The sequence below is a fragment of the Triticum urartu genome, chromosome 7, assembly GCF_003073215.2.
Source record: "Triticum urartu cultivar G1812 chromosome 7, Tu2.1, whole genome shotgun sequence".
Lineage (NCBI taxonomy): Eukaryota > Viridiplantae > Streptophyta > Magnoliopsida > Poales > Poaceae > Triticum > Triticum urartu.
Genome location: NC_053028.1, coordinates 194,940,062 through 195,012,150, shown reverse-complemented (window position 1 = coordinate 195,012,150; position 72,089 = coordinate 194,940,062). Strand labels below are relative to the sequence as shown.

Sequence of the window (72,089 nt, the reverse complement as noted above, 5' to 3'; positions counted from 1 at the left end):
TCCTAGATTATAGGCAAGCCCCAAACGCCCATGGGGAGGACGCTTGGTATTCACCCTCTTTATAAAGGGCCAAGGTTTTCACTTTTTCCCCTCCCGTGCTCAATCGAATCCTTCCCCCGCCTCGAGTTCTAACATGCAAAGCTCAGGTTAGGTGCTCCAGATCTCCAACCATGTCGGTATCTAGCCTTCAAGGCCGATGGACGCCCTCCTCCATTACAGAAGAAGATATCCAGAAGTTGAGGGAGGCCAGATATCTGACCGCCAAAGTTTCGCATCGGCTGCTTGCCCGAGGGCAGGTCGTCCCTACTCCTAAACCCAACGAAGACATCGTGTTCATCTCCCACTTCCTCCAAGGTCTAGGCCTCGCTCTGGATCCCTTCGTAAGGGGTTTGATGTTTTACTATGGGCTAGACTTCCACGATCTAGCCCCAGACTCCTTTCTTCACATCTTGGCATTTATTGTCGTGTGTGAGGCCTTCCTCCGCATTACCCCTCACTTCGGCCTGTGGCTCAAGACTTTTGATGTGAAGCCGAAGACAATCGAGGACAGCACACAGCGTGTGGAGGAGCATTAATAAGCAAGATTGCGGGAGCCCCGTGGCCAAAAGGTTCCTTTCCAGAGGCGTCCGGATTATGGCAACGGGAGTGGTTTTACATCAGAGCTCCCAGAAGTGCCAAGTGGGTGGCTCCCCCTGCTTTCCGCTCGGGCCCCCCACCACAACTGATGTCATGGATTAGTAGAGGGCTGAGCTGGGGTCCAGCCAAAGACGTGCCTATACTGCAAATCCGCATTCAAGATCTCTTCGAGGGAGATTTTAATTAGGTTATGGTAATGCAAGTCATGCTGGTTTGTCGAGTCCAGCCTTGCAAACGCCGGCCCCTTCGCTTGTGGGAGTTCAACCCAGAAGGACCGCATGCTATTCAAAGTTTCCTCGGCCTGACGCACGAGGAGATGTACAAGTCATTCTTCGGACCTCAAACATAGTGTCCGGACACTACCAAGGACATGGGCCTGAGTAGCAACCGCACCGCCGAACAAGTAAGTAATCCTCAAGCCGAACACACCGTCTTTTATTTATCATGACGTCATTTCTGAGAAATCGCCCTTTGACCGGGACTAGCTAACAAAGGCGAAGATGATTCGGTGTTCGGCCCTCCTCCCTGAGGGTTTGGAAAATCCGGTACTGGAAAAGATGCTCGAGCGCGCACCTTGCCCGGAGCCCTCAAAGGAAGATGCGGGGGAGAATAATATGGGCGAAAGCGGGCCCCCATCGCTGCCAGTTCCTACCGAGGGAACGAGCGCCTCCACAAGGGAGGATAACCAAGGAGAAGATTCTGACCTTCTCTCGCTACGGGGGATGAAGAGGACTGCCTCTGAGGATCCGGAAACCGAGGCCTCCAAACGGGAGAAGAAGTCTCCAATAGAGGGTCCTGCCTCGGGAGGTGCTCTTGCCGCACAAAGTCCATGCGGGGACCAGCCCTCCGATGAGCCGTAAGTGATCAAAAAAATACTTTAATAGTGAAGGTATACTACCTTTCCTCTGAGAAAAATAACCGAAGCATATATCTTGCAGTTCGGATCTTAGCCCTTCTCAGCTAAGCTCGTCTTCGGGGGATCTTCTTCCAGAGATGATGGAGAGTGAAACGCCTCCCCGGGACTCCCCCGCTCAAGAGGCGGGCGACCTCGAAGTGTCGTCACGGAGGGCCTCTCCGGGTCCGGTGAGGCCAGAAGATAATCCCATAGTCACCCGAAGTCCCCAGCGTCCGGCTCTCGAAGGGAGCAAACAAAAGAATCCGACACCGTCTGGTATGCGGTCGGACGTTCTGAGGGAGCTGTTGGAGCGAGCGGTCATGTCAGAAGAACACCGTATGTTGATGGGTACGGTGATGGAAAGAATTTCGTCCGCCGAAAGCGGATTACATGAAGCCTTTATGAGTCTATTGACGGGCTTTGAGGTACGTGAAATGATATACTTTTTGATAGTACCACATATGTTAGGTGTGCCCTGTGTAGATAGTAGCCCCTGAGACTCTGGTTGTCGTCGAGAACAGCGGCGAACAGAGGATCATAGTCCCAGGTAATAACCAGACTGCCTTGATGTGCAGATGGTGGAGGCTCCGGTGGCTAGCCGGACTAATGAGTTTGCCAAACTAAAGCAGCAATTGGATGCGGCAGACGCCGACATCGAGCTTGTTAACAAGCGTCTTGACGAGTCATAGGGTAAGTAATGTTTTCTGGTGAATGTCACATAATAAGAGCAGCATGATGCTAGTATATTTAATATGTTGTGACTGCAGACGGAGCTGCCACCATGGAGACCCTTCGGGCAAAACTTGCCCGAGCCAAAGAACAAGCAAGAGCTAGTAATGCGGCTGCTTTGAAGGCGGTTGAAGAGTTAAGAGCCGAGAAGGCTGCGCATTGTGAAAGCAAAGAGAAGATGGCCAAGATGGCCGTGGAATTAAAAGGCACTGCCGACCGTTGCCAGTTCCTTGAAGAAGAAAACCGAGTGAAGGCAGCGGACCTTGAAAAGGCCACGATGGCGACCAAAGACACTCGCTCTGCTATGAGGGCGAAGAAGGAGGAGCTGCGCGAAGCTAGGGATATTGTGGCTGGGAAGCCCTTTCTGCTACAAAGGAAGTTCGGAGATCCGCGGTATGCCCCTCTGGATCGGCTGTGGAGTTCGGCAGATGCATATATGGACTTGGCTGCAAGCGCTGTCGATGCGGTCGAATACTTCCGAGATTAGACAGATCGTGAAGTGGACAAGCTGTTCTTATCGCAATTTAACATTCTGGAGCGTCCGCTTCCCTTGGGTGATCAGCTAGCCGAATGGGCCGAACTTAATAGGTTGTCCGGACTTGCCATGAGGTCCGTCGTAGATCATTTGTGGCCGGAGAAGCCGAAGCCGAACAGCTATTTCAGCTTAGTGCAGCAGTTCCTTGGTGCGGTGCCGCGCATCAATGCGATGAAGAGGTCGGCGTGCATAGAAGGCTCGCGGATGGCCTTTGCCCGTGTCAAGGCATACTGGGCGGAGATGGATGCTACCACTGTTGCGGCGCAAGGTTCGGCCATAGGCCGAGTAGCTGCCGAGCACTATTTTGAAGAGGTTCTTGAGGGTGCTCGTTTGATAGAGGCCCAGTGCTCGAAGAATATTATGTTTGAGTGACATGTATTCCCATTGTAAACACAATGTTTTTATGAAATGTAGTAAGGCTGTATTTATACTTTTGTCGGAAAGTAATATGGTGCCTCCTGTGCGGTCGTTTACGTATATATGTATATAACCTGAAAGATTGCAGTCGTCGGCTTCAACCCCCACGCATATAATGCGGAGGTGCTCGCAGAAAACGCATGTTCACACTTAACCCAATGTCTTGGTCCTATTAAGGAGGTGATAGCGCAGTGAACGAGGCAACCGGACTATGATGCTTTAACACTTTCACTTAGCCATAGGAGTTTGACGGTGGGGCTACTATATATCCCCTGGTGGCTCCGCACTCTCCCAAACTCGGGGTGCGTATATGCCTGGCCAGGAAACGGCCCTTCATTAAAGCGGAGGAATTCTAACATTCCGATAGGTCGTCGAGTGGTTGACCAGTCTCGCGCTATATCATGACAGTCAGTTTTCGGCTTTCTCTACTGAGGTGCTCGTCCAGACGAACCAGGGCACAATCGCAGTAGTTCTCCTGGTGCTGCCTTAGCCGATAGAACGGAATGTAAGGCACCAAAACACAGGAGCCGGACAAACCCAACATTTGACCAAAGACATGATTCGGAGCTGATGCATATAAGACCAAACTCGCGACGCCGAACACTCCCTAAGGTATTCGGTCTTTATGGTATAAACCGCGCCTGAATAGTGCCCTTTGTAAGAAGCCCCTTGTGTCCAGGTACGGGCGTTATTCTGACATGGCCACATGCCAAGACGTCAGCATCCTTCTCAATTGTACTAAGAATCCGAGGGATGTGTATCAACAAGAGACAGTAAAAAAGGTTTACGCAGGGTCTTAATCTAAAAAGAATCCTTGGTGCGGGTCCCTGCTGCACGTCTGCGCCTGTGTCTCCGTTGTGCCGTATCCTGGACGGGTGTAGCACGGTGGTCATCTGTAAAAGAGAGGAACTTAGGTGAAAAGTTGTCATGCAAAAATGTAGTTTTTTAAAAAAAACATGTATAATTATAGATGAGTAAAAATTGCCACTTGTCTGCGCGCGTTGAGCCCCTTGTATTTGTAATAGGGGTGTGGCCATCAAACCGGTATGAATTACATATAACTGCGCCGGACTCGTCTAACCGTGTCCGTGAGTCTTGACGACCTATCAAATGCTTTAGTTGGTGAGGCCGTTTTTAGTGTGCGGCTGCCAAGGCGGTCGCATTCTCTTCGGCGTGCAAAGATCGCTCAATATTTCCGTTTACTGTAATGATGCCACGTGGACCGGACATCTTGAGTGTGAGGGAAACATAATGCGGTATTGCATTAAAGCGAGTGAAAGCTTCGCGTCCAAGTAGTGCTTGATAGCCACTTTGGAACGGAGCAATGTGGAAGGTTAAATGTTCGCTACGGAAGTTATCGGGGACGCCGAATATAACCTTTAGTAGCAGGGAGCCCATGCAGTGAGCCTCTGGGCCTGGCGATTCTCCTTTAAAGGTAGTGTTGCTATGGCGAGTTTTCGTTGGGTCTATCCCCATTTCACGGATTGTATCCTGGTATATCATGTTTAGACAGCTGCCACCGTCCATCAGGACTCATGTGAAGTGGTATCCGTCAATTATTGGGTCTAATACCAGGGCAGCCCATCCTGCACGCCGAATACTTGCTAAGTAATCACGATGGTCGAAAGTGATCGGTTGAGACGACCAGTGGCAGGACTCCGCGGTGATAGGCCCTTGGGCATATTTTTCTGGGAGTGCCGCTTTGTTTCTCCCCTTGATCACGTGTAACACGTTGACTGTTTTGACTTCTGGTGGACACTTCTTTTGTTCCCAGTGTCTTGCTTGAGAGGCTCATCCTCGTCTTCGCTTGGTGTATCCTCCCCCTTGTGTACGGCGTTGAGCTTGCCGGACTGCTTGAAGACCCAAGATTCTCTGTGGGTATGATTAGCGGGTTTACCAGGGGTGCTATGGATCTGACATACTTGGTCTAGAATTTTGTTTAGGCTGGACAGTTCGTCTCTGGCGCCTTTAGAGGGCGGCTTTTGCTGACTTGGCCGAGAGCTTTTGAATCCGGCGTTTACTGCCGTGCTCTTCGTGCTGTCTTCTTTATTCCGGCGTTTGTTATTGTTGTTGCGCCGTGATTTCCCGTTTCCATCTCTAACTTCGGATGTACTGGGGTCGCTGATGCTGCATCTGGCTAGCCAACTATCCTCACCCGCGCAAAAGCGGGTCATGAGGCTTGTTAATGCTGCCATTGTTCTCGGCTTTTCTTGGCCGAGATGTCTGGCAAGCCATTCGTCACGACGCTATGCTTAAAAGCTGCCAAGGCCTCGGTATCCGGACAGTCGACTATTTGGTTCTTTTTAGTAAGAAACCTGTTCCAAAGCTTTCGGGCCAACTCTCCGGGCTGTTGAGTTATATGACTCAAATCGTCCGCGTCCGGAGGTCGGACGTAAGTCCTCTGAAAATTTGCCCGAAAAGCATCTTCGAGCTCTTCCCAGCTTCCAATGGAACTTTCGAGGAGGCTCTTAAGCCAGTGCCGAGCTGGCCCTTTGAGTTTGAAGGGTAAATACTTAATGGCATGGAGGTCATCTCCTCGAGCCATATGGATATGGAGGATATAATCATCAATCCAGACACCAGGGTCTGTTGTTCCGTCGTATGCCTCTATATTTACGGGTTTGAATCCCTGTGGAAATTCATGATCTAGCACCTCATCGGTGAAACATAGGGGGTGTGCGGCACCCCTATATCCGGGTGTACCGCGTTCTTCGGATGTTTGTTGTGTTGCGTTGTATGCTGGAGCACGCTTACGTGGTCCATAGATGGATCTGGTTGTGCCGTCCTTTTGACGCGAGTCCTCGCGTGGATCGCGTATTGGCTTATGTGAGGCGTTGTTTGCCGCTCTATGTTGGTCGTGAGGTTGCTTATCCGGCCAGATGGTTGTTTTGATTTTTGGTTGTGGGGGATCTAAGGCCTCCTCATCGAATTCAGGTAGCAACTTCCGCTTCGGGTAGCTCTTGGTGGGGCGATTACCGCTGTACTTTGCTGCTATGTTGAGTACTTTGTTCCATCTGATTTGGAGTGTGTCTTGCGCAGCTTTGAGCCTTTGCTTCTGCTTTTTTAGACTCCTCGCGGTGGCAACGAGCCTTGTTGCTCCGGGTGTTTGTCCGGTGTGACGTCATTTGGACTATGATCTTTGACAGAGTCGGGTTGTTCGGCTTGATTCTCCGTGTTGCCGTGGTCTGACAATGGTTCCCCCTGCTCTAACGTTGGGTCTGTATGATCGTTGTTTCTATCGAGGCGGGATTTGGGGCGGCGCTTACGCCGCTGTTTCGACTGCTTCTCGAGGGAACAACCCTTTGGGTTGTCCTTCCGTTCCTCGTCATCGTTTTCCTTTGGTGTGTCCACCATGTATACGTCATGTGGTGAAGTGGGCGTCCAGTGCCCTGGGAGCAGTGGTTCCTGTTCGTCTCCTGCATCGTCGTCCATACCGTCGATGTCTTCGGAGTCGGAGTCGAGCATATCGGTTAAGTCATCGACAGTGGCTATTAAGTGGGTGGTGGGTGGGCGGCGAATTTCTTCGTCATCCGCATCCCAATCCTACCGGGCATAGTTCGGCCAGGATTCTCCTGACAAGGAGAGAGACTTTAATAAATTCAGTATATCGCCAAAGGGCAAGTGTTGAAAGATATCTGCGGAGGTAAACTCCATGATTGGCGCCCAACCGGATTTGAGCGGAACGGGCACAGGCGGTTCGGAGTTCGTGGCCGGAGAAGTATCCGGCAGTTTAACAACACGGCTCTCATGCAAGGTAAAGTTGATGTTCGGCTCGATCGGCGCTGAGGGTAAGGCCTCCGTGGCGGGGTCCATCCACCCGTCCGCGGAAGGCGCAACTGGCTCCGAATTGAGGGTCGGAGCGGCTGCCAGTGCGATCTCCTTAACACTGTCCGATGGTAGAGCTAAGTCATACTCATCGTGACCGCGTGACACACAAGGCAGAGACTCGAATCCGTCGAAGATCAAGTCTCCACGGATATCGGCCGTGTAGTTTAATCTTCCAAACCTGACCTGGTGGCCAGGGGCGTAACTTTCAGTCTGCTCCAGATGGCCAAGCGAATTGGCCCGTAGTGAAAAGCCACCGAACACGAAGATCTGTCCGGGGAGAAAAGTCTCACCCTGGACTGCATCGCTATCGATGATAGTAGGAGCCATCAAGCCTAACGGCGACGACACAGAGGAACTCTCAATGAAAGCACCAATGTCAGTGTCAAAACCGGCGGATCTCGGGTAGGGGGTCCCGAACTGTGCGTCTGAGGCGGATGGTAATAGGAGGCAGGGGACACAATGTTTTACCTAGGTTCGGGCCCTCTTGATGAAGGTAAAACCCTACGTCCTGCTTGATTAATATTGATGATATGGGTAGTACAAGAGTAGATCTACCACGAGATCGGAGAGGCTAAACCCTAGAAGCTAGCCTATGGTATGATTGTATGTTGTCCTACGGACTAAAATCCTCCGGTTTATATAGACACCGAAGAGGTTAGGGTTACACAAGGTCGGTTACAAAGGAGGAGATACACATATCCGTATTGCCTAGCTTGCCTTCCACGCCAAGTAGAGTCCCATCCGGACACGAGACGAAGTCTTCAATCTTGTATCTTCATAGTCTAACTGTCCGGCCAATGGAGGTAGTCCGGCTGTCCGGAGACCCCCTAATCTGGGACTCCCATAGGGGGGTTGGATGAACAGTTCCCGGTGGGGGTGGATGAACAGGACCCCGTGGTGTTGCCTCTGGATGAGCAGGACCCCGATCGATCGAGCCGGTTGGGGCTGGATGAACAGGACCACCCCGTGGAGGGCAACATGAATGATAGACGGTGGAGGGCTGGATGAACAGTAGCCCGTGGAGTGGTGGTTGAACAGGAGCCCATGGAGAGGGCTGGTTGAATAGTAGCCGGTGGAGTAGTGCGCGGTGGAGGCTGGATGAACAGGAGCCCCGTGGATGAACAGTTGCAGGTGGAGGCTGGAGGAGGTCGTCGGTGGATGAATAGTAGCCCGTGGAGGCTGGAGGGGGTTGACGATGGAGATGAACAGTATCCTGTGGAGTCCCGTTTTGCGGTACGCCACACCCCTCCCGATGAACAGGACCCCGTTTCGACCGTAGCGCTCCAACACAAGTCCGTTTCCTCCGTTTTGCGGTATGCCACACCCCTCCCGATCAACAGGACCCCCGTTTCGACCGTAGGAGGTCTGTTTCCTCCGTTTTGCGGTACGCCAGACCCCTCCCGATGAACAGGATCCCGTTTCGAACGTGGCTGGTCGAACACAAGGCCGTTTCCTCCGTTCTGTGGTACACCAGGCCTCGTTTCCATCGGCTGTTCCATCCAAGCCCTCCCGATGAACACGACGACGCATTTCGTTCTGACCCAGCCGATTGGCTCCCCATGAACACGACGACGATGCTATTTCTCCGTTCCGACCCAGCCATGTACACGAGCCTGGCCGTACGTACGCGCGAGTAGGCGTTCGAGACCCCGCCCGTATGTACGTATGTGGCCGTATTTACTTTCTTGCACCCTGGCCGATGTACGCACGTGTACATGCTACGTGCGCGCCTCTACTACGACACGTGCGTGTCTCTACATCGACCAGTGTGTATGTACACGTTCGCGACCAGAATGACAACGCTACGTATGCTTTGACCAGGTGGGTCCCAACTGTTAGACACTTGCGTGCGAAGATGTAGTTGGTGGGTCCCAGCATTCAGGGGGGCGAATCGTTTTTTTTGTTTTTGCCCGGACGCACTTCCTTGCGTGCGAAGATGTAGCTGGTGGGTCCCAGCAGTTAGGGGGAAACGTTTTTTTTGTGAAATACGGTGGCCCGTCTGGTGGGTCCCCGCTGTCAGGTGGAGGAATAATTATTTTGCGCGTAATAAGGAGGCACTTCCTTGCTGCGGCTATGGACCCAGCTGTCAGGCTCTCCACGTACAGTCCATGTCCGATGGAAGCCGTTCCTTGACCACGTTGACCATGCCGTGCCGAGAGCACCAGGGCGGTGGACGACGACGAGGCCTAGGAAGGGGACGACGCAGAGCCGGGGAAGACGCGGCAGTGGATGCCCATGCGTAGAGGAGTGCGAGGGTTCATTGGTTCGCTGCGGTGTGAGGCTGTCGTCGCCGCAGAATAACAGGGGGTGTGGGTGAGTAGAGGGATGGCCTGGCCAGCGGTGGGAATAGTAGGGGGCGGTGAGGCCTCCGCGGCAGCACAGCCGGCCACGGGAGGCAGGAGCATGCGGCACGACCGGCGCTGCTTTGGGCGGCTGGAGCAAAAAGACCAGAGGTTGAAGAAGCACTATGGTCGTTGGATGGACATCGTACGGTCAGTGGAGCTAGAACATGCATATTGACTAAGTTAACAAAGCCCTCCGTCCCCATCAACTTAGTAGGCCCACAAGTCAGCCTGCCACTATACTGTGTCCCAGCTAGCAGGGGGAGTATTCATTTTTTTTGTGCATAATAAGGAGGCACTTCCTTGCGTGCGAAGATATAGCTGGTGGGTCCAAGCTGTCAGTGGCGGTAACGTTTTTTCGCGAAACACAGAGGCCCTTTTGGTGGGTCCCATATGTCAGGTGGAGGAATCATTATTTTTCGCGTAATAAGGAGGCATTTCCTTGCGTGCGACCGTGGACCCAGCTGTCAGCCTCTCCACGTACAGTCCACTTCAGATGCATGTCAGTCGTTGACCATGTTGACCAGTCCGCGCCGAGAGCACCAGGACGGTGGACGACGGTGAGACCTAGGAAGGGAATGACACGGAGGCAGGGAAGACTCGGTAGTTGTTTCCCACGCGGAGGGGAGTGCGACTGTACGAGGGTTTATTGGTTCGTCTGCCGTCGCCGGAGAATAACATCAGGTGTGGGTGCGTAGATGGATGGCTAGGCCAGCGATGCGAGTACGGTGGGGCGATGAGGCCTGCGCGGTAGCACAGCCGGCCGCGGGGAGGAGGGAGCAGGTAGTCCCGTCGGCGCTTGTTTGAGCGGCTGGAGCAGGAAGATCAGAGATTGAAGAAGCACGACGGCCGTTGGATGGACATCCAACAGTCACTGCTTGTGCGTCAACATTTTTTAGGAAAGCCTCAAATCTATGGAAAACATCATACAACCCATCTGCCATTATTTCTAATAATTTACAGCCCATTTTCTAATTCTTAAGGTTTTTTTGGAACCCATATTCTTTTTATTAGCATTACAGCCCATATTGTGGCCACGATTAAAAAACTATACAAAATTTTGCATATTTCGGTGCGGTCCGAACTGTTTCTAATCCCGAAATTTTGAGTCACATTCAAACTGATTTTAAAAATAAATGTATATCAATATAAAATCCAACAAATTTTCCACGCATAAAAATCAATGCAATTTAAAATCTCAAAATGAAAAAAAGAAATTTGAAACTAATTGCCGGTTTGATGTGTTTTAAAAATGCACGTCCCATTTCTCATTACTGATAGGCCATTTTCTTGGCCAGCCGAATGAAGCTCACCTCGTCTTGAAAGATTTGCAGCCCAATAGGCCTGACAAAGCGACTTGGCAAATCAAAAGAAACTGGGTTGTGGCCGTGGACCCAGTTGTCAGCCTCTCCATGTACAGTACTCTTCCGATGGAAGTCGGTCGTTGACCACATTGACCACGCCGCGCCGAGAGCACCAAGGCAGTGGACGACGGCAAGGCCTAGGAAGGGGACGATGCAGAGCATGGGAAGATGCGGCAGTGGATGCCCACGCAGAGAGGAGTACGAGGGTTCACTGGCTCGGCTGCGGTGTGAGGCTGCCGTCGCCGCAGAAAAACAAGGAGTGTGGGTGAGTGGAGGGATGGCCTGACCAGCGGTGGGAGTAGTATGGGGCGGTGAGGCCTCCGCGGTAGCACAGCCGACCACGGGAGGCAGGAGCAGGTGGCACGACCGGCGCTGCTTTGGGCGGCTGGAGTAAGAAGACGAGAGGTTGAAGAAGCACTAAGGCCGTTGGATGGACACCGTACGGTCACTGGAGCTAGAATCATTCATATTGACTAACTTGACAAAGCCCTTTGTCCCCGTCAACTTAGTAGGCCCACAAGTCAGCCTCCCACTGTGGTGGGTCCCAGCTGGCAGGGGGGTATTCATTTTTTTGTGCGCAATAAGGAGGCACTTCCTTGCGTGTGAAGATATAGTTGGTGGGTCCGACCTGTCAGCGGAGGGAATGTTTTTTACGCGAAATACAGAGGCCCTTCTAGCGGGTCCCAGATGTCAGGTGGAGGAATTATTATTTTGCGCGTAATAAGGAGCCATTTCCTTGTGTGCGGCCGTGGACCCAGCTGTCAGCCTCTCCACGTACAGTCCACTTCCGATGGATGTCTTTCATTGACCACGTTGACCACGCCGCGCCGAGAGCACCAGGGCGGTGGAAGACGACGAGGCCTATGAAGGGAACGATACGGAGCCGGGGAAGACACGACAGTGGCTGCCCACGCGGTAGAGAGTACGAGGGTTGACTGGTTCAGCTGCCGTCGCCGGAAAATAACAGGAGGTGTGGGTGAGTAGAGGGATAGACGGGTGAGTAGAGGGATAGACAGACCAGGGATGCGAGTATATGATGGGGCCATGAGGCCTGCCCGGCAGCACAGCCGGCCACGGGAGGTCGGAGCAGGCGGTTCCGACGACGCTGGTTTGGGCGGCTGGGGCAGGAAGATCAGAGACTGAAGAAGCACGATTGCCGTTAGATTGACATCTAACTGTCTGACGCTGGTAGAGTCGATTGTTGACTAAGTTTCTTTTTTGATAAACCTTGTGTACGCATGAACTTAGTAGGCCCACAAGTCAGCCTCCAAATCTGTTGCAGACAACATAGAGCTCATTTGCTATTTTTTAATAATTTGCAACCCATTTGCTAACTCTTAAGTAATTTATTACAATCCATTTTCTGCCCAGGACCACGGTCAAAAAGTGCAACCTTATTTTGCATATTTCGGTGGACTCTGAACTTTTGTAATCCCGAAATGATAAACATTTTTTAAGAACTTATTGATTTGCCAAAAAAATCGTTTTGTTTTTGTAAGCAAATAAGACGTGGCACAATTGAGTTGGTTTAAGGGAAAACCAGTGGTAAAAAAATCAGTGCTGGGAGGGAAAACAACAACAAAAATAAGGATGTAAATATAAAAAGTGAATTTTATGTATTTTCAATATAATGATATGTGTATATGAACTAGTAGAACTATAGGTAGAGATTAGAAAATGGATGTAGGACATGCATTTCAAGAGGAAAATAGAACTGGGTTGTGTGTTTGATTCAGTAAAAAAAAGTGCCTGCGGATGCTGTAAGACAAAATATAACTAACGCTCACGGGCCAGAGGCCAGTAGATACCTGCTGGATCTTTGTGCCCCGTTATCATCATGGGTTGGGCCTGTTAAAAACAAAACCAAGCCTGGGCAGTCTACAACCCAGTTGAAACTTGCTTGACCTGAAAAAACAATATACGTGCTCAATAAACGAGAGAATTCTGCAAGTACAGACTGATAATTGGGATGCAGCAGGGATATTGTTTTTTCATCGTGATAATAAGAGCATGCACTTGTTTCGAAAAATTTGAAGAACTAGGAATTCGAACGGCAGGTGCTTATGCTACCCATCAAATAAAAATCAGGTGCCTGAAAATTCGTTTCGAAGCAAATGATTCAGCTTTATATCCACTGATACGTCTCCAACGTATCTATAATTTTTGATTGCTCCATGCTATATTATCTACTGTTTTGGGCAATATTGGGCTTTATTATCCACTTTTATATTACTTTCGGGACTAACCTATTAACCGTAGGCCCAGCCCAGATTTGTTGTTTTATGCCTATTTCAGTGTTTTGAAGAAAAGGAATATCAGACGAAGTCGAAACGGAACGAAATCAACTAGAGAAGTTATTTTTGGAATGAAAGCCACCCGATGGACTTGGACCCCACGTCAAGGAAGGAAGGAGGAGCTCACGAGGGTAGGGGGCGCGCCCACCCCCCTGGGGCGCACCCCCTGCCTCGTGGGGCCCTCGTGGCTCCCCTGACGTGCTTCTTCTGCCTATATAACTCCATATACCCTAAAACTTCCAAAACGGAGATTAGATCGGGAGTTCCATTGCCAGAAGCCTACGTAGCCACCAAAAACCAATCTAGACCCGTTCCGGCACCCTGCCGGAGGGGGCAATCCTTCTCCGGTGGCCATCTTCGTCATCCCGGTGCTCTCCATGACGAGGAGGGAGTAGTTCTTCCTCGGGGCTGAGTGCATGTACCAGTAGCTATGTGTCTGATCTCTCTCTCTCGTGTTCTTGAGGTGATACGATCTTGATGTATCGCGAGCTTTGCTATTATAGTTGGATCCTATGATGTTTTCTTCCCCCTCTTCTTTCTTGTAATGAATTGAGTTTCCCCTTTGAAGTAATCTTATCGGATTGAGTCTTTAAAGATTTGAAAACACTTGATGTATGTCTTGCCGTGGATATCTGTGGTGACAATGGGATATCACGTGATTCACTTGATGTATGTTTTGGTGATCAACTTGCGGGTTCCGCCCATGAACCTATGCATAGGGGTTGGCACACGTTTTCGTCGTGATTCTCAAGTAGAACTTTTGGGCACTCTTTGAGGTCCTTTGTGTTGGTTGAATAGATGAATCTGAGATTGTGTGACGCATATCGTATAATCATACCCACGGATACTTGAGGTGACATTGGAGTATCTAGGTGACATTAGGGTTTTGGTTGATTTGTGTCTTAAGGTGTTATTCTAGTACGAACTCTAGGGCTGTTTGTGACACTTATAGGAATAGCCCACCGGATTGATTGGAAAGAATAACTTTGAGGTGGTTTCGTACCCTATCATAATCTCTTCGTTGGTTCTCCGCTATTAGTGACTTTGGAGTGACTCTTTGTTGCATGTTGAGGGATAGTTTTATGATCCAATTATGTTAGTATTGTTGAGAGGACTTACACTAGTGAAAGTATGAACCCTAGGCCTTGTTTCCTAGCATTGCAATACCGTTTATGCTCACTTTTATCACTTGTTACCTTGCTGTTTTTATAATTTCAGATTACAAATACCTTTATCTACTATCCATATACCACTTGTATCACCATCTCTACGCCGAACTAGTGCACCTATACAATTTACCATTGTATTGGGTGTGTTGGGGACACAAGAGACTCTTTGTTATTTGGTTGCAGAGTTGCTTGAGAGAGACCATCTTCATCCTACGCCTCCTACGGATTGATAAACCTTAGGTCATCCACTTGATGGAAATTTGCTACTGTCCTACAAACCTCTGCACTTGGAGGCCCGACAACGTCTACAAGAAGAAGGTTGTGTAGTAGACATCAAGCTCTTTTCTTGCGCCGTTGCCGGGGAGGTGAGTGCTTGAAGGTATATCTTTAGATCTTGCAATCGAGTCTTTTAGTTTCTCGTTTTATCACTAGTTTAGTCTATAAAAGAAAACTATAAAAAATGGAATTGAGTTTGTCTCAGACGCTTCACCTTTTTAATATCTTTCGTGAGTATGATGGAAAGGATAATTGTGCTCAAGTGCTAGAAGAAGAGATCTCTAAAATGTTTGGCACTAATTATTTGAATGATGAGCATGATTGCAATGTTGTTAGTACGAATTCTTTGAATATCCATGATGCTAATGATGATTGCACTAGTTATGATGAAAATGCCTCCTATAAACATGTCAATTTTTGTGGAGTAGACTGGGTTTGCAAGTACACACCAAATAGGGAAGATAGATATTGCAAGAGGCATAAGTACTTAGAAACCAAATTGTTGCAAGAAGAGCTAGATGAATGTGCTAAAAATTTATTATTTCTTAGCCCTACTTGTGAACTTTGCAATGAACGTGATCATTTTAGTGCCCAATGCAAATTGTTTCATGAGCGTATCGTGTCCAAAAATTGTGATGACTTGATTTCCCTTACACATCATAATGTACTTAGTTTGCTTTTGGGTTATGAAGAAATTTAATGTAGAATTAAGGATATTCCAAAATTTGCCCTTGATAAAGTTCTTCATTTTGATCTAGAGAAAAATTTATATGTATTGTGCGGTGAATTGCACTGATAATCCGTATATTGCCAATTACATAAAGAAAAGAAAGCAAATAGAGGATGAAGAGAATACTAATGAAAGGGAAGAGACTTCCCAATATCCTCCTATTATTTCTTATGATGAATCAGGTAACGAAGAGGAGCCCTCTATTCAACCAATCTCATTAATAAGGAGCTCCAAAAAGAGGATTGAACCCACACATGATGTGGTGAAGAAGAAGAAAAGAAAAAGGAAGAGAGGTAAAAATATATCTCTCCCAAATAATGCTGCTCCTATTATTGTTGTACCTCATGAAAATGAAGATGATACACTTGATGATGATCTTGTTATGCCTATTGCTTATTGTGATGATTATGATTGGGAAGATAATGATGCTTCTTATGATCTTGAAAATCTTTTTGGCACTTGCTTGAAAGAATATGATAATTGCTAACTATTGGTGCTATCCATACTATTAATGATGAGAGTGATTATGCTTATGATATGAAAAGGCCCAAGCTTGGGGAAGCTATGTTTGATGAGGATGAAATATTTGAGAATATATTTGCTGCAATTAATATTTGTCCCAAGCTTGGGGATGCTATGTTTAATAATGATGATATTTTTAGCCTCTCAAGTTTTGATATGCAAATTTATAATGATGATAGCATGCCTCCTACTTATGATAATTATTGTGATGATACATATGCTATAAAAAGTAGTGATGATTATATCTATAAAACTTGTCGTGATTATAATTACCCTTTTTCTAAACATTACTCTTTTAATGTGGAAACAATTTATAGTATTCAAGTCTCTTATGACACTCCCACTATTCCGAATGAGAAGAATTTTGCTTATGTGGAGAGTTATAAAATTTCTATGCTCGTAGATCATGAAAAGAATGCTTTAGGTTCTGGTTATATTGTTGAATTCATTCATGATGCTACTAAAAATTATTATGAGTGAGGAACATATGCTTGTAGGAATTGCAATAATATCAAGTTTCCTCACTATGTGCTTAAAGTTTTGAAGTTATGCTTGTTTTGCCCTCCTATGCTAGTTGATTATTGTTCCCATAAGTTGTTTGCTCACAAAATCCCTATGCATAGGAAGTGGGTTAGACTTAAATGTGCTACTAATATTCTTCATGATGCTCTCTTTATGTTTCAATTCTTATCCTTTATGTGAGCATCATTGAAATCATCATGCCTAGCTAGGGGCGTTAAACGATAGCGCTTGTTGGGAGGCAACCCAATTTTATTTTTGTTCCTTACTTTTTGTTCCTGTTTAGTAATAAATAATTCATCTATCCTGTGTTTATATGTGGTTTTATGTGTTTAATTAGTGTTTGTGCCAAGTAGATCCTTTGGGAAGACTTGGGGAAAGTCTTGTTGATCATGCTGTAAAAAACAGAAACTTTAGCGCTCATGAGAATTGCTGCAATTTCTATTTGGAGAGTATTATTTAGTTAATTCTTTTTTCATATGATTAATAGATAAATTCCTCAGGTCCGTCAATTTATTTGAGAATTTTATGAGTTCCAGAAGTATACGTTTGATCCAGATTACTACAGACTCTTCTGTTTTTGACAGATTCTGTTTTTCATGTGTTGTTTACTTATTTTGATGAATATATGGCTAGTAAAATAGTTTATAAACCATAGAGAAGTTGGAATACAGTAGGTTTAACACCAATATAAATAAATAATGAGTTCATTACAGTACCTTGAAGTGGTGATTTATTTTCTTATACTAACGGAGCTTACGAGTTTTCTGTTAAGTTTTGTGTTGTGAAGTTTTCAAGTTTTGGGTAAGGATTCGATGGACTATGGAATAAGGAGTGGCAAGAGCCTAAGCTTGGGGATGCTCATGGAAACCCAAGGTAATATTCAAGGACAACCAAGAGCCTAAGCTTGGGGATGCCCCGGAAGGCATCCCCTCTTTCGTCTTCGTTCATCGGTAACTTTACTTGGAGCTATATTTTTATTCACCACATGATATGTGTTTTGCTTGGAGCATCAATTTATTTTGATAGGATTTGCTTGCTGTTATTTAGCATAATGTTTTGCATCTTTTATTTCAATAAAAGTGGCATTGATAGCCTTTACTATGCCTATGTTACAAGTATACATGTTGCTGTTTGAAAACAGAAAGTTTACCGCTGTTGCAATAATTCCCTAGAAAAGTCAGAATGTGATAAAATGTTGAAACCTCTTGAATATTAAGCTCTGATAAATTTACTACAGTGGGAATTTATTTCATAATTTTTGGATCCAGGGAAGTATGGATGTTGCAGCATTCTTTACAGGCTATCCTGTTTAGGCAGATTGCTGTTATGTTTGCATTGTTTGCATAAGTTTGCTTCTTTAATGATTCTATTTGAGGATAGGACTATTAAATATGCAGAGGCATTTAGTATGAAATGTTGAATAATAATTTTAGTGATTTGCTACAGTAGAGTATGATAAGGTTTTTGCAATGGTTTATACTAACTTATCTCACGAGCAAGGTTGTCAGAATCGCGATTATGTTATACGATTCCACGACCTTACGATCCAAACTAACCCCTCTAATTCTACGACTTTAGTTCATAGAATCTACATTTCTACGATCCTGATAGTGAAGATTCTACGATTTGCGATCCTATTGTTGGAGCTCCGATCCGATTCAAAATCACGATTCTGACAACCTTGCTCACGAGTCCTTGTTGAGTTTTGTGTGGATGAAGCTTTTGAGATTTAGGGAAACCGTGATATGAGAGGAATTAAGGAGACACAAAAGCTCAAGATTGGGGATGCCCAAGGCACCCCAAGATAATATTTCAAGAATTCTCAAGCGTCTAAGCTTGGGGATGCCCCGGTTGGCATCCCACCTTTCTTCTTTAACAACTATCGGTTAGTATCGGTTGATCCTAAGTTTTTGCTTCTTCACATGATGTTTGCTATTCTTAGATGTAATTTTATTTAGTTTTGCTTGCTGTTTGAATAAAATACCAAGATCTGAAATTATTAAATGTTAGAGAGTCTTCACATAGTTGCATAATTATTCAACTACTCATTGATCTTCACTTATATCCTTCAGAGTAGTTTGTCGATGCTCTAGTGCTTCATTTATATCTTTTAGAGCATGGTGGTAGTTTTATTTTGAAGAAATAGATGAACTCTCATGCTTCACTTAGGTTATTTTGAGAGTCTTAAATAGCATGTTAATTTGCTTAAAATCCTAATATGCTAGGTATTCAAGAATAATAAAATTCTCTTGTGAGTGTGTTGAATACTATAAGAAGTTTGATACTTGATGATTGTTTTGAGATATGAGGATGGTAATATTAGAGTCATGCTAGTTGAGTAGTTGTGAATTTGATAAATACTTGTGTTGAAGTTTGTGATTCCCGTAGCATGCACGTATGGTGAACCATTATGTGATGAAGTCGGAGCATGATTTATTTATTGATTGCCTTCCGTATGAGTGGCAGTCGCGGACGAGCGATGGTCTTTTCCTACCAATCTATCCCCCTAGGAGCATGCGCGTAATACTTTGTTTCGATAACTAATAGATTTTTGCAATAAGTATATGAGTTCTTTATGACTAATGTTGAGTCCATGATTATACGCACTCTCACCCTTCCACCATTGCTAGCCTCTCTAGTACCGCGCAACTTTCGCCGGTACCATAAACCCACCATATACCTTCCTCAAAACAGCCATCGTACCTACCTATTATGGCATTTCCATAGCCATTCCGAGATATATTGCCATGCAACTTTCCACTGTTCCGTTTATTATGACATGTTTCATCATTGTCATATTGCTTAGCATGATCATGTAGTTGACATTGTATTTGTGGCAAAGCCACCATTCATAATTCTTTCATACATGTCACTCATGCATCATCGCACATCCCGGTACACTGCCGGAGGCATTCATATAGTCATATCTTGTTCTAAGTATCGAGTTGTAATTATTGAGTTGTAAGAAAATAAAAGTGTGATGATCATCATTAATAGAGCATTGTCCCAAATAAAAAAAAGAAAGGCCAAAAAAGGGGCAATGCTACTATCCTTTTTTCCACACTTGTGCTTCAAAGTAGCACCATGTTCTTCATATAGAGAGTCTCTTGAGTTATCACTTTCATATACTAGTGGGAATCTTTCATTGTAGAACTTGGCTTGTATATTTCAATGATGGGCTTCCTCAAAATGCCCTAGGTCTTCGTGAGCAAGCGAGTTGGATGCACACCCACTAGTTTCTTTTGTTGAACTTTCATACACTTATAGCTCTAGTGCATCCGTTGCATGGCAATCCCTACTCACTCACGTTGATATCTATGGATGGGCATCTACATAGCCCGTTGATATGCCTAGTTGATGTGAGACTATCTTCTCCCTTTTTGTCTTCTCCACAACCACCATTCTATTCCACCTATAGTGCTATATCCATGGCTCACGCTCATGTATTGCGTGAAGATTGAAAAAGTTTGAGAACATCAAAAGTATGAAACAATTGCTTGGCTTGTCATCGGGGTTGTGCATGATTTAAATATGTTGTGTGGTGAAGATGGAGCATAGCCAGACTATATGATTTTGTAGGGATAACTTTCTTTGGCCATATTATTTTGAAGAGACATAATTGCTTAGTTAGTATGCTTGAAGTATTATTATTTTTATGTCAATATGAATTTTTGTCTTGAATCTTTCGGATCTGAATATTCATATCACAAGTAAGATGAATTACATTGAAATTATGCCAACTAGCATTCCACATCAAAAATTATCTTTTTTATCATTTACCTACTCAAGGACGAGCAGGAATTAAGCTTGGGGATGCTTGATACGTCTCCAACGTATCTATAATTTTTGATTGCTCCATGCTATATTATCTACTGTTTTGGGAAATGTTGGGCTTTATTATCCACTTTTATATTACTTTCGGGACTAACCTATTAACCGGAGGCCCAGCCCAGATTTGTTGTTTTATGCCTATTTTAGTGTTTTGAAGAAAAGGAATATCAAACGGAGTCGAAACGAAACGAAATCAACTAGAGAAGTTATTTTTGGAACGAAAGCCACCCGATGGACTTGGACCCCACGTCAAGGAAGGAAGGAGGAGCTCACAAGGGTAGGGGCGCGCCCACCCCCCTGGGGCGCGCCCCCTGCATCATGGGGCCCTCGTGGCTCCCCTGACGTGCTTCTTCTGCCTATATAACTCCATATACCCTAAAACTTCCAGAAAGGAGATTAGATCGGGAGTTCCACCACTAGAAGTCTCCGTAGCCACCAAAAACCAATCTAGACCCGTTCCGGCACCCTACCGGAGGGGGCAATCCTTCTCCGGTGGCCATCTTCATCATCCCGGTGCTCTCCATGACGAGGAGGGAGTAGTTCTCCCTCGGGGCTGAGGGTATGTACCAGTAGCTATGTGTTTGATCTCTCTCTCTCTCTCGTGTTCTTGAGGTGATACGATATTGATGTATCGCGAGCTTTGCTATTATAGTTGGATCCTATGATGTTTTCTTCCCCCTCTTCTCTCTTGTAATGAATTGAGTTTCCCCTTTGAAGTAATCTTATCGGATTGAGTCTTTAAAGATTTGAGAACACTTGATGTATGTCTTGCCGTGGATATCTGTAGTGACAATGGGATATCACGTGATTCACTTGATGTATGTTTTGGTGATCAACTTGCGGGTTCCGCCCAAGAACCTATGCATAGGGGTTGGCACACGTTTTCGTCGTGATTCTCCGGTAGAACTTTGGGGCACTCTTTGAGGTCCTTTGTGTTGGTTGAATAGATGAATCTGAGATTGTGTGACGCATATCGTATAATCATACCCACGGAAACTGGAGGTGACATTGGAGTATCTAGGTGACATTAGGGTTTTGGTTGATTTGTGTCTTAAGGTGTTATTCTAGTACAAACTCTAGGGCTGTTTGTGACACTTATAGGAATAGCCCACCGGATTGATTGGAAAGAATAACTTTGAGGTGGTTTCGTACCCTACCATAATCTCTTTGTTGGTTCTCCGCTATTAGTGACTTTGGAGTGACTCTTTGTTGCATGTTGAGGGATAGTTTTATGATCCAATTATGTTAGTATTGTTGAGAGGACTTACACCAGTGAAAGTATGAACCCCAGGCCTTGTTTCCTAGCATTGCAATACCGTTTATGCTCACTTTTATCACTTGTTACCTTGCTGTTTTTATAATTTCAGATTACAAATACCTTTATCTACTATCCATATACCACTTGTATCACCATCTCTTCGCCGAACTAGTGCACCTATACAATTTACTATTGTATTGGGTGTGTTGGGGACACAAGAGACTCTTTGTTATTTGGTTGCAGGGTTGCTTGAGAGAGACCATCTTCATCCTACGCCTCCTACGGATTGATAAACCTTAGATCATCCACTTGATGGAAATTTTCTACTGTCCTACAAACCTCTACACTTGGAGGCCCAACAACGTCTACAAGAAGAAGGTTGTGTAGTAGACATCATCCACGTCGACCCTCGGCATGATGGTTGGAAGAAAATGACAAGTTCATATCAAAAGATCGTTAACAACAATACCAATTTGCGGACGATAAGGTAGTACAAGTACCAATACCAAACTAACTTATAATCTTTTTAGTCCTGGCCCTAGTGTTCGTCTGGTAGAAAATCTTGCAGAGGACCAACTCCCGCTCCTTCTCTTGCTCCAGGTCCCCGAGGTGGTACTGGTGCATCACCCAGTTGGTCCTCCGCTAGTCGAAGTTCTTGTTGGTGTGCAGCACCAGAACCTTTTTGCTGCCCGTATGCCGGCCGTTGACCATCACCGGCAAGGATTGCCGGTGTTGTGCCACATCGCGTGCATGCCGCACTCTGACTGTATCTTGCAACGCGTCCACGTGCCCCTTTTGAACGCCCTGGAATTGCGCTGGAAGAAATGCTTGCTTAGGCCTCAAGGTGCTCGATCAGCTCCTAATCCGTGGGATCAAACTTGACTCCAGCCGGCAGCATCGGCCAATCCTTCTTCGACTTGCATGGGTTAATTCCAGTTATATGGTACTCAATGTATGATCAATCGACTGTTTTAAGTGAATGATGAAAGATTTCGATAGATAAGTGGTACTCCAAATCTGAAGTCCAGAATACCCGAACACGCTGCCGGGATTCTTGTGTCACCTCACGTGCAGCGTGTTGTCACATCAATTCAATGTGTGGACATGATGAATATGACCGACGTACACTAGTACTGCTACTGTACTACTTACTAGTCATATTTAGTGTCACATTTTAATCATAGGTTTAACTAACAAGTACACAGTTGAAGCCTAGGTGATATATATATATAGGGAATGGATTTGCTACCCACACTAGCTCGGGTGGTGGTTATCGGAACCGTTGGTTTGCTTTAAGATCCGCACTTTTAGGTGGATAAGGTTCTGGTTTCATCAATTATTGAATTTTGCCAAGGAATATGAGGAAAGAGAGGCTGTACCTTTCTGGAGTGGCAGACCCAGGAATGGAAACCTACTCTCTGTCTTCGCAGGCGCACTCAGAACCAAAAGCAGCTTTGGCTTTCTGAAGTGGCAGGGGCGGTAGGAACTACTTCAGGCTAACTTCTGGAATCAAGCGATGGTGGCAAATTACTAAAAGTTCTGGGCTACCGCGTGGCGGATGGGCATCATAAAAACTGCCATTTTTGTATAGCCAACTGAAGAAAAGTTCGGCACCCTATGTACTAGGAAATCGATTTTGACACATCCTGTCATTTTTTTCGTCTAGATAAATGAAGACTGTTGCACCGTTCGGACTAGTGATTGAACTGCCACATGATGAAGATTATCCTCTACTGCAGAGGGGCGTGAATGTATGCAGGTTACATTGTGCATCCAATGGCAATAGGTGGAACCTGTAGAAACCGCAAGAGTAAGATCGCCGGAACGCCTAGCTCAGATGACGGTGGTCGGCTGCGCTACACCGTCGAGGCGGCTCTCAACCAGTGCTAATGTTTGGCACGCTCGTATACTATGTTGCTGGCGTGCCGATCTCAACTGGTGCTCGTGTTGTCCGTCTCGTACTCTGCGACGCCTGCGTGGCGCTCTCAACTGGTGCTTGTGTTCGCCACGCTCCCACTCTGCGCCGCCGCACTGGCGCACGCCGGCTCCATCATCCAAGAGGAGGAGTAGGAATCCGTCTTCCCCGTGCTCGTTCTCTCTGTCGCCGCCGGCCTAGCGCATGTTGGCCGTGTCCCAAAAAGGAGCACACGAGCCGGCTCCCAGGCCTCATGCTGACGTCCATGCGCGCATTGGTAGCAGGTGAAACCCATGAACGCAGCGCTGGACGTGATGCAGCCCAATCCAATGAAGGAGAGATGGACGAACACGAACCACCGCACAGGAATATGAACCATAGGACGACCACGATGACAACGGCGGCGGCATCGCTATAGCCTGCTCTTCCGATGCTATGTGTTCTCTGGCAGCTACTGCTATGAGGAAGCCAAACTATACTCCTCCTCTTGGAAGATGTTGACGGAAATATGCCCTAGAGGCAATAATAAAGTTATTATTTATTTCCTTATAATCATGATAAATGTTTATTATTCATGCTAGAATTGTATTAACCGGAAACATAATACATGTGTGAATACATAGACAAACAAAGTGTCACTAGTATGCCTCTACTTGACTAGCTCGTTAATCAAAGATGGTTATGTTTCCTAACCATGAGCAATGAGTTGTTATTTGATTAACGGGATCACATCATTAAGAGAATGATCTGATTGACATGACCCATTCCATTAGCTTAGCACCTGATCGTTTAGTATGTTGCTATTGCTTTCTTCATGACTTATACATGTTCCTATAACTATGAGATTATGCAACTCCCGTTTACCGGAGGAACATTTTGGGTACTACCAAACGTCACAACGTAACTAGGTGATTATAAAGGAGTACTACAGGTGTCTCCAAAGGTACATGTTGGGTTGGCGTATTTCGAGATTAGGTTTTGTCACTCCGATTGTCGGAGAGGTATCTCTGGGCCCTCTCGGTAATGCACATCACATAAGCCTTGCAAGCATTGCAACTAGTGAGTTAGTTGCAAGATGATGTATTACAGAACGAGTAAAGAGACTTGCCGGTAACGAGATTGAACTAGGTATTGGATACCGACGATCGAATCTCGGGCAAGTAACATACCGATGACAAAGGGAACAACGTATGTTGTTATGCGGTCTGACCGATAAAGATCTTCGTAGAATATGTAGGAGCCAATATGGGCATCCAGGTCCCGCTATTGGTTATTGACCGGAGACGTATCTCGGTCATGTCTACATTGTTCTCGAACCCGTAGGGTCCGCACGCTTAAGGTTACGATGACAGTTATATTATGAGTTTATGCATTTTGATGTACCGAAGGTTGTTCGGAGTCCCAGATATGATCACGGACATGACGAGGAGTCTCGAAATGGTCGAGACATAAAGATTGATATATTGGAAGCCTATGTTTGGATATCGGAAGTGTTTCGGGTGAAATCGGGATTTTACCGGAGTACCGGGAAGGTTACCGGAACCCCCCGGGAGCTAAATGGGCCATGATGGGCCTTAGTGAAAAAGAGAAGAGGCAGCCCTACATGGGCTGCGCGCCTCCCCCTTCCCCTAGTCCTATTAGGACTAGGAGAGGTGGCCGGCCCCCTCTCTCTCTTTTCCCCCTCCGTGAATCCTATTCCAACTAGGATTGGGGGGGAATCCTACTCCCAGAGGGAGTAGGACTCTCCTGGCGCGCCACACCTTGGCCGGCCAGCCTCCCCCCCTCTAGTCCTTTATACACTGAGGCAGAGGCACCCTAGAACAAACAAGTTGATCCACGTGATCTATTCCTTAGCCGTGTGCGGTGCCCCCAGCCACCATATTCCTCGATAATACTGTAGCTGAGTTTAGGCGAAGCCCTGCTGCTGTAGTGCATCCAGATCATCACCACGCCGTCGTGCTGACGGAACTCTTCCCCGACACTTTGCTGGATCGGAGTCCGGGGATCGTCATCGAGCTGAACGTGTGCTCGAACTCGGAGGTGCCGTAGTTTCGGTGCTTGATCGGTTGGATCGTGAAGACGTACGACTACTTCCTCTACGTTGTGTCAACGCTTCCGCAGTCGGTCTGCGTGGGTACGTAGACAGCACTCTCCCCTCTCGTTGCTATGCATCACCATGATCTTGCGTGTGCGTAGGAAATTTTTTGAAATTACTACGAAACCCAATAGTGGCATCCGAGCCTAGGTTATTTATGTTGATGTTATATGCACGAGTAGAACACAAGTGAGTTGTGGGCGATATAAGTCATACTGCCTACCAGCATGTCATACTTTGGTTCAGCGGTATTGTTGGACGAGACGACCCGGACCAACATTACGCGTACGCTTACGCGAGACCGGTTCCCCCGACGTGCTTTGCACACAGGTGGCTTGCGGGCGACTGTCTCTCCAACTTTAGTTGAACCAAGTGTGGCTACGCCCGGTCCTTGCGAAGGTTAAAACGGAGTCTATTTGACAAACTATCGTTGTGGTTTTGATGCGTAGGTGAGATTGGTTCTTTCTTAAGCCCGTAGCAGCCACGTAAAACTTGCAACAACAAAGTAGAGGACGTCTAACTTGTTTTTGCAGGGCATGTTGTGATGTGATATGGTCAAGACATGATGCTGAATTTTATTGTATGAGATGATCATGTTTTGTAACCGAGTTATCGGCAACTGGCAGGAGCCTTATGGTTGTCGTTTTATTGTATGCAATGCAATCGCGATGTAATGCTTTACTTTATTACTAAGCGGTAGTGATAGTCGTGGAAGCATAAGATTGGCGAGACGACAACGATGCTACGATGGAGATCAAGGTGTCGCCCCGGTGACGATGGTGATCACGACGGTGCTTCGAAGATGGAGATCACAAGCACAAGATGATGATGGCCATATCATATCACTTATATTGATTGCATGTGATGTTTATCTTTTATGCATCTTATCTTGCTTTGATTGACGGTAGCATTATAAGATGATCTCTCACTAAATTATCAAGAAGTGTTCTCCCTGAGTGTGCACCGTTGCCAAAGTTCGTCGTGCCCAGACACCACGTGATGATCGGGTGTGATAAGCTCTACGTCCATCTACAACGGGTGCAAGCCAGTATTTGCACACGCAGAATACTCAGGTTAAACTTGACGAGCCTAGCATATGCAGATATGGCCTCGGAACACGGAGACCGAAAGGTCGAGCGTGAATCATATAGTAGATATGATCAACATAATGATGTTCACCATTGAAAACTAATCCATCTCACGCGATGATCGGTTATGGTTTAGTTGATTTGGATCACGTGATCACTTAGAAGATTAGAGGGATGTCTATATAAGTGGGAGTTCTTAAGTAATATGATTAATTGAACTTAAATTTATCATGAACTTAGTCCCTGATAGTATCTTGCTTGTTTATGTTGATTGTAGATAGATGGCTCGTGCTGTTGTTCCGTTGAATTTTAATGCGTTCCTTGAGAAAGCAAAGTTGAAAGATGATGGTAGCAATTACACGGACTGGGTCCGTAACTTGAGGATTATCCTCATTGCTGCACAGAAGAATTACGTCCTGGAAGCACCGCTGGGTGCCAGGCCTGCTGCAGGAGCAACACCAGATGTTATGAACGTCTGGCAGAGCAAAGCTGATGACTACTCGATAGTTCAGTGTGCCATGCTTTACGGCTTAGAATCGGGACTTCAACGACGTTTTGAACGTCATGGAGCATATGAGATGTTCCAGGAGTTGAAGTTAATATTTCAAGCAAATGCCCGGATTGAGAGATATGAAGTCTCCAATAAGTTCTATAGCTGCAAGATGGAGGAGAACAGTTCTGTCAGTGAGCATATACTCAAAATGTCTAGGTATAATAATCACTTGATTCAATTGGGAGTTAATCTTCCGGATGATTGCGTCATTGACAGAATTCTCCAATCACTGCCACCAAGCTACAAGAGCTTCGTGATGAACTATAATATGCAAGGGATGAACAAGACTATTCCCGAGCTCTTCGCAATGCTGAAAGCTGTGGAGGTAGAAATCAAGAAGGAGCATCAAGTGTTGATGGTTAACACGACCACTAGTTTTAAGAAAAAGGGCAAAGGGAAGAAGAAGTGGAACTTCAAGAAGAACAGCAAACAAGTTGCTGCTCAGGAGAAGAAACCCAAGTCTGGACCTAAGCCTGAAACTGAGTGCTTCTATTGCAAGCAGACTGGTCACTGGAAGCGGAACTACCCCAAGTATTTGGTGGATAAGAAGGATGGCAAGGTGAACAAAGGTATATGTGATATACATGTTATTGATGTGTACCTTACTAGAGCTCGCAGTAGCACCTGGGTATTTGATACTGGTTCTGTTGCTAATATTTGCAACTCGAAACAGGGACTACGGAATAAGCGGGCACTGGCAAAGGACGAGGTGACGATGCGCGTGGGAAACGGTTCCAAAGTCGATGTGATCGCGGTCGGCACGCTACCTCTACATCTACCTTCGGGATTAATATTAGACCTAAATAATTGTTATTTGGTGCCAGCGTTGAGCATGAACATTATATCTGGATCTTGTTTGATGCGAGACGGTTATTCATTTAAATCAGAGAATAATGGTTGTTCTATTTATATGAGTAATATCTTTTATGGTCATGCACCTTTGAAAAGTGGTCTATTTTTGATGAATCTCGATAGTAGTGATACACATATTCATAATGTTGAAGCCAAAAGATGCAGAGTTGATAATGAAAGTGCAACTTATTTGTGGCACTGTCGTTTAGGTCATATCGGTGTAAAGCGCATGAAGAAACTCCATACTGATGGACTTTTGGAACCACTTGATTATGAATCACTTGGTACTTGCGAACCGTGCCTCATGGGGCAAGATGACTAAAACACCGTTCTCCGGTACTATGGAGAGAGCAACAGATTTGTTGGAAATCATACATACCGATGTATGTGGTCCGATGAATATTGAGGCTCGTGGCGGATATCGTTATTTTCTCACCTTCACAGATGACTTAAGCAGATATGGGTATATCTACTTAATGAAACATAAGTCTGAAACATTTGAAAAGTTCAAAGAATTTCAGAGTGAAGTTGAAAATCATCGTAACAAGAAAATAAAGTTTCTACAATCTGATCGTGGAGGAGAATATTTGAGTTACGAGTTTGGTGTACATTTGAAAAATTGTGGAATAGTTTCGCAACTCACGCCACCCGGAACACCACAGCGTAATGGTGTGTCCGAACATCGTAATCGTACTTTACTAGATATGGTGCGATCTATGATGTCTCTTACTGATTTACCGCTATCGTTTTGGGGATACGCTCTAGAAACGGACGCATTCACGTTAAATAGGGCACCATCAAAATCCGTTGAGACGACGCCTTATGAACTGTGGTTTGGCAAGAAACCAAAGTTGTCATTTCTTAAAGTTTGGGGCTGCGATGCTTATGTGAAAAAGCTTCAACCTGATAAGCTCGAACCCAAATCGGAGAAATGTGTCTTCATAGGATACCCAAAGGAGACTGTTGGGTACACCTTCTATCACAGATCCGAAGGCAAAACATTCGTTGCTAAGAATGGATCCTTTCTAGAGAAGGAGTTTCTCTCGAAAGAAGTGAGTGGAAGGAAAGTAGAACTTGACGAGGTAACTGTACCTGCTCCTTTATTGGAAAGTAGTACATCACAGAAAACTGTTTCTGCGACACCTACACCAATAAGTGAGGAAGCTAATGATGATAGTCATGAAACTTCAGATCAAGATACTACTGAACCTCGTAGATCAACCAGAGTAAGATCCGCGCCAGAGTGGTACGGTAATCCTGTTCTGGAAATCATGCTACTAGATCATGATGAACCTACGAACTATGAAGAAGCGATGGTGAGCCTAGATTCCGCAAAGTGGCTTGAAGCCATGAAATCTGAGATGGGATCCATGTATGAGAACAAAGTATGGACTTTGGTTGACTTGCCCAATGATCGACAAGCAATTGAGAATAAATGGATCTTTAAGAAGAAGACTGACGCCGATGGTAATGTTACTGTCTACAAAGCTCGACTTGTCGCGAAAGGTTTTTGGCAAGTTCAAGGGATTGACTACGATGAGACCTTCTCACCCGTAGCGATGCTTAAGTCCGTCCGAATCATGTTAGCAATTGCCGCATTTTATGATTATGAAATTTGGCAAATGGATGTCAAAACTGCATTCCTGAATGGATTTCTGGAAGAAGAGTTGTATATGATGCAACCAGAAGGTTTTGTCGATCCAAAAGGAACTAACAAAGTGTGCAAGCTCCAGCGATCCATTTATGGACTGGTGCAAGCCTCTCGGAGTTGGAATAAATGCTTTGATAGTGTGATCAAAGCATTTGGTTTTATACAGACTTTCGGAGAAGCCTGTATTTACAAGAAAGTGAGTGGGAGCTCTGTAGCATTTCTAATATTATATGTGGATGACATATTACTAATTGGAAATGATATAGAATTTCTGGATAGCATAAAGGGATACTTGAATAAGAGTTTTTCAATGAAAGACCTCGGTGAAGCTGCTTACATATTAGGCATAAAGATCTATAGAGATAGATCAAAACGCTTAATTGGACTTTCACAAACAACATACCTTGACAAAATTTTGAAGAAGTTCAAAATGGATCAAGCAAAGAAAGGATTCTTGCCTGTGTTACAAGGTGTGAAATTGAGTAAGACTCGATGCCCGACCACTGCAGAAGATAGAGAGAATATGAAAGATGTTCCCTATGCATCAGCCATAGGATCTATCATGTATGCAATGCTGTGTACTAGACCCGATGTGTGCCTTGCTATAAGTCTACCAGGGAGGTACCAAAGTAATCCAGGAGTGGATCACTGGACAGCGGTCAAGAACATCCTAAAATACCTGAAAAGGACTAAGGATATGTTTCTCGTATATGGAGATGACAAAGAGCTCATCGTAAAAGGTTACGTTGATGCAAGCTTTGACACTGATCCGGACGATTCTAAATCGCAAACTGGATACGTGTTTACATTAAACAGTGGAGCTGTAAGTTAGTGCAGTTCTAAACAAAGCGTCGTAGCGGGATCTACATGTGAAGCGGAGTACATAGCTGCTTCGGAAGCAGCGAACGAAGGAGTCTGGATGAAGGAGTTCATATCCGATCTAGGTGTCATACCTAGTGCATCGGGTCCAATGAAAATCTTTTGTGACAATACTGGTGCAATTGCCTTGGCAAAGGAATCCAGATTTCACAAGAGAACCAAGCACATCAAGAGACGCTTCAATTCCATCCGGGATCTAGTCCAGGTGGGAGACACAGAGATTTGCAAGATACATACGGATCTGAATGTTGCAGACCCGTTGACTAAGCCTCTTCCACGAGCAAAACATGATCAGCACCAAGGCTCCATGGGTGTTAGAATCATTATGGTGTAATCTAGATTATTGACTCTAGTGCAAGTGGGAGACTGAAGGAAATATGCCCTAGAGGCAATAATAAAGTTATTATTTATTTCCTTATAATCATGATAAATGTTTATTATTCATGCTAGAATTGTATTAACCGGAAACATAATACATGTGTGAATACATAGACAAACAAAGTGTCACTAGTATGCCTCTACTTGACTAGCTCGTTAATCAAAGATGGTTATGTTTCCTAACCATGAGCAATGAGTTGTTATTTGATTAACGGGATCACATCATTAAGAGAATGATCTGATTGACATGACCCATTCCATTAGCTTAGCACCTGATCGTTTAGTATGTTGCTATTGCTTTCTTCATGACTTATACATGTTCCTATAACTATGAGATTATGCAACTCCCGTTTACCGGAGGAACATTTTGGGTACTACCAAACGTCACAACGTAACTAGGTGATTATAAAGGAGTACTACAGGTGTCTCCAAAGGTACATGTTGGGTTGGCGTATTTCGAGATTAGGTTTTGTCACTCCGATTGTCGGAGAGGTATCTCTGGGCCCTCTCGGTAATGCACATCACATAAGCCTTGCAAGCATTGCAACTAATGAGTTAGTTGCAAGATGATGTATTACAGAACGAGTAAAGAGACTTGCCGGTAATGAGATTGAACTAGGTATTGGATACCGACGATCGAATCTCGGGCAAGTAACATACCGATGACAAAGGGAACAACGTATGTTGTTATGCGGTCTGACCGATAAAGATCTTCGTAGAATATGTAGGAGCCAATATGGGCATCCAGGTCCCGCTATTGGTTATTGACCGGAGACGTATCTCGGTCATGTCTACATTGTTCTCGAACCCGTAGGGTCCGCACGCTTAAGGTTACGATGACAGTTATATTATGAGTTTATGCATTTTGATGTACCGAAGGTTGTTCGGAGTCCCAGATATGATCACGGACATGACGAGGAGTCTCGAAATGGTCGAGACGTAAAGATTGATATATTGTAAGCCTATGTTTGGATATCGGAAGTGTTCCGGGTGAAATCGGGATTTTACCGGAGTACCGGGAAGGTTACCGGAACCCCCCGGGAGCTAAATGGGCCATGATGGGCCTTAGTGGAAAAGAGAAGAGGCAGCCCTACATGGGCTGCGCGCCTCCCCCTTCCCCTAGTCCTATTAGGACTAGGAGAGGTGGTCGCCCCCCTCTCTCTCTTTTCCCCCTCCGCGAATCCTATTCCAACTAGGATTGGGGGGGAATCCTACTCCCAGAGGGAGTAGGACTCTCCTGGCGCGCCACACCTTGGCCGGCCAGCCTCCCCCCTCTAGTCCTTTATATACTGAGGCAGAGGCACCCTAGAACAAACAAGTTGATCCACGTGATCTATTCCTTAGCCGTGTGCGGTGCCCCCAGCCACCATATTCCTCGATAATACTGTAGCTGAGTTTAGGCGAAGCCCTGCTGCTGTAGTGCATCCAGATTATCACCACGCCGTCGTGCTGACGGAACTCTTCCCCGACACTTTGCTGGATCGGAGTCCGGGGATCGTCATCGAGCTGAACGTGTGCTCGAACTCGGAGGTGCCGTAGTTTCGGTGCTTGATCGGTTGGATCGTGAAGACGTACGACTACTTCCTCTACGTTGTGTCAACGCTTCCGCAGTCGGTCTGCGTGGGTACGTAGACAGCACTCTCCCCTCTCGTTGCTATGCATCACCATGATCTTGCGTGTGCGTAGGAATTTTTTTGAAATTACTACGGAACCCAACAGATGTGACTGGCATGCATGTGCCATGCGCTAGGGCGGGTGGCACAGAGCACGAGCGCCCAAAAATAGCACTAGTCCAGAGCGGCCTCGATGTCGTGGTGCAGCCGACCACGACCATCGAGCTAGGCGTACCGGCAGCTGACTCCTACTTATTTCTACTTGTTTCATCTGCTGCGGTTGGATGTACAACGAACAGCCTATATGCATTCACGTCCCTCTGTAGTAGTATCTCTGATAGGGTAACAGCAACTCGATCTATATTGCTCTCTGAATTGGTAGCAAGATTACAGACCGATACACGAATGGGGAATTTCTCTCTTGCTAACCCTAGGATGAAGAACAGATGCCGCCACCGCCGTGATCTACTGGATGGTTGCTGGAGTTGGTGACTTGTGCTTAAGTAGTGGTAGGCTGGGCCGTCACCCACTCCGGCCCACAGAAGCGTTTGTTAGGCCTGCGGGCTCTGTTGGGTCGTGGCTCATTGGGCTTGGTCCCTCCTGCCAGTGGGGTCGCCGTAGCCGGGGCGCTCACATCCCCCCCTCTCCTTGAGTGGCGGCTTGACCCCAAGCCGCAGTTTGAGGGAAGCGATCGAAGAGAGCAGCACGGTCTTCCCAGGTGTCTTCCATGGCAGAGTCCGGTGACCAACGCACCTTGACTTGCTCCACCATAGCGCCATTCTTCTGGCGCCAGCGAGTCTGGAGTATCTCCACGGGAATGGCAAGCATGTCAGTACAGATGGGAAGATCAGGAGTTATGACCGTACCAGGGAGGAGTGCTCGGCGAAGCTGCGACACATGAAAAATGGGGTGGGCGGACGCATGTGCCGGAAGCTGCAACTTGTAGGCGACAATGTTGATCTTCTCGATGATTGGGTATGGGCCATAGAACTTGAATGACAGTTTGTGGTTTCCCCGCGGAGCCACTGAAGATTGCACGTAGGGCTGAAGTTTCAGATAGACACTGACCCCTACGGCAAATTCTCGGAAAGAGCGGTGTTTATCCGCGTTACTCTTCATTCACTGCCGAGCACGATGCAGATGCTGTTGAATCAGATTCTGCATCACTACACACTCCTCCAGCCATGCTTCCAAAGACGGCACCGAGCAGGAACTTGTTGCAATGATTCCCCATTGCTGCGGTTCATAACCGAACAGAGCTTTAAAAGGTGACATTCCTATAGCTGAGTGGTGTGAGGAATTGTACCAAAATTGTGCCAAGGGAATCCAGAAACTCCAGCGATGAGGACACGCGTGCGTGAAACAGCACAGAAAAGTCTCCATGCACTGGTTCACGCGCTCTGTTTGACCATCCGTCTGCGGGTGGTTGGTTGTGCTCAAACGTAGCTCAGTGTCGGCATAACGAAACAGTTCCTGCCAGAAGTGGCTTGTAAATACTGGATCTCCGTCAAATAGGATGGCACGAGGGAAACCATGAAGCTTATACATGTGTTGCATGTACAGCTTGGTCACCTTAGCTGTCGTGTAGGGGTGGGCAGTGGGCAAGAAGTGAGCATACCGAGTCTTTTTATCCACCAGCACCCAAAGACAGTTGGCCTTGCCGGACTGAGGTAAGCCGTCGACAAAATCCATAATGATTAAGTCCCATGGGCTTGGTCCCTCCTGCTAGTGGGGTCGCCGTAGCCGGGGCGCTCACAATCTCGTACGTGAGAGGATCAAGTTCTATAAAGATGTATCTAGGATAGGAAAAGGGCCTATGTAACACATCCAGAAAACTCTATGTGGTAAATGTTGCGCTGCTGTCTCGGACGTGCAATTACTACGTCCGGTGCTAGTATTTGCATACAAGCGTATCTGCCTCACCTTAGTCAAGCGCTCTTCTCCGAGGTAGCATCATTTGATTGAGAAAACATGCAGGTTTTGGCAGATGGGAGCGCGAGCAATGGAGCGTAGCTCGTACTGCTGCAAACCCAGGGGCCTGTGGTGAGCTTTGAAAACATTCGTCAGATCTATCTCTATGAAACCTCCCACACTCAACTGCTTTTTCAGTACGGCGCCCGTCAGTTCTATGTAGCTGGGAAATGGGCTAACAACCCAGTTGTTGCAACACATCAGTGAACATCCAACATTGCGTCATTGATGCACACATAAAAAAAGGAATGTAACCCATGAAAAAACACGTGTGAACCAATACTTACTTGCTCTCCACATAAAAATGAAATGTAACTTATGGAAAAACACATCAGTGAACATCCAACTAAATCTAGCAGCCCCCCAAACACCATCTCGACGTACTGTCTTTTCTCGTCATTGAACGAGGAAATCGGATCGTGCAACTTCTTCACGCCGCATCTCGAGCCGGTTGGGGGCGCCTTTCCATTGTCCTGGTTCTGATCTTCCTCGTCCGGCTCAGGCTCCACAACGCCGCCAGGAAACCAATCCCCTCTTCGTCTTCTGATTCGAATGATACATTGTCAATCAGTCGGGGCGCGTTCGGCCCTGAAGGTAGAACCCCGTACCCATCCATCCTGGGACAGAAAATGGACAGCAAAAGATATTCAGTTTTTCCGACGTCTCACATTCACCATTACAGGATCATGATGCGTTCACATCAATTCCTTGGCTGTGTAGTGGGACAAAAAATGATTTTCAGATTGAGTTTTGTTTGGGTCATGTCAAGGAAAATGATTTTGCATGAACAATCTATACAAAACGCCAGAAAATGATTGTTGAGCGCGAGAAATCGGATCGACACCGTAGACATGAAAAAAGCACTGCAGGAACGCTACCGTAATGCGGTGCGCAAATCGTAATCCTGGTCTACAAAAGGCATTAGGTTGGAGACGGATATACCTTAGATTGCGGTGTGCGCCGCCCTGTGAACGAACGCAGTTCGTCAATCTTGCGTTGTGCTTCAGCCTCTGGTTTGTTGGTATCGCACACCGAATGGACTGCTTGGCTTCAGGAAGATTATACTATAGCTGGTCTCTTAGCCGGCCCCACTACATGAGTGCGATCACGGACCGCCCCTTGCTGTCTGCGCGATAACTTCCAAGGGGAGCCGACAAAAAAAATGTCAGGACATCTGTGAACCCTGGATTCCATGGTAGTTCATTTCACGGGGTGAGCTTTGACTTTTGTTCCAGCAAATCAAGTGCCTTTCCTACCGCCCATCATTGTAAAATTTCATGGATAATTGATGATGTGTTTTTTTGTTATATACGCTATAGCGTGCTTGCTGTTGGGCGGTGTCCCGATTTTTGTCTCACCCGTTGTGTTTTACTTCCTCAGTTTCTAAGGGCAACTCCAATGGGACAACTCAAACGGACGGCGCATTTGTCCGCTTTTTGTCCGTTTGAATCGGCCGCCTGCCCGTTGTCCGCCCAGTTTTGCGTTTGGGTCGGCAATGCGCTCAACGTGCCGACCCATTTCAAATCCGCATTCAACTTTTAAATAAAAAAGGCCCGCGACCGATCATGCCAGTGGTCATGTCTCATGCCGGCATCATGCCAGCGCCGGCATACAATGCCGGCTTCAGAAAACACCACAGTTCATGTTGGCGCACTCATCAGCCGGCCGGCACACATGCCAGCACATAAAAAATGGTGGGACTTGAGTTCGACCACGCCATCGCGGCTCCCGTGGTCATGCCGGCACACCTGCCGGCATACAAAAAAGATGGCCCCTCGACGCCATAGATCACTCGTCGTCGAATTTGAGCATGTCGGCCTGCATCTTCTTGAACCACGGCCTCTTCCTTGGTGACAAGGCGTTGAGATCCACCTTCATGATCTCCACCCCGGTCATCATGCTTGCAAGAGCCAGTTCTTTCGCCTTTGTCTTGGCGTCGTCGGCCTTAATCTCTAGCATCTTGGCTTGCTTCTACGCCTCGAGCTCGAACATCTTGGCTTGCTTCTCGGCGTCAAGATCAAGCCTCCTCCTTTGGATCTCCATGAAAGCATCCATTTGCTCCGCCTTGAAATGCCGGCGCCTCGGGATCGTAGTCAGCGCCCGGCGCACCACCCTCGAAGATGAGGTGTTGCATGTAGTCCTCGTCGACGGCGGACGACATTTCCTCGAACAGGTTACGGGCGTCCGGGAGACCGCCGGCAGGCACCTGTCGCGCGCGTTTCCTCGTGCCGCCGGACGACGAGCCACCGACCACCGGGGTGGCGTTGAGGTCGATGGGCGCGGGCATGGGCGTGGAAGGCGCGACCATGCTCACGTCAGGTGAGCATTCCTCGGAGAGGCGGGAGGCCTGCGGGTAGACGTGGAAGCCAGGGGCCAGGTTGCAAGCCGATGCGCGGGGTGAGTCGGGCATCACCATCCGAGGAAACGCCGACGAGCCGGTGCTGGCCGCGGCGATAGCGGCTTGGACGAGGCTGTGCTGGCTAGGGTTTACCCCAAGCATGTAGAGCGCCTCCCTCGTTGCCGCGGCGACGCGGGCGTAGGTGAACTCCTGCTGCGCGGCGGCGACAGCAGCGGCCTCATCCCTCACGTCCGCGGCATGCCTCCGGCCCTTCCTCTTGGCCGCCTCCCTTGCCCGCTGTTCGGGCGTCAGCGCCTTCTTCGGCTTGGTCGCCGCGGCGGTCTTGCGCGGGGCACGAGGCTTGCCTCTCCCGAAGGGGGCGACGGTGCCGGACGAGGCGAGGGAGGCAAGGCCGGCGGCGGCATCGAGGTCGAGGTCGATGGCGTCCTCCATGGCTGGTTGGGGGCGGGGGCGCGCGCAGGCGGGAGCGTTTTTGGGGAAAATGGGGAGAAATGGTGGTGGCAGCCCATACAGAAACATATAGATGTATATAGACACATTTTAGAGTGTAGATTCAATCGTTTTACTCCATATGCAGTCCATACAGAAACTCTAAAAGATTAAATTTAGTAATGGAGGGAGTATTTTTTAACGGACCCTTTTAAATGTAAGAGCATCTATAGCTGGGTGCCTCAAACCCCCTTAAATGCCCAAATGCTCAGTGACCAACAAAAAACCCGAACTAAATGGGCGCCTCAAGCGGGCACCCCTCATATTCAGCCTTAATCTCGGACGGATTTGGGAGGCCCGGACGCGACCGCGTGTGTCCGCCACGACGGACTAACAGTCGGTCCCACACGAAAACACTCCTAAACTCGGTGGTCCGAAGCTCATCTCTTCCGTCGGACTGACGGCGCCATGTGTCACCGCTTCGGTGTGCTGCGTAATCCCCTAGCTCGGCTATTTAAGCTGGACGCCTGCACCAAAATTCCACTTGACCACATTTCCTCCCTTCCCGTCCGCTGCAGCCGCCATTTTCTACTCATCGGCCGCTCGCCATCCGCCGCCACAAGTAGCCATGCCACCTTGCCGCCGGGTAAGGAGCTACCTATATCTAACACTGGAGCGCCGACTGCAGCTCCTTGAGATGATCCGGTCAAGGCGCGAAGCCCGGATCGTCGTGGGGTTACCTCCGAATGCGGTGGATCCAGAGGAGGATTGGGAGGACGCGGTGCAGGAGGAGGACGAGGACGATGCGGGGGACGTAGGGGACGTGGATATGCACGCGGAGTAGCAGGCAGTCGTTGATTCCCTCCAGGCAGAGGCAGAGGCCAACTGCCATTACCTCTAGGAGGCAGAGCACGCCGTGGCCGTCGACGAGATGCTCATATATATGGTTGAGGAGGAGGAGTCGGATCCCTCCTGCGCGCCCATCTACACGGTGCCCGACACGGAGATCATGGACATCTCTGTCGATGAAGCGTAGTTTAGGCTAGTTCTTGATACGCTTGACTCTCGACTTGTTAGGAGAGAGCAGTCGCCAGCTCGCGAGTACGTTGTGGTCAAGCCAGCATTAAACGACCCTTACATAAGACTGATCTGCCCATTCAAGCGTGCGATAACGCGTGCTAGAAAAAACACGTGGGGCCATTTCTCCGTCATATACGGCGAAATTTCCTTCTTTGTATCCAGATCAACTAACCCCTGCACTACCACGTAAGAATCGTGTAAATGTAAGCATTGTGGCAATCCATGGTTCTGACAAAGTAAAAATGGAGATTCATGTGTAAATGTAAGCGTTTCGATGATGCTATATCTATCTATCTATCTGTCGCTCCATCTCTCTCTAGTCCTCCAACACCTTATTTGATAGGCATGCACCGTGAAAACTACACAGTACCAAATGGAGTGTCGGTGGGTGCAACGTCCACCTTATAGATAGTGTTCTTGTCCACAAAAAAGGGTGCCTTTGTGTAGGTATGCACGGTTCCGAAGTAAAATTGAGGTTTCTGTTTAAAGTAAGACTTGCATTGATGCTATGATAGCTATATATCGCACATTCTCTCTCTAGCCCTTTAACACCTGAAAATGTATGATGGTTTCGCGTGATAGGTCCAACTCATCATTATATAAAAGGTTCACATTCGCATGAAATAGGATGCCCCTGTTGTGGGGCTGCATGGTTTCAACAATGCAAACTGGAGGTTCCTTGTGTAATGTAATTGTTGCGGTGATGCTATATCTAGCTAGCTATCGCTCCCTCTCTCTATAGACCTTTACCATATGATATAACACGCATGTACAACAAAACATTTCCACAGGCGTCGACCGGGGTCAGTGCGTTTAATGAATACTAGGAAAAGTCAGAGTCATTTTCCTATTATATGAAACCAATTTTAGTACTGTCATGGCAATACAAAACACAACCAAGGTTTCAGAGAAACTCGCATGAGTGGAAGGGTGCGAATAGGTCCAACATCATCCTTATATGGAAAAGGTTACATTCAGATGTAATAAGGTGCCCCTTGTGTGTGTATGCATGGTTCCAACAATGCAAATTGGAAGTTCCCTTGTGGTGCAAGTGTTGCGGTGATGGTATATCCAACTATCTATCGCTCCCCCTCTCTATAGACCTTTACCATATGATATAACGTGCATGTGTCGCAAATGTTTACACAGGTGCCGACTGGGGTCGTGGGGGTGCAACATCCATCTTATATAGAAGGTTCTCATGCGCAAATAAAAAGGTGCCCCTAGGGAGGCTGTGCATGGTTCCGAGAGTGTAAAAAAGAGGTTATAGATGTGATGTAAAGCATTGCGGTGATTCATGTGTAATGGATGGTTCCGACAAAGGAAAAATGGATGGAGGTTCATGTGTAATGTAAGCATTCCGGTGATGATATACCTATATATATGTCGTTCCCTCTCTCTATTGACACACATGCATCGTAAAAAAATGCAAGGTCCTGAATGGTGTCGGTGGGGTGCAACATGCACCTTATAGAGAAGGTTCTCGCCTACAGAAAAGGGTGCCCTTATGCAGGTATGCATGGTACCGACAAAGTAAAATGAAGGATCTACATGTGGTGCAAGCGTTGTGGTGATCCGTAGTTCCGGAAAACTAAAAACATGCTATATCTATCTATCGTTCCTTCTCTCTCTATTCTTCTAACACCTTATTTGACAGACATGCATGGTAAAAAGAATCACACGGTCCCGAATGGTGTCGGTGGGGTGCAACGCCCATCTTATGGAGAAGGTTCCCGCCCATAAAAAAGGGTGTCCTCTTATGGGTATGCATGGTTCCGAGTCTTCCGACAAAGTAAAATGGAGGTGTCGGTGGGTCCAATGTCCACTTTATACAGAGGGTTCTCGCCGACAAAAAAGGTGCCTTCATGCGGGTATGCATGGTTCCGACAAAGTAAAATGAAGGTTTATGTTTAATGTAAGCCTTGTGATGCTCTCTCTCTCTCTCTCCTCACAAATGTATGATTGGTTCCCGTGATAGGTCCAACGTCATTCTTATATGAAAGGTTTCATGTTCAGATGTAATAGGGTGCTCCCTTGTATGGGTATGCATGGTTCCGACAATGCAAACTGTCATGTCATTGTGTAATATAATTGTTGATGTGATGCTATATATAGCTATCTATCGCCCCCTCTCTATATATACCTTTACCATATGATTGGACGCGCACGCATCATAGTAGTTTATACGGCTGCCGACTAGTGTCAGTTGGTGCAACATCCATCTTATATGGAAGGTTCTTGTTTGTGAATAAAAAGGTGCCATAGGGGCGGGTCTGCATGGTTCCGAGAATGTAAAACAGAGGTTCTACATGTATACAGGTCATGACACGGCAATCGGTGGGCTCAAATGCTTTGATCGGGAACTATGGGGTTATGACAATGGACGTTCCTCTTGGTCCGTGTCACAACAAGTCATGCTGACTTGCCAGACCAGGTTTTGAGTGCATGTGATCACAGGACTCCCTTCCGCCTGTTCGATGTGTGGGGGGGCACCCTACGACTTGAACCTTCCTACGTGATTGCCCGGTTTGTGAGGAAATTGCCACATCAAAGTTGTGCGTTGTTTATTTAAAAATCACACCACCATTTCATAGATATATCTAGGCCACTTGCAGGGTGGAACCGGCTCTTGCAGAGGAGGCGGATGCCTCGTTCAATAAACAGAGATAAAAGAAAGAGAGAGAACCCATGGAAGGGAAAGAATGGGTGCATGCCGCATGCGAACCAAATCAAGAGGGAAATTAAGAGCATCTATACTTTGCAAATCTGGCCCTCAAATGCCCGAGGAGTGGCGAGCGCGTCCACGGATACTAACCGGTCAAGTCTCAAATTTACCTTCACACAACCGAACTCCTCAACTATCATATCTCAAACCCGTACAAACTCATGCAACTACGTCAATACATTACACACATCGCCCAACTACTCCATCACTACTAACATGCTACCGGAATACCAAAATTTGGCATGTTTGGCTATGGTGGAGATCATCCACGGCCGCCCTTGCTCTTCCCGGTGCCCTTGTCCTCCTTCTCGTGAAAGTATGGGTCAAAGACGTAGTGGGGATCGAGCCGGATCTGCTCATCGTCGGAGCTGTCGTTGGAGTTGTCGCTATCCTCCTTTGGTGGCAGTCCGGCTATGGCTCAGACCACCCGATTATGCTCTTGGGTGAGGGTGCGCGTGTTCCTCCGCTGTCGTTTCTTCACAATGCGGGTGTGGAAGGCTTCCTCCTTTGCGGCCACCCACGCCGCCGCCTCCGCTGCTGACATTTTGCCGCATTACGGGCCTTGGCGGACCTTATCCTCACCTTCCCACGGACTCATAGTCCACCCGGCCGGTGATGGAGGAGAGATTTTCTGGCTACCGGGACTGCGATGATCCAGCCCCAGAGGACACGAGCGCCCGTTGAGCCAACGCTGTGGAGTCACACCGGACAAGTCCTGCCGTCGTTGGGGCGTTGTCCTCCTGGCAACGGCGGAGTGCAATGCGGACTGTCATTGCCTCCTCCAACCCGCATGGGATCACACCCCAGTCGATGGATCCGGATTGGCCGGAGTCAGATTAGCTGCCCGTCATGCCGGAGACGGCTGGAAAATGTCAGAGGTGAGCTTGGTTGGCGAATGGAGTGGAGTGTGAAGTGGCTATGGTTTGGTCATGCGAGCGGATGGGGAGAAATATATGTGGGGTTGGGTGGGCCAGCGTGGGCCGGGTTCGACGTGACATACGTGCCCGGGCACCCCATATCCGTCCAATATTTGGGGTGGACATGGGGTGCTAGTCAGACCGGGCGTTTGAGGCCTGTTTGAGGCGTTCGTCTAGATAGAAATTTCGTGACCGGGCGACTCGCCCGGGCGTATGAAGCAGGGCACCTGGTTGAGAGAGAATGAGAAGATGCAAAGAAGAGAACTGCATTGGGTTGATCTAGTTTTGGATGGTGTTGTTTTAGGGACATGTACACCTGTGAAGGGACGAGGCAATAGTATGGTATAGCTACGATGCACCCGTACGCATCCTTCCGTCACGAGCCCATCCCACCTTGTTGCTGTGTGCACCTTTTTTATGACTTCTAGGGGTCACGGGAGATTGCGAGCGCGTGCTCCTTTTCACAATGGCGGTACGCAATCATTTCAGCCAGCTCGACTTTGCTATAAAAGAAATGAACGCGGGCATTCAAATCCTTCAACTAGCGAATCCGAGAGATATCCATCGGTCCAAACGCCCACACTGTCCTCCGCAGTTCTCGTAGCTGCCAGCCATGTCGAGCAGAAGCTCCGTTTGTCTTGGTTCGCGAGCGTATCCCCTTGGGTGGCCCCTTTCTCTTTTGACTACTTCGCCGTCGCCGCATGATAGCACGGTCCCGTACCAGCTTGTCTGACAAGCGTGCCGCGACCTCCGAGGCCTTTGGGGTCTAGGTCAGCCACGGGGGCGAACTCAAGCTACCTCCCGTCGCTCTCCACAACGGCGAACTGCACGATGATCCCCAGCAGAGGAGTGCGGTTGGACATACTCTAGAGGGAACCCCTTCCTTGACACAAGGCTTAACCACTCTCTCGTCACGGCGCTAGAACGCAGAAGGCTCTTCAAGACATCGATGTGGATAAACACTTGCTCGAGGAGTCGATGAAGCCAAGGACCATAGAAATGGATCCCGCGTGATGGCGGCCATGGCTGTTGCGAAATGATGCTTGGCTATGTGTGGAGAATGTGCTGAATCTGGTGCTCCCCTGATGGCTGGCACGATGGTCTTATCTCCATCCGCGCCAGGCTGCGTGTCATCACGGGGCACTGATCGAAAAACCGGTCTGTTGGTGCAGGCATGCCCCACGTTGGGCGCCTTTTGACTTCTCACATGCCTGTGTCACGAGAGAGTTACAAAAATGTGTAAGGTGCTGGGCGTTGTGACAACTAGAAAGTATATAAATATAAACAATGAGTAATAGTACACCGCAAACACGATCGTTGATTCCACGATGGTCAAACCATTTTTGGCGCCTGAGATTTTTTGGGTGATGCCCGTCATTATTCTTTGTGCACTTGAGTCAAACAGGTGAGGCCCTGCGCGTGCGGATGCATGTGCCACGTTTGTGACGTGTCGATGGGGTTGGTATGCTCCAAAAGGGAAATCAGCATACATGCATAGCTATCGGCGTGTGCACCTTTTTTTCCAATTTTCTTCACATCTTCTATTTGAAGTAACGGCCCGGAAATTTTCTTCACATCTTTCTTTTATCTGCGGTGTCCAAAAAAGGCCGTAGACAAATGCAACCATAGAAAAATATGCCTACTACTTCAAAAACATAAATAAATAGCTACCAAAACGAGAAGGCGCCTACAAGAACAGAACGCATAATAAAAAAAGGAAACATGGGTGGAAGGTTTGCACCTTTGGCCGAGCGGTTCTCTACAAATCCTAGAATCGTTTGAACATAACACGGGCGGGCCCCTACCTGCCGGATTGCATCACGCCAGCCTAGTGTCTGCGCACTACAGTGCTCCCGCAAGCAGCGTGGTCCATCATCCGCTATAACAGGAAATAATCATCCAGTGATTAATAACACAAAAATGCAAATAGGGAAAGTGGAGGGACCAGATCCCAATATGAACAAGCGCTCGTGATTGCATCTGCTCCAGCATAGTTTCATATGTTTGCTTTTCCCTATATATATATATATATATATCCAATTGGATGTAAGGCATCATGAACTGTTATTGTTGACATTACCCTTGAAGCCTAAGTTGAAGCCTAAGTGATATATATATATTAAAGTAATTTAGAAAATGATACAAGTTCCACCGAGTTCGTATTTTCGAGCTAATTTCTTTAACCTTACATCCGAATACAGCAAATGATATGGCGTTGGAAAGCTTGAACAAATGCGAAACTTTTTTGTATATATTGTTTCTCCCGATTTCTTATGATTTTAAGTCAATTTTGAAAATGCTAAAAACGTATTTTCCCCCTAATATCTACAAACTTTATCGGAATGTGGCAAATCATATACCGCTGAAAAGCTATGGAAAATGCGAAACTTTTTCATGTTGATGGGTTTCTCTGATTCCTAGCCGTTTTCATGTAATTTCGAAAACGGCGAGATCATTCGTTCTGCCATTATCGTGAAACAGATTCTTCAAAAATGCACCGCGTGAAGAACCTGAACTTCTCGACATGTGTACCTGAACTTCACTCTGTTTTTCACATGATTTTTTTGCTCGTAGCTCTCCACCCACTCACCGGAATTGAACAAGTGATATACCGACGGAAAGCTGCTGTAAACACGCAACTTCCCCGTGTTGATCGTTTTTTCATACTCGCGACAATTTTAAAAGTTTTTCATCTCAAATTCATTCACTATAGTAGTCGAACTTCTTACTGTTTTCACGTTGAACTTCTGTGATGTATTTTCATTTGTAATTTTCTATCCATTCGTTAGTGTTACACAAATGATACTCCTTTTGTACAAACCCCATTCATAATAATTTTTTTAACTTTCTCCGACCGAGGAGTTGAACTTATAACAACAAAACTTTTAGTATTTGCTTTTTGTTCTTTTTTTAATACAAAATGCACATCGTGTAGTACGTGAACTTCTTGCAGTTATCAATTGAACTTCTCTTGGTTACGTGAAAATATCTGAGTTTTTTATAAATATTTATCTAAATTTCTTAATCCATTTTTATGAATTTCGAAGCGCTCTATTTTTTAAAAGTTGAACTTCTTGTTATTTTATTTTTGAACTTCTTGTTTTCACTCTTTAATAACGAGGAAAATCTGAGTTTTCTATAATCATCGAACTTCTCTATCTTTTTAATATGGACTTCCTGGTTTTACTTAATAATATTTTTATGAATTTTGAAGCGCTCTATTTTTAAAAGTTAACCTTCTTGTTGTTATTTTTTTGAACTTCTTGTTTCCACTCTTTAATAATGAGGGAAATCTGAGTTTTCTATAATCATCGAACTTCTTCATCTTTTTAATATGGACTTCCTGGTTTTATTTTCTTAATCTTTATAATTTGAATATTTTATTTTCTTTTTGAAATCAAATTGCTCCCAAATAATAATTGAACTTCTTTGTGTATTGAGAGAATTATTTTAAAATGCAAAAAAGCAAAAAAAAATCGAACATGGAAATACAAGGTGAACATATCTCGCAATAATTTTTTAACTTCCCCGGACAGAGTATGTGAACTTCTTGAAACAAACCTTTTAAGCTTTTAGTTTTCTATTCTTATATTCTTATCTCAAACGCATTCCGTGTAGTAGTTGAACTTCCCGCTGTTTTCACCTTGAACTTGTGTCACGAATTTTTGTTCAACCTCTCTCACAAGAATTTTTAAACTTTATCGGGCCGAGCACTTGAACTTCTAACAACAAACCTTTAGCCTTTGCTTTTTCATTAAATTTTTTCATACAAAATGCACACCGTGTAGTATGTGAACTTCTGGCAGTTATCAACCTGAACTTCTCTCGGTTACGTGAAAATATCTGAGTTTTTAATGAATATTAATGTGAATTTCTTAATCCTTTTTTTATGAATTCTGAAGCGATCTATTTTTAAAAGTTGAACTGCTTGTTATTTTATTTTTGAACTTCTTGTTTCCATTCTTTAATAATGAGGGAAATCTGAGTTTTCTATAATCATCGAACTTCTCCATGTTTTTAATATGGACTTCCTGGTTTTTTCTTAAACCTTTTTATGAAATTTTGGAGCGCTCTATTTTTAAAAGTTGAACTTATTGTTATTTAATTTTTAAACTTCTTGTTTCCATTCTTTAATAAAGAGGAAAATCTGAGTTTTCTATAATCATCGAACTTCTCCATCTTTTTAATTTGGAGTTCCTGGTTTTATTTCTTTTAGTAATGGAAAAAAATCCTACTTTATGATAGACATCGAGATGCTCCATTTTTAAATTTGAACTTCTAGGTTTATTTTAACAGAGAAGATATTTTTATAAAAAAATTTGAGATGCTTTTTTTAATGACCTTTAGGTTTGTAACAAGCATTGAACTTCTTCGTCTTTTTAATTTGAACCAATAGGCTTTTTCTAGAAATGAGGAATGCTTTCTTATAATTTTTAAAATGATCATTTTTTAATTTGAACTTTAATGTAATGGTATAGGAAAACGGGGAATGCTTTTTTATAATTTTTGAAATGATCATTTTTTAGTTTGAACTTCAATGTAATAGTATTACACAAAGAACAACTAAAAAAGCTCCAACTATTCCATGGCACTAGCACACGAGCAAACATTTTTTCAGCCTACTACTAGTTTTTCATTTGACTTGCTATGAACATTTTGTTCGACCTGCACATAGCGCAATCTAGGAGGAGCTATACAACAATGTTGTGTCGGCACGACACAGAAGCGCACACAGAGGACTTGATGATGCATCTTTTATGCCACTCTGGGCAGCGTTATTTGTGCTGTAATAAACGTCGAGTTTCCCCGTTATTTAAATTTGAACTTCTAGTTTATTTAAGAAACGAGGAAAATCCTTTTTCTTTAAAACTGCTGTGAATTATTCTACCTTGTTTTAATTTGACCTTCTTTGTTTTTTTGTAAATCAAAAAATAATTTTTTAGTACAAAGATAAATCATGTGTGTTTTCTTAATTTGAATTTAGGTTAATTGTTTATAAACTAAAATATTTTTGGATCGGTGCACTGACTTTTTCACAATGATTGATTTTGCCGACAGGATTTAGTAAAGTGTATATTTGTTTATAACTACAACAGAGGCTTTTTTTAACATGTACTTTCTGGAACGATTTTCTGTACATATAAAGATCTGAAGTGTTGATTTTCTCTATTTTCTTTAGCTGAGCTCTTGTGATGTGAGCACAAAGATGGAAACTGAAGAACATGCAGCTCTGTTCTTGGAGCATTCTCTGCACTTTGCTTTCCTCTCAACACACCAGTTGCCTTCTCTGCACTTTTCTTTTCTCTCAACGCACCATTTCTTTCTCAAAGAGTAGTTCTCAGAAAGCATCAGCCAGCACATACACACTGCTACATTCCCCAGCCTTTTTTTAGCCCCTAGAAGTGTTCAAAGAGAAAATAGATGTAGCCTGAAAATGACCAGGCGCACAAAAAAGTTCAGGGAGAATTAATAGCTATGGCCTGAAGACATAATCTCAAACACATGTAGATGAAAGTTTAGAGAAAAATACCATCGTTATAATTGTTTCTCTGAACTGAATGCCATTTCTTTTTATCTTTCACCAATGAAGATCGACTGTCACACATTCATCTCCTCAGTCCTCACGAGTAAAGTAAAAACAGGGTATGTACAAATGTTCATCCCAAATGAACACCGGTCATGAAATTTTCTGCACCATAAACATTGCAAAGCTCATTTCTTTTAACTGTTAAGAACTGATGATTTTCTTTTGTCAATGAACTCTTCTAACATACGTACTAGAACTTCTAAAAATTCAACATTTTTTTGTAATGGATATAATGAACTCCTTAATTTCAGACATGAAAATTATAGAATTTTGTTTATAGGCAATCAAACTGACGTACAGAGGAGACAAGAAGGTTCACGGAGAGAGACGGCGTCGTTGCAGCCAAAGACGGTGTAGGCGGTTGGCCTCGTCGGACGACATCGTTGCAGCCGAAGACGGTGTAGGCGGTTGGCCTCGTCGGCGATGCGTTGGAGGAAGGGAGTGCCGTCGCCGATAGCGGGAGATAAGGCCCGTGGAGGCACAGGGTCTCGCGGCCGCCAGCTCGAACAATAGTGCGTGTAAAAAGGATAAAACTGCAAAATTCAGTACACTTTCTATAGAACATCAAAACAACAACATTCAGTTCATATTCACAGAGGACTGTTTGTAGCATCTAGATTCAACGGAGAAGCATTATGCTAGAATAAGGTGGACTGCATATATTCTTCTTTTTGAACTTTTGCAACAAGTTAGAACTCTCAACTCTGTATGTATGCAGGTCGTGGGGAGGTGAGCGGCGGCAGTGTACGCGGGCATGAACATTGTTACTTCCCAAAATCACAAACGTGCTACCTGCAAAAAAATCACAAACGTGCTTCAAATGGATGGGATGGAAGTGTTGTGCTCACCCTCACCTTGGCTGCTCTGGACTGCTACTCGCGATGGCCCCGACCTCCCTGACGCTGCGTGGCTGGACTGGGATGGCGTTGTGTCCCCGTCAGGGCAATCGGGAGGAGGCGGAGGTGTGGGAACCGGGACGAGGAAGAAGGGGAGCGCGGGAACTCCACCTTGGGGGATCGTGCCAGAGTGGGGAGGCGCTTGGCGGAGCCGACAAAAACTTGGATCCCCACGGATGGCCCCCAATTTTTCTGGAATAGGAGGCAGGCAGAATGAGCCGGGGCAAGTAGGCGACTAATGTGGCGTCGGTTCTCCGGGGGAACGCAGGTGGGTGTGCGCAGCGGGAGCTTCCGAGGAGAAGATGAAGGTGGGGTGATGGCGGGATTCAGGGGCGATGGGGCGGGGCGGCGACCGGAGTTGGGGGCGATGGGGGCGGGGTGGCGACCGAAGCCAGGGGAGATGGGGGCGGGGTGTCGGGTGGGGCGGCACGTGGGTCAGCGGCGGTGGGTCGTCGGCGGGAGGCTCGCCGGAGCCGGGGGCTGGAGGTGGGTTGGGGTGGAGCTGCGCTGCCGTGGGGATTTTTGGATCGGGGTGGGGGAGGTTTTCTGTTGATCTCGGGAACGCACGATAATGCTACTCTATATATTACTATATATATAGGGTCGCGCTATTCGTCATCCTGAATGAGAAATAATTATTCTTCATCCTTTGTTTATTTTGATGTCAATGCATTATATTTTTAGGTTTCGTAAATTTTGTCTTAGTTCATATATAAAATGAGAACGTAAGAAAATATATACGCATCTTAAAAACATTTTATTTTACGTAAAATTACGAACGTAAAAACATAATGTAAAACATACATAAAACATACATAATGTAAAACATATATATATATGAATAACTTATTCTGCATCCTGGGTGATGAATAATATTACTATATATATATATATATATATATATATATATATATATATATAGTGATACTATTCATCATCCAGGATGCAGAATAAGTTATTCTTCATCTGAGGTAATTTTACGATCATTTTGATTGATTCACTACGTAAAATTTGGCATAAGAAAATTAAAATATAGGTCATAATACAAGAAAAACTGCAGTTTATGTATATTTTGCACTATGTTTTTACGTTTGTAATTTTACATAACATAAAATATTTTTTACGATGGTTATATATTTTCTTACCGTCTGTTTTTACGTCGGAAATAAGACAAAACTTACGGAACGTAAAATTACGGTGTATTGATGATAAAATAGAGGGGAGTTAAGAATAACTATTCCTCACCCAGGGTGACGAATAGCGCGACCCTATATATAGTGATATATATATATATAGTGTTACTATTCATCACCCAGGGTGCAGAATAAGTTATTCTTCACCCGAGGTAATCTTACGATCATTTCATAATTAAATTACGTTTCGAATTCAAATAGTTACATTTCTATTGATTCACTACGTAAAATTTGACATAAAAAAAATAAAAATATAGGTCATAAGATAAAAAAAATTGCAGTTTATGTGTATTTTAGACTATGTTTTTACGTTTGTAATTTTACATAACATAAAATATTTTTTATAACGATTATATATTTTTTCTTACGGTCTCTTTTTGCGTCGGAAGTAAGACAAAACTTACAGAATGTAAAATTACGGTGCATTGATGGTAAAATAGAGGGGGATGAAGAATAACTATTCCTCACCCAGGATGACGAATAGCGCGACCATAAAAAAGTGTTATCAAAATAACGGTGCGGCCCACAAAGAGTGGCAGCGAGCGTTTTTTCGTGTTTTTTTCTAAACCATTCGTCGGAATGAGGCAAATGATACACCGTTGGATAGATATCGTCGAGGCGCATCTTTTTCATAACTATTGTTTTCCCTAATGCATTACGGTTTAAGAGCAGTTTCAAATTTACTAAATTGCGGAATTATGTTTTTCAAAAAAAATAAAATTCGGTACTGTTTTCGCTCTAGTTTTTTAACCGTTTGTCAAAACGAGGTGTGTAATATACCGCTGAAAAGCTATGGACGAGGCACAACTTTCATATGTTGAAATGTTTTTGAGATTCGTCACGGTTTTAAGTTAATTTTAAAAATCGTACGATGGACGATGAGTGACAGCGGCCGTTTTTCCCGAAATTTTTACAAATCGGTTGTCGAAATGATTCAAATGATATGCCGTTGGAAAGATATCGACGGGACACAACTTTTTCATGTAGAACACTCTCTCTAATTCCTTATGGTTTAAGAGCAGTTTTAAATTTACCGAAATGCGGACACTATTTTTCGCGACATCCAAATCGAACGAGTGAACTTCATCCGACAGAAAACCGCACTGTTTCGGTCGAAAACCGCACTGCATCAGACGGTCAAGTGAACTTCATGATTTCTTTTGTCAAATGTAAATTTTTCTCTAACGAGTTTTTGCTGTCGTTTTGTTCAATTTTTTTTGTGAACGAGAGTGGACCACAACACTTCCGGTAGTGAACCGTAACACTACCCAAAGTGGAACCTCATGAGTTCTTGTTGTCTTTTTTTCGTACTTATTAATTTTTTGCGCGCGTTGACCAAGCGAGTGGACCGTAGGGACTGAGTGAGTGAACTACATCTAATATAGAAGCGAGCTTCATTTTGAGATCTTTTTTGTTTTGTGTTTACCAAGTGGACAACAGAGGAGGTTTATAGCATACAGAATCTACACTCTCCACCAGCCAAATCACGGTAATGAACTGCAGTTTTTACAATGAACTAATGAAGTGCACTCTTCAACAACAACAAAATTGAGTAATGGGGCATCCAATAGAACTGCATCACTTCATCTTTTTTCCTGCAAAAACGAGTAAAATGAACCTTAATAGCAAACCATAGCGGACTTCATTTGCACTTTTTTCTCTTCAAAAATCACAAAGTCAGTAAAGTGCACAAGAGCACTAGTCAGTGAAGTGCACAAGAGCACTGCCGGACAGCATGGCTCTCGAAAATGAACCACATCTGAAGACAATGCGCACTGCAGATGTTCAAATCAGAGTGAATTTTTTCACATGTAAAATAAATGCAGCCTGTGACATCAAGGCAAGGCAAGCGAACAACAGAGACAAGACAAGTGTTCTGCAAGGAAAAAGATAGTATTTATCAACAAATTACAAAATAATTGCAGGGATGATATTAGTGCAGCACTACAAAGTTTGATATAACAAACGGCATCTATTTTTTAACTAGCGAATCACACTAGCTGGCAATTCACACGTACACCGCCAATGAGCTGCATGGTGTCGCCATCTATACTGCATCTCGTCAAACACAGCACGCACAGCTCGACTCGGCATGCATGCGATCTGCACACAAAATGTTGGAATTTTGCTAGTAGGCCTTTGGCCCAAAGCCCAACTAAAATTCTGAAATTCTCTTGGCCCATTCATGCACACATGTGAGTGGAGTGAGTGAGGCTAAAGTTTAGTCACACCCCAAAAGTTGAGAGAGAGTTGCACCTCTTTATAAGGTGAGCTCTTCTACCACTTGTATGAGCATGAGAAGAGGAGACCTACACGCGCGCTCCTCCTCCTCGCTCGCCTCGCCACGCCACGCCTCGTCACGACGCGCCGCGCCGCGGGTTGCGGGATTGAGCCGAGCCGAGCACAGAGCTATGCACGTTATCTATATTTTTGCTGCATGGGAAAATTAATGAGTCATTAATTAATAATTAACGGACGCGTTAATTACTGAACCGTTTCCGATTCTTTTGGATCGTGACGACTCGGACGTGGGGTTTACTCCCACGACCTACCTGGCCCGCACTATATAGTCAGGCAGACGTCTACCCTAGCCGCCACCGCTTCGTATGATTTCTCACCACCGTTCCAGATCATTGCGCCGCCAAGCAAGTCTTCTTCATCCCTCCTTCCGGCGTGCACCGTGAGAAGGGATAGCAGGCCTCCGGAACCCCGCCTCTCGTGATCCTGTACGGGAGAGGGGTGATCAGGTTTTTGGGGAGCGCACTCGCGCGACTGCTGGCAGCGACGACTTCGCGAACGACGACTTCTTCCCCGACCTCGGCAACCTCGTCCTCGATGACATGGGCGACAACGTCAATGCCGGCGGTGCTGCACCCGTTGCACCGTATGTGATTCTATCCTTCCTGTTCGAGATCGTGGTAGAATTCATGCTTCTAGTATGTGCCCTAGATGTGATATGTTCATCTGCTATGCTAGTTCGCATGATTAGTTTAATCTCTGCTGCTGTGGTCATGATTTATCTTCTGTTTATTCGGATTAAATCTCGTAGTAATTTGCTCATATTTCCAACAATCCAAAAACCTGATTATAGGCAATTTACTTCGAGTGGTTTTGCTGGGCATCTGAAGCCGCCTGCCTTTAAGGGGGCGCAATATAAGAGGTGGCGCACGAGAGCAGTCTACTGGTTTCAGACCATGGGCTGCTATGATGCCACCAAGGGCAAGCCTGAGGGCGATCTTAATCCAGCACAGCTGGAAGCTTTTGAGAAGATCGATACCCTCTTTAAAGGCGCTCTTCTAAGTGTTCTTGATGACTCCATTGTGGATTCGTATATGTCGTTTGACAACGGCAAGGACATGTGGGCTGCGCTCGAGGCCAAGTTTGGTGCCTCGGACGCCGACAGTGAGTTGTACGTCATGGAGCAATTCTATGACTACAAGATGACTGATGAGCGCCCTGTTGTACAGCAGGCTCATGAGATACAGTCGCTCGCTAAAGAACTTGAGTACTTCAAGTGTGTGTTGCCGGACAAATTTGTTGCCGGAGGCATCATTGCCAAGCTTCCACCTTCGTGGAACAATTTTGCTACTTCCCTGAAACACAAGAGACAGGAGTTTTCCGTTGCGGATCTCATTGGTACTCTTGATGTTGAAGAGAAGGCGAGAGCAAAGGACACACGTGCTCGAGTTGCTGAGGGAGGTTCTAGTGCCCACATGGTACAGAAAAAGAACTCCCAGCCCAACAAGTTCAAAAACAATAAGAACAAAACTCAGGGAAAAGGCAAGTTTGATACAAAGAACAAGCCATCACATTCTACCAACTTCAAGAAGAATTCTCATAAGAAGGGGAAGGGACTTTGCCATGTCTGCGGTGATCCTAATCACTGGGCTCCGAAGTGTCCTAACCACTTTGAGGAGCGCGAACATGAGAAGAGCGGCAAGTCCGCTAATATTGTCATCGGTGATACTGATATGAAGGAATCAGGGTACGGTATTTTTCCTACCATCCTTTCAGTATTTCAATCCCCTGATTGGTTAATTGACACCGGTGCCAATGTACATGTTTGTGCTGACTCCTCCATGTTTTCTTCTTACCAGGCAACAGGGACTTCACCCGTGCTGATGGGGAACGGGTCACATGCCATCGTTCGAGGTGTTGGTACGGTCGATCTGAAGTTTACTTCGGGGAAGACTGTGCGTCTGAAGAACGTTCATCATGTGCCGTCCATCAATAAAAATCTCGTTAGCGGTTCCCGTTTATGTCGAGATGGTTTTAAGTTGGTTTTCGAATCCAATAAAGTTGTAATTTCTAAGTGTGGACAATTTGTTGGAAAAGGCTATGAGTGCGGAGGCTTGTTCCGCCTATCTTTTTCAGATATGTGCACTAAAGTTATTAATAATGTTTGCCACAATAATGAGTCTGATATTTGGCATTCACGACTCTGTCATATTAACTTTGGTTGCATGATGCGGTTAGCCAATATGAATTTAATTCCGAAAATCTCTACTGTCAAAGGTTCCAAGTGCCAAGTATGTGTGCAAGCTAAGCAACATCGCAAGTCCCATAAGACTGCAGAGGCAAGAGACTTGGCGCCACTAGAGCTTATACATTCTGATCTTTGTGAGATGAATGGCATGTTGACAAAAGGTGGAAAGAGATACTTCATGACGTTGATTGATGACTCCACTAGATATTGTTATGTGTATCTTCTGAAATCAAAAGATGAGGCTTTGACTTTCTTTAAAAACTATAAAGCTGAGGCAGAGAACCAACTTGATCGAAAAATTAAACGGCTTAGGTCCGATTGTGGTGGAGAGTATTTTTCCAATGAATTTGATCTGTTTTGTGCGGAACATGGTATAATCCATGAGAGGACGCCTCCCTACTCACCCCAGTCAAATGGGGTAGCCGAAAGAAAGAACCAAACTCTAACTGATATGGTTAACACCATGTTAGACACTTCGGGTCTATCCAAGGAATGGTGGGGGGAGGCGCTAATGACTGCGTGTCATGTCCTAAACCGAGTTCCCACAAAGCATAAGACCATGACTCCATTTGAGGAATGGGAAAGGAAAAGGTTGAAACTCTCTTGCCTACGTACTTGGGGTTGTTTGGCGAAAGTCAATACACCAATTCCCAAGAAGCGCAAGCTTGGACCAAAAACCGTGGATTGTGTTCTTCTGGGCTATGCTTTTCATAACATCGGGTATAGATTTTTGATAATAAAATTTGAGGTATCCGACATGCATGTTGGTACGATTATGGAATCAAATGATGCAACTTTCTTTGAGGACATATTTCCTATGAAGGATATGTCGAGTTCATCAAATCAGGAGATACCTACTCCATCTAGTGAGGAATTCACTGTAATTCCTGAACCCACCATTGCGATGGAACATGTTGAGAATCCTGTTGAGGGTAACAATGGAACTCCTATGAGGAGTAAGAGACAGAGGACTGCAAAGTCTTTTGGTGATGATTTCATTGTGTACCTTGTGGATGACACACCCAGGACTATTTCAGAAGCCTATGCATCTCCTGATGCTGACTACTGGAAGGAAGCTGTACGTAGCAAGATGGATTCCATCTTTGCTAACGGTACCTGGGAGACCACTGACCGTCCTTATGGGTGCAAATCTATAGGATGTAAGTGGGTGTTCAAGAAGAAGCTTAGACCTGATGGTACGATTGAAAAGTACAAGGCACGGCTTGTGGCCAAGGGTTATACCCAGAAAGAAGGTGAAGACTACTTTGATACTTACTCATCCGTGGCTAGACTGACCATAATTCGGGTGCTACTATCACTGGCTGCCTCACATGGTCTTCTCGTTCATCAAATGGACGTTAAGACGGCTTTCCTCAATGGAGAGTTGAAGGAGGAAATTTACATGGATCAGCAGATGGTTTTGTAGTACCTGGTCAAGAAGGAAAGGTGTGCAAGTTATTAAAGTCTTTATATGGCCTTAAACAAGCTCCTAAGGAGTGGCATGAGAAGTTCGAAAGAACATTAACTGCTGCCGGCTTTGTAGTAAACGATGGTGACAAGTGCGTGTACTATCTCTATGGTGGGGGCGAAGGAGTTATTCTTTGTCTGTATGTCCACGACATATTGATCTTTGGAACCAAACTTGATTTAATCAAGGAGGTTAAGGATTTCTTATCTCGCTGTTTTGAGATGAAGGATCTAGGAGTAGCTGATGTTATCTTAAACATCAAGCTGTTGAGAGATGAGAATGGTGGGATCACACTGCTTCAGTCTCATTATGTGGAAAAGGTCTTGAGTCGTTTTGGGTATAGCGACTGCACGCCTTCTCCAACTCCATATGATGCTAGTGTGTTGCTTCGAAAAAATCGACGGATTGCTAGAGATCAACTGAGGTATTCTCAGATTATTGGCTCGCTTATGTATTTGGCGAGTGCCACGAGGCCTGACATCTCTTTTGCTATGAGCAAGCTGAGTCGGTTTGTGTCAAAACCAGGAGATGATCATTGGCATGCGCTTGAGAGAGTTATGCGCTATTTGAAAGGCACCGCGAGCTATGGGATTCACTACACCGGGTATCCAAGGGTACTAGAGGGTTATAGTGACTCAAACTGGATATCTGATGCTGATGAGATTAAGGCCACAAGTGGTTATGTTTTTACACTTGGTGGTGGCGCTGTTTCCTGGAAGTCTTGCAAGCAGACCATCTTAACGAGGTCAACTATGGAAGCAGAACTCACAGCATTAGACACTGCCACTGTTGAAGTAGAGTGGCTTCGTGAACTCTTGAAGGACTTACCTGTGGTTGAAAAACCAATACCCCCCTGATGAACTGTGATAATCAAACTGTGATCGTCAAGATAAACAGTTCTAAGGACAATATGAAGTCCTCAAGGCATGTGAAGAGGAGACTAAAATCTGTCAGAAAATTGAGGAACTCCGGAGTTATTATGTTGGATTATATCCAAACGTCGAAAAACTTGGCAGATCCCTTCACAGAGGGTCTATCACGTAATGTGATAGATAATGCATCAATGGAGATGGGTTTGAGACCCACCGCATGAGTTGTCCATAGTGGTAAACCACTCTATGTGATAGGAGATCCCGTGAAGTAGAAATGGAAGACAAGCTGTTGGTCAGCTGGGACGAGAGTATCCCTATATTAATTATCCCACTCTGTAAAGATGCAATACTCTCCTGATCTGCATGGCAGGTTGATACTTATCTTAATGTGTTCCAAGTGGCTTATTCGGTGTAAGGACATATTTATCCCTAAGTGTTTTGGTGATTGATGACAATGCATTTGCGGACTAATCGTGTGCCATGAGTATTCCAGACACTTCTTTGCTAGGCACAAGACGATTGGGTGCCCCTCGAAGACTGACGAAGACGGCGTCTTTTCTACGTTTCTTTTTGGTGGATTTGAGTCGTAGGAAAGCTGTACTATTAAGAGGGGGTCCGCGTTGGAAAGGTTTGGGTGGAATCATCACGTACACGTCTCCTTTTATCCCCTCCTTCTTCTTTGGAGCTTCCTCCGTTTTCCTGCCTCCTGTGACTGGCTGCTGTTGTGGTTGCGGTAGTACTGCTCCTGGATCAACGGTAGTACCATAGGCATCCACGGTAGTACCGCGCGGTGGCGCGGTAGTACCGCTGGTGCCCACGGTAGTACCGCTCCCCTGGAGCCGCACTACCGCTGCCCACCAGGCTAGTGCCGCCCCTTTGCGGTAGTAGGAGCGGATGTAATATTTTACATCCGCACCTGCCGCGGTAGTACCGCTTTCGCCGTGCGATAGTACCGCGCTATGCGGTCAGGCAATAGTACCGCCCCTCGGCAGTACTACTGTGTCGGGTTTTTGTTACTTTCGTTTTTTTTGCGGAAGTAGGCACGGAAGTTTCCCTTCCCCCTGGCTGGGACTTTTGCCTTGCGGTAGTACTGCATGGGGGGCGCGGTAGTACCGCGCGTGCGGAAGTACCGCCCCCAGCTTCTGTGCGTCTGTTTCTGTGCTGGGGTCGCGGCAGTACCGTGGGTCGGTACGGTAGTACCGCACAGCCGTGCGGTAGTACCGCTTGGTTGCAAGTAGTAGTACCGCGCGGCCTTGCGGTAGTACCGCTGGCCAGGCGCGGTAGTACCGCTGGCCGCGGGCTGGTTGGTGGGTAACGGTTGGATCTTTTCCACACACTATATAAGGGGTCTCCTTCTTCCCCGTTGACTTACCTCTTCCACCATTAAAGCTCCATTATTGCTCCAAGCTCCATTTTTCGCTCGATCTCACTCCCTAGCCAACCAAACTTATTGATTTGCTCGGGAGTGGTTGAGAAGGCCCCGATCTACACTTCCACCAAGAGATATTTGATTCCCCCCTACTAATCCCTTGCGGATCTTGTTACTCTTGGGTGTTTGAGCATCCTAGACGGTTGAGGTCACCACGAAGCCATAGTCCATTGTGGTGAAGCTTCATGGTGTCGTTGGGAGCCTCCAATTGAGTTGTGGAGATTACCCCAACCTCGTTTGTAAAGGTTCGATCGCCGCCTCCAAGGGCACCAATAGTGGAATCATGGCATCTCGCATTGTGTGAGGGCATGAGGAGATTACGATGGCCCTAGTGGCTTCTTGGGGAGCATTGTGCCTCCACACCGCTCCAACGGAGACGTACTTCCTCTCAAAGGGAAGGAACTTCGGCAACACATCCTCGTCTCCACCGTCTCCACTCTTGGTTATCTCATGCCTTTACTTGTGAAGCTTATTTGTTTCATATATCTTGCTTGCTTGTGTTCCTATTCATGTTGCATCATATAGGTTGCTCATCTAGTTGCATATCTAGACAACCTACTTTGATGCAAAGTTTAAATTGCTAAAGAAAAGCTAAAAATTGTTAGTTGCCTATTCACCCCCCCTCTAGTCAACCATATTGATCCTTTCAATTGGTATCAGTGCCTCGTCTCTTTATTAAGGACTTTACCGTCCAAAGAGTATGGTTGATACCGTAGACGGTGCGGAGGAACACTCCGGTGTGAATCCTATCTCGTCTACGGGCGATGGGGGAACCTCGGTCTCTCGTGAGGAGTTCAATGTGGTCTTGGAGACATTGAAAACCTCCATGACGACCGAAGTTGAGAGCATGTTTACTAAATTCTTGAGGGGCTTAAACTATCCACCGCACCGTTGAAAGTGGGTGATCCCGCCAACAAGGTGACGGATGCTATCCCCGACAAGGGGGAAGCTAGTAGTGAAAAGGCTCCTTCTTCTAGTGGTAAGAATGGCACCGGCATCTTTTCCCATGTGGAACCACCACTTGTTTATGGTGGACCGATTCCTTCCACTCACTTGAATCATGCCGGTCCTCCTCCTAAGATTGTGAAAAATGAGGACTTTGATTCTTGGGTTTACCGCTTTAAACATCATTTAAATCATGTGAACACTAACCTTTGGAGAATCATTGAAGAAGGTTTTTATCCGCATGATCCAAGCAACTTCACTCCTCGAGAAGCCGCGGATAATCAATTCAATGAGAATGCTCTCTTCATCATTCAAGATGCAATTCCACCCGAAGACCTACCTCATCTTCGTCCCTTTGCCTTGGCCAAAGATGCATGGCGTTGTGTTGTCTCTCTCTACCGGGGAAGCGCAAGCATTCAACGCTCCAATTATGAAGTGGTACAAGATGAGGCCGATGAGTTTGCAATGAAAGAAGATGAAGAACCTCGTGAGCTGTATCAGAGAGTAACCAAACTTGCGGTCTCACTACGAGATCACGGGAGCAAGGACACGGATGACAATTGGATCAAGCGCAAATTCCTCAAGGCAATGATGCCCTATCACAAGGCCATGTCCTCCGTCATTCGTCAAAGACCGGACTTCCACACTTTGACCTCAAGCGAAGTGTTGGATGAGTTTGTGGCCATGAACATTTTGGACAAGACCGCTGACAATGTGGTGCTCCATTCTCAACGGGCAAAGAAGTCTAACCTTGCATTGATGGCCAAGCTCACCGTGGAAGAAGAAGAAGAGGAAGAAGAGGAGAGCAACCCCGAAGATATGAAGTATGCATATCATGAACACATGGCACTTGCTTCAAGGCAATTTTGGAGCAAGAAAAACTCGAGGCCAAACTTTAGCAAAAGCAACTCGAGTGGCACAAGGGGCAAGCAACACGTAAGGACTTGATACAATTGCGGCAACGTGAGTCACTTCGTTGCGGAATGCCCGTATGAGAAGAGGGAAGACAATGGTGGCAAGCTCATCCGAAAGGACAAGGCCAAGTCGTTCCCCAACAAGAACAACTTCACCAAGAGACTCCTCCCAAGGCTTTGGTTGTGCAAGAAGAGTACAATGAGGATGATGACGATGATGAAGATGGTGAGTCGGTTGCCATGGCCTCCATTGCCATTGCAACAACGTCACGGGTGTCTCTCTTCGACTCACCCAACGAGAGCATCACCGCCAAGTGCCTCATGGCTAAAGCCACCAACAAGGTAACCTCCAACATCAAAACTACCATCATTAATCATCCTTCCCCGACGGATAGCATTAATGAACTTGAGGGAGCTAGTGTGGAGGCTAACGAGTTTGAGGCCTTTATGGGCAAACTCAAGGGAAAATCCAAGAAGCACTTTGTTGCTCTCTTCAAACAACTTGGTGAAGCCAATGACATGATCGAGGCTCACGAAGACACCATCTCTAAGATGGAAGGGCATAGTCGTGACTATGCCGATGAGATTTCGGATCTTTCCAATGCTCTTGAGGAAGAGCGTGGTCTTCGTTTGGCTCTTGAGGAGTCACACAATGTTGATCATGCTAAGTTAAAGAAAGATTATGATCATGTCCTCATTGTTTCTCGTGTGCTAAATTCCGAGAAGGCCAAACTTGGGGTTGATCTTGCTAGACTCAAAGAGGAGTTTGATATACTTGACAAGGCCCACAAGGCCTTGAAGGGTATTCACGCTAGTCTCAAGGAGTCTCATGATCAACTCCAAGTGAAGCTAACTAAGGAGAAAGCAACTTTTCCTCATATGGTTTTAATTGATAATGCAAATGCTACTAACCCGTGTTGTGAGCATATACATCTTGTTGAGGAAAATGCGAAGTGGAAGGAGCAACTTGAGAGAGGTCTTGCGACTTGCATACAAGGCAAGAAGAACCTCAACGATCTCTTGATCAACCAAAAGGGAGGTGTGGCCAAGGAAGGGGTTGGGTACGTGCCCGACTCCAAGAACAAGAAGAAGAATGACAAGACCAAACGACCTCCTCCCCTCATGCAAACCTTTGTGAGGGAGGGAGAGAGTGCCCCCGAGGAGAAGAAGAAGAACAATGTCAAGAAGGGCAATGCCACCCCTCTCAACAAAGCCGGCGATTTTAACCCTTCTTATGTGTTATGTCGTGCTAGTGATGGGCATGTTTATGCCAAATTTGTTGGTTCTCTTCATGAATACATTGAACGGTCTATTTGGGTTCCAAAAACCCTTGTTACTAACATCAAAGGACCCATTACAAAATGGGTACCTAAAACCAAGCATTGATCTCTTGTAGGTGTTTGCTTCCGGTGGGGGATCATGGTTGCTCGATAGCGGAGCTACAAATCATATGACTGGAAACAAGGACTTGGTGGTGGACGTGCACAAGGTTCCATCTATGCCCACCAATGTCGAGTGGGGTGACGCCTCATCTTCTAAGGTATTGGGACTTGGCAAGTTGGTCATCTCTCATGATCTCACGATCGAGAAGGTCATGCTTGTTGAGTCCCTTGCATACAATTTACTTTCCGTTTGTCAACTTGCTATCATGGGCTTTGCCACTTTCTTTGATATCGATATCGTGGCCCTCTTGTGGAGCAAGACTCTTAAAGTAGCTTTTGTTGGGCATGTCGAGAACGGTCTATATGTGATTAACTTTTCGGAGCGACCCACTAAGACCGCGACATGCCTAATGGCTAAAGTTGATGTGGGATGGCTTTGGCATCGCCGTTTAGCCCATGTCAATATGAGATCTTTGCAAAGTCTCCTCAAGGGGGACCATGTCCGTGGACTAACGAATGTTAGTTTTGCTAAAGATCGTGCTTGAAGTGCCTGTATCGAAGGAAAGCTACATGAGAAGGCTCACCCTCCCACTACTATCATTTATTCAAAGAGGCCTTTGGAGCTCCTTCACATGGATCTCTTTGGGCCTCCATCCTTCGATAGTCTTGGAGGTAGGAAGTATTGCTTGGTGATTGTGGATGACTACTCAAGGTACACGTGGGTGTAATTCTTCAAGAGGAAGAGCGAGACTCAACAAACCGTCATTGACTTTGCAAATGAAGCACAACGTTAACACAATGCAAATATCTTGACAATAAGAAGTGACAACGGCACCGAGTTCAAGAACTACACCTTGGATGAGTTTCTTAGTGACGAGGGAATCAAGCATCAATATTCCGCACCCTACATCCCTCAACAAAACGGTGTTGCAGAGAGGAAGAACCGGACGTTGATGGATGCGGCAAGGACCATGATGGCGGAGTTCAAGTCTCCGTACAACTTTTGGGCCGAAGCCATCAACACCGCGTGTCATGCATCAAATCGGCTCTACCTCCTCAAGGGCTTGAACAAGACTCCATATGAGATACTCACCGATAACAAGCCCAACCTCAAGTACTTCCGGGTATTCGGGTGTAAGTGTTTCATTCTCAAGAAAGGTGTTCGGTTGTCTAAATTTGAGGCTAGAGCTTATGAGGGCATATTTGTTGGTTATGCTACAAACTATCATGCTTACCGTGTCCTCAATAAATCCACGGGACTTATTGAGGAGACGTGTAACGTGGAGTTTGATGAGAATAACGGCTCCCAAGTGGAGCAAAGTGGCACTTGTGATGTAGGTGATGAAATTCCTCCTCAAGCCATAAGAAGAATGGGTGTTGGTTTTATCCTACCCATTGAGGAACCCCTTGTGGCTGAAGGAGAAGGACAATGCTCCACTCAAGTGGAGCCATCACCAACCCAAGGCCCACACGCTTCCGAAGAACAAAGTGAAGGCCCTCAACCTCATGAACAAGACCAAGGGCATGATCATACTCAAGACGGTGTGGACACACCAAGTGATGCCCAAGGTCAAGTTCTCTCCCCCGAGCAAGTTCAAGATCAAGAACAAGTTCATGACAGCGCTCAAGATGATCAAGTAACCGCTCCTCAACTCACCACCGAGGAGGAATTAGAGCGTCGTGCCGCCAAGGTTGCTTCCAAGCTCTCCACCAAGGATCATCTCATGACGAATGTGCTTGGAAGCTTAAGAAAGGGGGTAAGCACTCGTAGACAATTAGCAAATTGTTGTGAGCATCACGCGTTTGTCTCTTGTGTGGAACCCCACAAGGTTTATGAGGCGCTAGAAGATCCGGATTGGCTCAATGCCATGCATGAAGAACTCAACAACTTCGAGCGCAACAAAATGTGGAGATTGGTGCTAAGACCGACCGGAAATCACAGTGTCATAGGAACCAAGTGGATATTTAAGAACAAGCAAGATGCCTATGGGATCATCATTCGCAACAAGGCTCGTTTGGTAGCACAAGACTACTCCCAAGTCGAGGGTATCGACTATGGTGAAACCTTTGCTCCCGTTGCTCGTCTTGAATCCATTCGCATGTTGATTGCATATGCTTCTCATCATAACTTTAAGTTACAACAAATGGATGTGAAGAGTGCTTTTCTTAATGGTCCCATTAATGAATTGGTTTACGTCAAGCAACCCCCCGGGTTCGAGGATCCCTACTTTCCCGATCATGTGTATCAACTCGATAAGGCACTCTATGGCCTTAAACAAGCCCCACGTGCGTGGTATGACCACCTTACCGAGTTGTTACAAGACCGTGGTTTTGAAGTTGGGCTAATCGACCCCACTCTTTTTACTAAGAAGGTCAAAGGGGAGTTGTTTGTGTGCCAATTATATGTTGATGATATTATCTTTGGTTCTCCTAACAAAGCTTTCAATGAGGAATTTGCCGCTCTCATGACCTCAAAGTTCGAGATGTCCTCCATGGGAGGGTTGAAGTTCTTTCTAGGGTTCGAAGTGAAGCAAAGAAGAGAAGGAACCTTCATCAATCAATCCAAATACACTCAAGACATGTTCAAGAGATTCAAGCTAAGTGACGTCAAGCCGGCTTCCACTCCAATGCCCACCAAGTGCCAACTTGACTTAGATCCCAATGGTAAAGTGGTGGATCAAAAGGTATATCGTTCCATGATTGGATCCTTGCTTTACCTTTATGCATCTAGACAGGACATCATGTTGAGTGTGGGAATTTGTGCACGCTTTCAAGCCACACCTAAGGAAAGTCACTATGTGGCGGTCAAACGAATCTTTTGATATTTGGCTCATACCCCAAACTTTGGCTTATGGTACCCAAGAGGATCAAACTTCAAGCTTGTAGGGTACTCGGATTCCGATTGGGCGGGAGACAAAGTGGATAGGAAGTCCACTTCCGGAGGGTGCCAATTCCTTGGTTGCTCTTTGGTAAGTTGGTCTTCCAAAAAGCAAAGTTGTGTGTCTCTCTCGTCCACCAAAGCGGAGTATGTGGCGGCCGGTAGTTGTTGTGCACAACTCTTATGGATGAGGCAAACTTTAAAGGATTACGGTGTCACTTGTGACAAAGTGCCTCTTTGGTGTGACAATGGAAGTGCCATCAAGATCTCTCTCAACCCGGTGCAACACTTCAAGACGAAGCATATTGAGATCCGGTATCACTTCATCCGGGATCACATTAGGCGAGGAGAGATCGAGCTCAAGTACGTCAACACTCATGATAACCTTGCAGATATCTTCACGAAGCCCTTGGATGAAGCAAGATTTCGCGAGTTAAGGCATGAGCTAAATATCATCGATTCGAGCAATGTTGCTTGAACCCTTGCACACCCCACCATACTCAACGTGTTGTCCTATTTAGATGTAGGCATGGACATAGGGGGAGTGATGTTCTCTCAATGAACTCTCCCTCCCCCCATTATGCATAAATCAATCAAGTCTTTCACATTAGCCATGTTTGATGGTACTTGTGCTTCAAAGACGAGTTTTGGTCATGGACCCAAGGATAATTATTCACGGTGCCATACCAATTGACTCAAACATAGGTGGCTACGGCCACCGCCCTCTCTTTTGGAGAGGTGGTGTCTTTCTGGTTTTGTGTGTTGCGTGGTCTTGTGGTGTCGTGTTGGCTCGGAGTGGTTTGTGCAAAGATCCAGTTTTTCGTGCGCTCGAAACGTGCATCTTCTTGAGCCCACGGTACTACCGCGTCTGGGCGCGGTACTACCGCTTTGGGAGGCACGATACTACCGCGCCACAGCACGGTACTACCGCTCTGGTGCGGTACTTCGGAAGTACCGTGCCGTGCGGTACTACCGTGTCTGGGCACGGTACTACCGCGCCGTCAAGGGCGCGTGGGGGTTATGACTCGGGCAGGGGAGTTCCAACTCCCCATACCCATTCATTGTCTCTCTCTCCACGTCTCTCCCTCTCAAGAACGGCGCCGGAGGCCCTCGCCGGATCTCCGTCTCCGGCCACTCTCCTCGGATTCCGACCGGTGGGATCGTTCCCCACCACTTCCTCTTGCCATGGACCAAGGTTTTTCCCCAAATCCCTCTTTTTCTTGGCTGTTCTCTTGCTTCTAGGTTTTTGGGGAGAAACTTGTCGTTCTTGAGATTTTAGGCCAAATCTATGCAAGAGTAGGATGTAGGAGAGTGGTGATGCGTAGAAAACATACTTGATATGCTGTCTTGTGGTAGCTTTGTCCAACCGTAGTACCGCCGTGGTTTCGCGGGCTTTTTCAGATTTGAACCTGTTCAGATCTGACGCGTTGCGGTACTACCGTGCCCAATGTGCGGTACTACCGCTCTTGCGGTACTACCGCCCGTCAGGTGCGGTACTACCGTACCGTGCGGTACTACCGTTCTGCAGATGCGGTACTACTGCGCCGGCCGCGGCGCTAAGGTCGTACTACCGCTCCTACACCCGGTACTACCATGATCTTGCACGGTACTACCGCGTCTAAGAGCCGTACTACTATCTTAGCTCCGCATCACTTGGCAGTACTACCGTAGGGATCAAATCTCTCTCTAGGCATTTATCATGTGTCCTTTCTGCTTATTTCACTTGCGTTGTTGTGGTCTTTGCATTAACCTCTCTTGGCTGTTGTGGGTGTTTTTGCGTTCTGTGTCTCAGGTGGTGGCTCTCGCCGTTCCAATCCCAGTCGTGACACTGGCTCCAAGCGTCTGCGCAACCCCCAAGATGAAGCCCCAGAGGGCTCCAATGCCCCCAAGCGCAATGTCAAGACCACTGCCAGCAAGCAAAAGGAACCGGCTAAGGGCATGGACGAGATTTCAACCACTAAGTATGTCGAGCGCCAGAAGATCAATCCCTATGTGAATCCTCGGGCTATCCTCAGAGGCACCGAGTTGTTCTGGACCAAGCAACAGGCTCTCATCTATCTGGATGTGATCAAGAACAAGCATAATACCTTCGTGGATGTCAAGTGGATAGACATGCATCACCTGCGGAAGGACAAGTTTCGTGACTATTTTGGAGAGGCTCTAGACTTGGTGGAGCAGTTTGCTATTGAGCCGGTGATCTCCTTTCACCTTGACTATGACCCTGAGCTCATCTGTCAGTTCTTTGCCTCAGTGTACTTTCATCCCGGGGAGGAGCGGAGGATGACCTGGATGACCAATGGCCGTCAGCTGTCTGCTACATGGAAAGAGTTCATGGATCTGCTGCACATTCCTGATGACGAGCTTCACACCCCCGTTGGCGTTCGCCCCCATGCCAACTCTGAGTCTGCCAACAAGAACCAGCTTCAGCCCTTCCTTGTTGAGAAGGTACTCCCCAATGGCAAGTCATCTTGGGTGTTAAACTCCTTTCTGGATATCATGCATCGCATCTTCCGCAACACTCTGTTCCCACGCATTGGCGACAAGGACAAGGTACATGCATATCTAGTGGACATGTTGCTCTTGTGTGCAGAGGCACGTTCTTCTCAGACTCAGCCACTTGATGTCTCACACATCATGTGGTGTGAGCTTCGGTTTGCGGTGTTCACTCGCAAGGTACCTATCTATGGACCGTACCTGTTTCTACTGCTCTCCACCACTTGGGAGAAGACGTATCCAGGTGATGAGTTCCTTGCTCCAGACTGGATTCGCCATGAGTCCATCAGCCTCCGCGTCAAGCCCAACTGGGCCAACACCACTACCCGTGCTGAGGCATCTTCTGCTAGGAGGGCTGCTGGTGAGGGGGAGGCTGCTGCTGCTGAGACTATTGCTGAGGACCGTGCTGCTAGGTCCACCACTTCTTCCTCTGAGCCGTCATGGGCCAAGAAGCTGAAGGACAAGATGAAGACTCTCTTCTGCATGCAGGCGAAGGGACAGTACAGGGCTCATGTGGCTGACAAGGAGAGTCGCCGCCGTGACAAGAAGGTGATGAGGCTCTTTGGAAAGGATGTGTCTGGCGGGTCTGAGGACGTCATCACACCTGAGGCTGCCTGGATGTCAAAGCAGGGCTACAAGTGGACCAGTTCAGAGGATGACCTCGAGGAGACTATCCCCGCCGCTGAGTCTGACGAGGAGCACGAGGAGCAGTGGGACGACTTCTCTGCCTGAGCCACCCCGTGTGTGTAGGTGTCCTCTCTGCCTTTTTGGCGTCTCGATGCCAAAGGGGGAGAGAGTGTAGGGATTTGCGTTGTGTCGTGTTTGGTGTGTTTGTTTGCTTTGTCGTTTGGACCTCGTTTGCTTTTGTTTGGTTTGTGCCTTCGAGACCTATCCTCCATATGGTGTAAGACATATGCACTCTATCTATCTTAGTTATCTCTTGTTTGTACTATCTTGTCTAGTGATAGATATGCCTTGTCTCTATAATATAGGGGGAGCTCTGTTCCTAGTATTCGTGCTCATCTAGGTGGCACATATTTAGGGGGAGCCCGTCTATATTATAGAGAGAGGGGTTTGCATTTACTTAATAGTATTTTCTTTGTGCAAATCCCGTTTTGTCATCAATCCACCAAAAAGGGGGAGATTATAAGGACATATTTATCCCTAAGTGTTTTGGTGATTGATGACAACGCATTTGCGGACTAATCGTGTGCCATGAGTATTCCAGACACTTCTTTGCTAGGCACAAGACGATTGGGTGCCCCTCAAAGACTGACGAAGACGGCGTCTTTTCTACGTTTCTTTTTGGTGGATTTGAGTCGTAGGAAAGCCGTACTATTAAGAGGGGGGCTGCGTTGGAAAGGTTTGGGTGGAATCATCACGTACACGTCTCCTTTTATCCCCTCCTTCTTCCTTGGAGCTTCCTCCGTTTTCCTGCCTCCTGTGACTGGCTGCTGTTGTGGTTGCGGTAGTATTGCTCCTAGATCAACGGTAGTACCGTAGGCATCCACGGTAGTACCGCGCGGTGGCGCGGTAGTACCGCTGGTGCCCACGGTAGTACCGCTCCCCTGGAGCCGCACTACCGCTGCCCACCAGGCTAGTGCCGCCCCTTTGTGGTAGTAGGAGCGGATGTAATTTTTTACATCCGCACCTGCCGCGGTAGTACCGCTTTCACCGTGCGGTAGTACCGTGCTATGCGGTCAGGCAGTAGTACCGCCCCTCGGCAGTACTACTGTGTCGGGTTTTTGCTACTTCCGTTTTTTTGCGGAAGTAGGCACGGAAGTTTCCCTTCCCCCTGGCTGGGACTTTTGCCTTGCGGTAGTACCGCATGGGGGGCGCGGTAGTACCGCGCGTGCGGAAGTACCGCCCCCAGCTTCTGTGCGTCTGTTTCTGTGCTGGGGTCGCGGCAGTACCGTGGGTCGGTACGGTAGTACCGCACAGCCGTGCGGTAGTACCGCTTGGTTGCAAGCAGTAGTACCGCGCGGCCTTGCGGTAGTACCGCTGGCCAGGCGTGGTAGTACCGCTGGCCGCGGGCTGGTTGGTGGGTAACGGTTGGATCTTTTCCACACACTATATAAGGGGTCTCCTTCTTCCCCGTTGACTTACCTCTTCCACCATTAAAGCTCCATTATTGCTCCAAGCTCCATTTTCGCCCGATCTCACTCCCTAGCCAACCAAACTTGTTGATTTGCTCGGGAGTGGTTGAGAAGGCCACGATCTACACTTCCACCAAGAGATATTTGATTCCCTCATACTAATCCCTTGCGGATCTTGTTACTCTTGGGTGTTTGAACATCCTAGACGGTTGAGGTCACCGCGAAGCCATAGTCCATTGTGGTGAAGCTTCGTGGTGTAGTTGGGAGCCTCCAATTGAGTTGTGGAGATTGCCCCAACCTCGTTTGTAAAGGTTCGGTCGCCGCCTCCAAGGGCACCAATAGTGGAATCATGGCATCTCGCATTGTGTGAGGGCGTGAGGAGATTACGGTGGCCCTAGTGGCTTCTTGGGGAGCATTGTGCCTCCACACCGCTCCAACGGAGACGTACTTCCTCTCAAAGGGAAGGAACTTCGGCAACACATCCTCGTCTCCACCGTCTCCACTCTTGGTTATCTCATGCCTTTACTTGTGAAGCTTATTTGTTTCATATATCTTGCTTGCTTGTGTTCCTATTCGTGTTGCATCATATAGGTTGCTCATCTAGTTGCATATCTAGACAACCTACTTTGATGCAAAGTTTAAATTGCTAAAGAAAAGCTAAAAATTGTTAGTTGCCTATTCACCCCCCTCTAATCAACCATATCGATCCTTTGATTCGGGTAAGCAGAGATGTTGTCCTGCAGAACATCTTCTGAGGAACACACCTATATGAATTTGACTGTTAACGTCACAGTCTGTGAGAATTGGGTGTTCTCTAATAAATTCATGAAAGGCCCTGGAGTATGACGTATACGCTCCACCCGCGGGGAAGCCTTGCGGCAGCCCAGTATCGGTCAAGAATTTGTGTGAAACTAGTTTCACAGAAAACTTGTAGTTCAAGGCATAGTCCACTATTCAAGTTGTGATCTAGTGTAGCATAAATTTCTAAGTGGAAGTTCAACTTCACAGTCTCCACTAAGCACCGATATATAAAACAATGTTTTGGAACTAAATGATGAGATGTGCCAATGAGACTTTGTGGGGGATTGTTGGAATTTTGCTAGTAGGCCTTTGGCCCAAAGCCCAACTAAAATTCTCAAATTCTCTTGGCCCATTCATGCACACATGTGAGTGGAGTGAGTGAGGCTAAAGTTTAGTCACACCCCAGAAGTTGAGAGAGAGTTGCACCTCTTTATAAGGTGAGCTCTTCTACCACTTGTATGAGCATGAGAAGAGGAGACCTACACGCGCGCTCCTCCTCCTCGCTCGCCTCGCCACGCCACGCCTCGTCATGACGCGCCGCGCCGCGGGTTGCGAGATTGAGCCGAGCCGAGGACAGAGCTATGCACGTTGTCTATATATTTACTGCATGGGAAAATTAATGAGTCATTAATTAATAATTAACGGACACGTTAATTACTGAACCGTTTCCGATTCTTTTGGATCGTGACGACTCGGACGTGGGGTTTACTCCCACGACCTACCCGGCCCGCACTATATAGTCAGGCAGACGTCTATCCTAGCCGCCGCCGCTTCGTATGGTTTCTCACCACCGTTCCAGATCATTGCGCCGCTAAGCAAGTCTTCTCCATCCCTCCTTCCGGCGTGCATTGCGAGAAGGGACAACAGGCCTCCGGAACCCCGCCTCTCGTGATCCTGTACGGGAGAGGGGCGATCAGGTTTTTGGGGAGCGCACTCGCGCGACTGCTGGCAGCGACGACTTTGCGAACGACGACTTCTTCCCCGACCTCGGCAACCTCGTCCTCGACGACATGGGCGACAACGTCAACGCCAGCGGTGCTGCACCCGCTGCACCGTATGTGATTCTATCCTTCCTATTCGAGATCGTGGTAGAATTCATGCTTCTAGTATGTGCCCTAGATGTGATATGTTCATCTGCTATGCTAGTTCGCATGATTAGTTTAATCTCTGCTGCTGTGGTCATGATTTATCTTCTGTTTATTCGGATTAAATCTCGTAGTAATTTGCTCATATTTCCAACACAAAAAGCACGAGCAAAGTGTCAACAAGGTGCAGCATCACATCCATGGTTTCAGGGGCCCTAGCGAGCTCCCTTCTATACCACCGTGGTGTCGTCCTCCCCTTGCACTGAGCTGTGACAGTGTACTTGATGTAGAAAAGGAAGTGGGGCACACCGTTGTGGGATGTGGACTGCAGTGTCCCATCCACCCAGTCACAGCTGCTTCGTCGGCGGACACGGCAACGCTCACGTGAATCCAAAACCCACAAAACATCAATGGTGGACTGCACGCCGTGCTGCGCGAACCACTCACGAGCGAGCTGCACAGCTACAGACCGTGAGCCGCACATGCCGCTCAGGAGAACTCCATGGCGCAGCTGAGCGAGGAGCTCCTGGAACCGCATCCACAACTGCCGGCGCGAGGTGGAGGTTGTGGGGCGTCGGGCCAGCGTCGGTCCAATGGCGTGGGAGCTCGGGATGGGGATGAGAGGGAGGGGGAAGTGGGGCAGCGGGGTGGCACCGTCGTCGGAGCGACGGTGAAAGGTCGGGGCAGGCATGGGGTGGGAGGCGCCGGGGCGGCGCAAGCCCCGACCGGCGGCCCACGGGAGGTCGCCCGGGACGGGATGGCGCGCATCTAGGCGGCGGCGGCTGCTCGGATCCAGGCGGCGGCGGCTGCGCGGATCCAGGCGGCGGTGGATCTCACGAGGTCGCTGGGGGCAGGGCGGCGTGGATCTCATGTGATAGCCGAGGAGGAAGATGGCAACTATTAAGGAGGAAGGGGAAGCTAGAGGGATTGGTGGGGCGGTGCCGGCCGTGAGTTGCCATGGCGCGCTGGAAGCTCGGGATGGGCGGCGCCGATGGGATGGGATCGGGGCAGTGGGGGTAGGTGGGCGTAGGGAGGGGGAGGTGGGGGATAAGTAGTTTTTTCCTCTGTTCGGTTCATGGGCAACCTAGATTCGAGTGTTATCAGAATAAGAGTGTTTTGGCAGAATAAGGTCTTAAGGGTGTTATCATAATAGACCCATTCTATATATCTATCCTTTAAACCAGAGGATGTACTTGATTCCAGAAAAATATCTATCCTTTAAACCAAAGGAGTGCTTCAAACTAACAACAGGACATAATATCCCTTAAGACCTTATTATACACACAAACCTCTTATTCTGCTAACACTTCCGTGCTACTCAAGACACCTACCCGGACCGCACAGCAACACGAGAAAACTGCATTAAGCCAACCCTCGCACCCCACTTTCTACCCCGCAGCAACCACCCCTCGTTGCCCACCTTCCCCACCCCGACCCCCCCCCCGCCCCCCACCAACCCCACCCCTCCGGCAACCCACCGCTCCCCACTCCCGCGGCGCGCCACCACCCCATCCCTCTGGCGCGCCACCACCTCCTAGCCCTGCGGCAGGCCACCACCCACCCCTCCGACGCGCCACCACCTCCCAGCCTCGCGGCGCCCCACCATCCCACCCCCGCGGCGCCCCACCAACCCACCAACTCCGGCGCCCCTCCTCCAACCTCCCTTTGTCGCCCCGATGCGCCTCCCTCAATGCCTCCCCTGCGACTGATC

The 72,089-nt window shown here is 46.7% G+C and overlaps 2 long non-coding RNA genes across 3 annotated transcripts; both read right to left on the bottom strand.

The window, feature by feature from the left end:
* Window positions 1–34,601: 34,601 nt before the first annotated feature.
* LOC125523894 lies at window positions 34,602–35,466 on the bottom strand. The gene is made up of 2 exons (XR_007290473.1): window positions 35,286–35,466; window positions 34,602–34,960 (listed from the first exon to the last, which is right to left on the bottom strand). It is a non-coding gene; the product is annotated as an uncharacterized LOC125523894 (long non-coding RNA).
* An 11,429-nt stretch (window positions 35,467–46,895) lies between these two features.
* LOC125522951 lies at window positions 46,896–48,882 on the bottom strand. Of its 2 annotated transcripts, XR_007290052.1 has the most exons (4): window positions 48,144–48,882; window positions 47,739–47,973; window positions 47,384–47,542; window positions 46,896–47,281 (listed from the first exon to the last, which is right to left on the bottom strand). It is a non-coding gene; the product is annotated as an uncharacterized LOC125522951 (long non-coding RNA). The 2 variants fall into 2 exon arrangements; XR_007290051.1 differs by having other exon boundaries at window positions 47,739–48,881.
* Between the last annotated feature and the right edge of the window lie 23,207 nt (window positions 48,883–72,089).